Below are 72,089 nucleotides of genomic sequence, written 5' to 3'. Positions count from 1 at the left end.
ACTGAGAAAATAAGACAAAGAGACAGAGTCAGGAGGGCTCCCAAGACCGAGCAAGCAAGTTTATTTACACCTCGATTTTATACACAGTGAGTTAGGTCATTATTCTTGACCTTTATACAAAAAAACACCTGCTTCTTTCTTTACTCGTTTTTTGAAAATTCCCTGCCCTCAAGGGCTACTTTGTTTCTTGAGGTTACAGAACATTTATCTTGTTTCTAAGGCAACCTCTGAAGGTAAGCATCGGAGTTGGCAAGGACACGGTTCCCCATAACATAATCTCCTAACTATTTACAACCGAGGGTAAACTTAAAATGGAGCTTTTTTGGCTGACACCACTCCCCACACTCAACAATCATATATCACTTCATACCTGTAGGAATGGCTGTAATAAAAAGAACAAGTGTTAGTGATGATGTGGGAGAAAGGAACACTTGCATGCTGCTTGTGGGAATGTAAGTTAATACAGCCAACCTGCAAAACAGTATAGAGGTTCTTCAGAAAGGTATAAACAAAACTGCAATGTGACCCAACTCATGTAAGTGAGATCATTTGTCATGTAAGTGAAGTACTTGCCTTTCTGTGTCTGGCTGATTTTACCCAATATAATACTATCTTCCAGGACAATCCATGTTGTCACAAATGGAAGTATGTTTTTAAAGGTTGAATAGTACTCCACTGGGTACACACACTGCATTTTCTTTTTCCTTGCATCAGATGATGGACTATTCTCTTTCCATTTCTTGACTCTCATGAACACTATATATATTTATATTTTTTCATGGGTGTAGAATATGACTGATTCCTACATGTGACTGCTGAAGAAATGAAAAGAGCTGCAGCTCAGTTGAACATGAATGTCTATTAGCCCTCTCTCCTTGTATTATGGGTATGGATGATTTATTTTCTGTTTCCTAGGTTCATAGATTGAGAAGAAATTTTTATTTTGCCTTAGGATTGATCATATTCAAAATTTATCTGTTGTATTAAAATAATTTAAATGATGATATCTGGGATTTTTGATCTGATGAAGTTTAGATGAGATTTAGGACTTTGTATTGCAACAGGATAAAAATTTTGAGGATCATTCCAAAGGATGAATGTGTTTTACATTTTGGATTACAAGTAACCTTTGGGACTCAGAACATGGTCAGTGGGAAACTAAATAATGTCATCCAGAAATGTTTAGGAATCAATCTCAATGTGTGAACATGTTACAAAATAGTAAAGTGGGCTTTGGAGTGTGACTAATTTAAAATCTTGAGATAGATAAGTTTGTTATCTGGGTGGGCCTCATGTACTCACAGGAGTTCATATGAAAGGGACAAAGGATAGACAAAGTTAATGGGAGATATAAAGATGGAGGTCAGAGGATTTTCAACAGCTTTTAGAAGCTGACAAGGGGAAGGACAGGCACATTTCCATATGGGCTCCAAAGGAACAAACTCTGTCAACTTGATTTTAAGCTATTGAGGCTGCATTTGGAGTTACAAACTGCCAAAGTATATGATAATAAAAGGGAGTTGTTTTGAGCCACAACATTCACTGAAATGTTTTCACTATGCAGGATTTGAAAGTTTTAGTTTTTATTCACTTCCAATAACTGGGAGAAATATTATGATTTATTTATAAAACAGGAATGATAAAAGAGAGCACACAAGTTTTATATCAAGTATATAATAACAAATGTACCCAGTGAGAAATAATCTGACAATAACATGTAAGTTATTTGAATTTGGAAGAGACACTGCACAAATATTTAGGATATCTTTTAGAGTCACAGTTTTCACTTACAAGGGATATTTCTTACTGTTTTTCCTTCAGTTTTTTTGATGATTTCACTTTGCATAATGCCCATTAGGTTCAAATCATATAGTAACATTTTCAGTATTATTTCCTTTATATCATATTCCATAATAGGTATGTGTCTGGACAGTTAAATAAGTAGGGAGATAGCACATGATGACTGCAGTTGATACTATAGTATTCTAGACATTTGTTAACAGAGTATATTTTAAGTGAGTTCATCTGTCCTAAATAAATGATGTGACATGATTAACATGTTAATCTGCTTGATTATAATCATCTCACTGTTGGTATTTACCTCAAAACATTATGTTGTACAGCTTAACATTTCATAGCATCTCAGATGCCCAGAGGCAGACAAGAAATAAATGATGAGAAAATTTATCTTGAATGTAAAATTGAGATAAAAGATAAAATTGATATGAAAAAGCAACTGCTTAAAATTTGCACTCCAGGAAGGTCATTATATGGTCAGAAAATTTGTTTCTGATATTTCCTCAGAGTAATTATGGAATAACACAACCTCATGTCAGAGGCTTTTACCAAATGGTTGCAATTATTTATTATAATTTGAGTCTATGTAATGAAAAAGGCCCTTGTTCTGCACAGTTTGGCTTTGCTCAGAACAGATATGAAAGAATTTTGATTACTTTGATTACATGTAAAAATAAAACTGAAACTAGCATAAAAGTTATTTAGAACATAGCAACACAGTTCTATAGGGAAAAAATTGTGCTCTGAGAGTCCTAAAATCTACCCACAATTTCATGGGGTCAAAGTAACACTGTGAATAAAATTATGGCTACTTGAGCCAAAATTCCTGATTGTAAGTCTTGATCATTTATTATCTTTGAAATGTTGCACAGGTCATAAAATCTCTCTAAGTTTTGATTTTTTAAAGTGAATAATTATTGTACAATATTATACAAATTATTATATCTATGATGAACATTACATTATTTAATTCATAATAATAAATATAATCACTGCATAATGTAATAATACAAATATTCCATAAAATGATGCATTTAAAGTCATGTGCTTGTGCAGGAAACCACACTGTTGATTATGCCCAAAGCAGGCTACAGGCAGTCCAGGATGTAAAGAATTAACTCCACAATTGGCATGGTTTAAAAAGTGAGTCTGACTAAAGCCCATGTGTCTCATTAGAGCACTGCAGAAGGTGTGCATGTTTGCACAATGTCCCCGCCACAGCAGAGACCAGAGAAATGGCCCCTGGACTTGTGGGCCTCAATATGAGATAACATAGCAGCCGATGTCAAAAAGAATCTCATCCAAAATCTGTTCCCAGAAATTAAACCTTCTTAACTTTAAAGAAAGGTTAATCATTAACCACAACTTATATCTGGTCTGTTCTAGTCCTAACAGGAGAGTCCTTTGTCCCTTCTTTTACAAGCCTTATCAGCAGTTTATCTCTAGCAACTACACATAATCTCTTCACCCCAATTTACCGATGGTTGTGTCACCAATAAATATCAGTGGTGTAGGTTGCTCAGGATCTGTGCCTGCTTAGCTTTGACCATCCCAGTTCTCCATTTCACTTTGATTCTGTCTATAAGTCTTTCTTCTCACCTTGCATCATAGTGCCCAGCAGGAGATCAGGATTCTGTTCAGGGCCCCGCAGTATGCTTGATATTTCAAAACATCTCAACAATTTTTACTACATCATTAGTTTTGTTTTCTGTATTATTACTAAAAAATAAAACTTAGGTGAATTACTTAAAATCACCAGAAGCTGAGAGAGAAACATAGAAGAGATTCTTCAAAACCTTCACTGACACTTTGATTTCAGATTTCTAGCCTTGAACACTACAAATATAATAAAGTTTGGTTGTTTGAAGCCAGTCAACATGTAGAAGTTTGTTATCACAGCCCTAGGAACTGATCTCCTCTGCAAGATTTAAAAATTTTAATTTTCATCAACTCCCACCAACTGTATTAAATATCAAGATTTATCATAAAACAGGAATGGAAGGTTTGAGGGTAGAGCTGAGAGTCCTTGTCCAGCATATGTGAAATTGTAGGTTAGACCCAAAGCTTGAAAAGAAAGAGAAAGAGAGAGAGAGAGAGAGAGAGAGAGAGATAGAGAGAGAGAGAGAGAGAGAGAGAGAGAGAGAGAGAGAGAGAGAGAGAGAGAGATTTGGAATAGTTTAATTTGGCTACTAGAAGAAAGCTTGTGGTAGACATTGCCAATAGTCCTTAAAGCACCAATAAGAGAGATGATGACTTCCTTTTCTTCTAGAAATAAAAGAGAAATGTTGAGGAAAGAAGCAAATGTGTAAGTTATAAAAATTATTTAGGTTCTATTAAAAAGATTAGGTTATTTGTTTAGAAATAAAAATTACATTTAAAGTTCTTAAGGAAAACATTGCCATAAACACTATTTTGAGAGAATAATTGCAAAATATGGAACTGAATTTACATAGAAATTGCTTTATTGTATGATGTAAGGCTTTAATATTTTTATTTTAAATATGTTTTATAGATTTGGGGAGAAGAAAAAGGTAACATAGGAGAGTGGTATGGAGGTGCTACTATGGGAAACAGGAAGCCAATTTTGCCCAAATCTCCTGAGAGATGATGCATGATTCCCTAGATAACTCCCCTAAAGGACAGGAAATTGAAGAGTTCATATTGTCTTTGGTTCTGCTGACTAAGGCTAAGCACAAAGGCAGGAACTCCATGGACTGAATTGTACAAAGGCCAAGTGGGTATCTCGCATTGTAGAAAAGTTTCTTGAACAAAAGTGAAAGGCTCATGTCATAAATTTGAAGTGAAATCCAGTGTACACAGGACTAATAGTTTGACTCATAGCTTTTGAATGGAAGGTAGACTGAAAGTGCATAACAAGGGAAACCAGAAGAATCTGCTATAAAAATCAATAAATATTTGAATGTGTATCTCTTGTCTTATTGGAGTTTATAGGCAATTGAAGTAAGGGAAATGCAAAGAATAAATATTCAAGTTTCACATATTTATCATGAGCAGCCAAACGACAAAAGGAACAGTCATTTCCTCATAATTAATTTAGGTGAAGTTTCAAAGATGAGTCTACTGTGAAAGTAAGTTTGTTCCTATAGCTTTAAGGAGTGCATTTTCTAAAATTTATTTTAGCACCCTTTTCACTCATAGTCCTGGGATATACTAGTCATAGTGCAAAAACCATTGCTTTAGATAAATCATTTAATTTAGCACTGAGTGTAAGACATACACTAATAGTGGCTTGCTTCTGAGATTTATAGGCTAAGAATTTTCTATAGCAAGAAGTCATAACCTACATAGAATTAGCAACTGCCATAGGTACAAGAGCAAGAGAGCTTGAGGAATGGAGAGAGATCACAGAACAAAATGGTTGATTATATCAAATCAGCAGAAATGAATTCTAACATGCAACCTAAGTGAGCTGGTACATAAACCAGACCACACCGATATTTAGCAATCCTAACAGAAGAAGAAAGCAGGCCTGATGGAACAAGAAGACATTGTAGGGCAGAGTGATACAGCTGGCAACTGCAATATACCAGTTTTGCCTTATTTTTGGTAAGTGTGGATTTTGGCCATTTTCATGGCATTATGTGAAGTAACAATGAAAATGTGAAATCTATCCAGAAGACAGCAACACAATCATGTAGGAAACTGCAGTTGTTCAATGTATGGAAGGAAATTCTCAAGAGACCTTAGAACTGTTCTAAATTATCTGGGCCAAGAATCTCTTTGAGTTATGCCACAAATCGTGAAGACAAACTTTGTAGATTCAATCTCTTCTTATGTTCAAGACCCTGAAGATACACTCAAATAAGCTTCAATTATCTCATCTTTTAAGGAATTGTACCCCTGGGGGATAGCATAAGTATTAGAGTGGTTCACTGAAAGTTCTACGCAAAGTTTTTGATATTTCATGAAATCTCAATAACATATGATACCTCTATCATTGCCATTTATTCTTATTCTTATTTTGCCACTATTGAAAAATAAAATCAGTTCTTTAACACTCTGGAATCTTTCATTTTATTCTTCATTTTCCCCTTGATAGAATGATTGCAATACAGATTCAAAGAAAGTAAACTGAAGGGAAATTTGGTGACGTGCTAATAGGCAAGCATGGCTAATATTTTAAAAGCTTAAAAATAGACCTAATGAATTACATACCTAGAAAAACAGTGTCATGTTTCTAATATGACAGTGTAACATTAATTCTATTCATGAATATGGTATCTTGTCCAGGATTTTCACCAGGGCAGATTTGACATCCTTATTCCTTAGGCTATAGATAAGAGGGTTCAGCATAGGCACAACAGTAGTATAAAACACAGAGGACACTTTTCCTTGGTCCATAGAGCTAACAGATGAGGGTTGCAGGTACATGAATGCAGCAGAACCAAAGAACATAGCAACTGCTGAGATGTGGGAGCTGCAAGTGCTGAAGGCTTTGGACCTTCCCTCAGTGGAGCGAATGTGGAAGATGCTGACTATGATGAAAATGTAGGACACAAGGATGGTTAAGGTGGGAATCAGGATGTTAAATGCACTTAAGAACAAAATCAGTAATTCATTGATATAGACACTGGAGCAGGATAGCTCCAAGAGTGGAAAAAGATCACAGAAATAATGGTTAATTACATTGGTCTTACACAAAATGAGTTTCAAAATAAAGCCTGTGTGAATTGTAGACCCAATGATACCGAAAATATAAACCCCTGCTGTGAGGCAGATGCATAGGCGGTAAGACATGATGATGTTATAAAGCAAGGGGCTACAGATGGCAACATAGCGGTCATAAGCCATTGCAGCCAGCATGTGGCATTCTGCAATAGCAAACACAGAGAAGAAGTAGAGTTGAGTCATGCATTCAGGGTAGAAGATGATGTTCTTCTCCATCACAAAGTTCACCAGCATTTTGGGGGTAATGACAGTGGAATGGCAAAGGTCAATGAAGGACAAATTGCCAAGGAAATAATACATTGGTGTGTGCAGGTGAGAACTGAGCCCGATCAGGGTGATCATGCCCAGATTCCCCACAACTGTGAGTACATAGATTCCCAGGAAGAGGAAGAAGAGGGGCAGCTGGAGCTCTGGCTGCTCTGTGATCCCAGCCAGGATGAATTCAGTGACTGTGGAATGGTTTCCTTCCATGTCCTCTGTGCAGTTTCTGAAGGGGAGAAAGACTTTTTTGTTGAAGGTACTACATTATCCTTTTCCATTTACATAAGATTTCGCCGTATTTCCAGTTAAGTATTCCTCTGATCTCTATATGATTATTTAACATATGAAATCTAAATGAAATGACAAAAACTTCATGATCTCAATAATAACAGTGTTGTATGCATTTTAGTATGTGGAGCTTCTTTCTGAAATATCCTTCATTTGTCCATATTTTCATTTCCATAAAGGAGGAGTTTTTTTTTTCACCTTGAATAGTGCTTTTTGCCATTTTCTTATTTATGCATATTATATTGAAGAGATTCACAATTAATTTCTTAAATTTTAAATATTTTCCATGATCTTAAAAAATTCCAAAGGAATATTTATATAACACAAATAAAGAAATGAACTAAAAACAAATAGAATGGACTAATGAGATGAAATAAGAACTAATAAGAAAAAAAATAAAAATAGATTAAAAAGAAGACAAGAACAATTTTAAAATTTTAAAATTGTGCTTTTAAGAAAACTGTATCCTTTAGACACAAGCATAGCTGCCCAAGATTACAATGGTCTGTTTAGCCTTACTGGAAACTGACTCAAAAAAGAAAAGAAAGAGAGGGGAGAGAGAGAGAGAGAGAGAGAGAGAGAGAGAGAGAGAGAGAGAGAGAGAGAGAGAGAGAGAGGGAGGGAGGAAGGGAGGGAAAAGGGAGAAAGAAAAAGCTTCCTAAGAATTTTAAAGATGTAATTCAGCCCCTTTCTTTTCTCCTCTAAACTGTGCCCATGCTTTTCTTTTGTTACCATAGATTCATAAATTCCACAGGCTTCCAGGCCAGAGAAGCAGCACTATTATTTGGGCAGCATATACCTAAATTTCAAACACATGAAAAGGGTCTGCATCTAGCTTAGTCCACTAAGTGGTGACTGACAAACAGTAAGAATGCACATCTTAGGTCACTGGCTTGAGGACATGACCCAAAACACATAAATACCCTCACCCCATACCAGAATGTGCCTCTCTGTTGGGCACTTAGGCTCTATTTTCTCTGAGTGTGTACTTCTTTAACTCTACATAATAAATCTCTTTATTCCTCTTATTGACCTGTCCTGAAATTTTTTTCTGAGATGAAGTCAGAGATTCTATAACCTCCTCCATGGGGCAAGTTCAGGCCATCTGTTCTTCTGGAAGACTTCCTGGATTCCCTTCTGGTGATATGATATTACACAAAATGATGTTTTTTAGGTCCTACATTTTAACTCACATAACACCTTCAATTGTTTCTTCTTCCACCACTTTATTATAGGAAATTCCAGTTAACCCTTTTGTTAAGATCTTTCATAGTGAAATCCCTGTGAATAAGATCATTTTCAATCTGCCCATGAACATATTTCTTATGTTCACACATGGAATGAGCTTAACTCTTTATTAATTATTGAGTCATCCATTACCAGTGTTTCTTCTAGACTAAATTGCAAACTCAATATAGCTTGGCTCAGTATTTTCCATAGAAGTTTCAGTGAAAATATGAAGCTAAGAAATAAGTTAACACAGATTCAAAGTTCCTGGACAAAGACTCACACTGCCTAAGCTCTGATGAGTAAAGAAAGAAATGTTTGACATAAGGAAACCTGTGCTCATCAAGGAGCATGGTTCTTAGAATGAGGACCATTCAAGACAGGTTTATAGCCAGGTGCATCTTTCCTAGCACTGACAAGAGACTGCACAGAAAATTGTAAGGTTTTTAAGTAAAAGGTTGAGATTCAGACATACCCTTCCTTCTTCCCAGAGTTCAAGTTTGCATACTTTTCTTTTTCATTGCTGTGAAAGGAAAAGTGACTCTAAAACATGAGGAGGTGACAGTGCAACAGTATCTTTGAGTCTCTAATCCTGCTCACTGATGAAGCTGAGGCTCAAAACCATGTGACCCTTTGTAAAGGTTGGCTAATAGATGGATTTTATATGTAGGTATAGACAATAAGAATCTGAATAGGAACAACCAATGATAATGACTTCCCACTAGAATCTTGTCCCACAAGTATCAACTCTGGGGAAAAGAAACAATTAGAATTTCTCTCCCTCCCCTCTGACCCACATTTTCAAGTGTTCAATATGTCACATGGCTGTGAGTCACTGTTCTTGTTGGATTATATATTAAAACAAGGATATGAAAGATGTTGTTAGAGCTCTAGTGAGATTCATGCCCAGACATTTAAGAATTCAAAATTTCACAAACAATTTTAAACATGCATTAAGGGATTATCTAAAGTTATTTCTCATACAAAGAGAAAAATAGAAAATCAAAGAAAGAAACTCATGTCTGTAAGATTTGAAATTTTGTTTTCAATGACTGCTACAAATTATATATTTTGATATATCTATGAAACAGCAGTTCTTGGAATGTTTTAACTTAGAAACCAAATAAAAGCAGTGTCATTGGCTTCTAATTGAAGCTAATTTAGATATTCCCAAAGATCCATGATCTGTGTAACAAGACTGAAGAGGAAGATGAGGGCTTTTTTCCTTCTAAAACTAAAAATATGTTGAGGAACAATGAAAATTAATGTTATAGAAACTATTTTCATACTTAACTATCTTAGAGTGAAATTATATTTAAAGTTCTTACTCAATATTGATGAATTTTAAATAAATTTTAGCCAGGCATATTTTTGGACCCCTGTAATCCCAGCACTCAGGATGCTGAGGCAGAGGAATTGCTATGAGTTGGAGGCCAGCCTGGGGCTGCACAGTGAATTCAAGGCCAGGCTGTACTGCAAAGCAAGACCCTGTATCAAAAAATAACAACAATAACAACAACAACAAAAACCCAACAAAACAACAAAAAAAGAAGCTATAATTGTAATAAATTTTCTTCATAAAATTTACTTTGAAATGCTTTAAATTTTTATTTATGTGGACATTAATTTGTGTTTTAGAAGTTGTTTTGCATCAATGAGCATTAGTTAATAATAATCGATACTAGAGAAGGCTTCATTACAATAATATGTGTGATGAACTGTAGAGAACAGGGAAAGGTGATGTTACTAGAACCTCTGCAGTAATCCTAGTCTTCTGCAAGCCAAGGCCACACAAGGTGAATCAATTTATTATATAGGAAAGGTAGAAAAATGAGACTTTGAGAAGAAGCTGAGCTTTGGCTTTGCTCAGTGCTGCTCTGGGTTGCAAAGACGAAAGCCCCTAGTTTACTGCACCTTTCATGCAGTACATCAGGAGAAACAGATGTTAACAAATGACTTGCAGAGAGTTCAGTACATTGGGATAAACAAAGTGTAACCCAAGAACAATGAGGAACTGAGTAGATGAAGATTTTGTTCCTCCTAGGATTTCTTCAGCTGGTGTAATCTTGTCCTGGAGAATCACAGCATCACCGGATCATTGAGGTCTCAATTTTGATCAGAGGCCAAAATGGAATTATGTCTCAAAATGCCATAGCTGGCCTGTAGGCAGGAGAATTCAGCCTAATGAAATGGTTTTTCCCTAAAATTATGTAGCATTGCTCCCGACATATCTCGCTTTCTTTTTGTTTTATGTGAGGGTGTTTTTAGGAAAAGTGAGCACACTCAAGAATGGCTTGTCCCTATATATTGTGAGAATCTATAGTGTTTGAGTGGCTCAGATGTCTATAATAAACATAATTTCTCTTAATTGGGGCTGTGAAAGGATTAAAAATCTAATAATTTTTAAAGAAATGTTGGCTAAAAGACTTAAAACTTTTGTTGAATTCAAATAAATATTATCTTCTGTTATACTTTTCTACTGGGTGTTTAAGACCAAGTTACAGTGAGACCTATATTAAATAAAATTAACCTCTTGCTATCTATCAAGGTCAATTAAGTCTCCATGAGCACTGTCTTGGAACCATTCATAGAGCCTCTTAGCTTCTTTGTCAGTGTCAGCCATCAGGATATGACATGGCCTTGCTTGACCATGTTGCTTTCTGCAAAATCACGGGAGATTTTTTTCCTCCAGGTGACATTCCTTTGGCACACTTTTTGTTGGATCTTTACTGTTTTGGTTTTCAGCAGCCTCCCTGCTCAGGAGGATGGGTGACTCACCAAAGATGCAGGATCTTGGAGAAGGTTCCCTCATGACCTGGATCTTTTTGTTATTGTTATTGACCTTGGAGGGCCAGGGTCAAAATATTGGCTGCCTTCTTAGCCCAGATACCTTTTTAGTTCTGGTCTCTAAACTTTGTTTGTTGAACACCCATAAGAGAAGATTAATAACATTAACATTGTAAGAGGAAGAAAAGGGGCAAGGAGGAAGGAAGTGGGAGGGCTTGGGGAAAGGACAGAAGGGAATGGGATTAATATGAGAAAATGGAAAAATAGGAACAAAATCTTTGTAAATGGGGAGGAATGGAGGGGTTGAAGGGAGGGCTGGGCAAGGGTGAAAAATAAGAACCAAGAGAGACTATGTAAAGGTGCAAATTTCCAATGATGAATGCCATTATATTGTATACCTAAAATGTACCAATGATTAGAATGAATAATCGATAATGCAAAATAGGAAGAAAGGGTCCAAAGGGGTAGGGGTAGTGGGAGGGGCAGGGGAAAGGAAAGAAGGGAAAGGAAAAATGCTGAGAAATGGAAAAATAGAAATAAAGTCTTTGTAAATGGGGAAGGTTGGAGGGGGTGAAGGGATGGCTAGGAATGGGGAAAAAATAAGAACCAAGATGCATTATGTAAAGGTATAATTCCCAATGAGAAATGTAATTGTGTTGTATACCTACAATATACCAATAAAAGAATTTAATAAAGTGCAAAAAAAAAACCATTGTAAGAGGAGTAGTGAATGCAACAATTATAATTTTACCTGGATATTAAGCATTTTGGAATAAAAATATAGTTAAAAGACTGTTATTATTGCCAATTATGGTTGTTCTTGTGGTTGAATCCCTAAGTAGCTATCTTTTTATAGGATGTCATCTAAGGAAAATAAATCAGCCTACAAGTGTGCTTATTATCATAGGTGGCTGGAGTGTAAGAGAAAGGCAAATATCTGAATCAAAAGGTTATTACCATAAACAATATGTTGGAAGACCCATACAATTAGAGTTCATGAATACATTATGTTCACCAAAACTGGAGCAGTATTCAATATCACAATTATATATAACCTTATGTTCTTCAATGCAGTTTGAAACCAAAAGCATCTTTCTAATAGCACTCTTTTGTTCATGCCACAGAAATTAATCTTTTGAAGATGACCAATATAGACATATCACAATAACATTTTTACAATTTAAACTTCAATGATAACCAATGTAATCAATTTATAATAACATATTGAGACAATGCTTATTGCAGTGTGGCTCCCATACGATTATGAAAATTAGTAGGGTGTCCCTTTAGTGAATTAAGAACAGAATAATTATTTTCTGGGTGGCCACTTCTTTATTCACCAAAGGGAGTACCACAGTCTCTATTTACTTTGACAAATAAATCTTGATGGCACTTTGATCAGTTAGCAGCCTGAGGGAAGAAGTGCATGCCTTTAATTTAATAACATTTATCTGTAAGCCAATTTAAAAATAGGTGAATATCTTTTAAGAAAAGAAATTTTTTTTCAAAGGGTGAAAAGGAAAAGAGAAGAAAAAACATTTTGAGCTCAACTGTACAGACAGACAAACAGACAACATACAAACACATAAGACAATTTATAAAACTAGAGTGTACTCAAATATATTTGGCCAAATCAAATTATAATATCCCTTTTATGGTTTTTAGGTTTATAATTGTATATAAGACTGGTCAAAAACTTTTGTAGTCAATTAACAGAGATCTCTTGAGATTAGAAACAGAAGGACTGCAAGTGCTTTTATACCTGTAAATGTAAAAAGAACATTTTCAAATTGTGCCCCCCCTTTTTAATAAATCTATGTTTATTCTTCCTCTGGGGGCATTATCTTGGTCCTGGACCCTGCTGTGGTTTGTTGGTCATCGCTGGTGAAGTGGGTCGCTCAGGTGCAGCTGGCTTATTGCTCTCAGCTGGGGTGCTATCACCCATTCTCCGAGATGTTGGTGGTTCCACCAGCATGACCCATGTGCTCATATTCCAGGCTGGCAGCTGCAAGGTTTCATCAGTATCTGTCAGGACACAGGCAAAACCTCTTCTCCAAGTTATTAAGGCAGCGGCACCATTCCACTTACCTATTTGGACATCTTTCCAAAGGACTTGTGGTTTCTGAGTCTTAGCCATGGCATCTGTATGCCAATGGAGCAGAGCAGGCAGTAGTGTGAAGCCTACTACAGGATTCAAAAAATTAAGTACAAAAACAGCTAGATCTAAATGGGCTTGTGGAGGCAGCTGATTGTCTTGTGATTGTTTAAGCAATTGATATTTGAGGGTGGCATGGGCTCTTTCTACTATGGCTTGTCCTTGTGGATTATATGGGATACCAGTACTATGCTTAACATGCCAAATAAGAAAGAATTTTTGGATAAATTTATTAACATATGATGGACCATTGTCATTTTTAATATTTTTGAGCACTCCCATGGCAGCAAAGGTGTAGACAAGCAGTATTGTTGAACATGGTGCCCTTTCTCACCAGAGTGACACTTGGTATGTATCATGTGTGAAAATGCATCTATAGAGACATGTACAAATTGAGACTTTCCAAAAGAGAGGACATGTATCACATCTATCTCCCAAACCATATTAGTGGCTAGGCCTGGAGGGTTAGTTCCCTCATGGGAAATGGGCCATGGAATCTGCTGGGAACTAGGACAGGCCATAACTATCTGTTGTGCCTGAGCTCAAGATAACTGAAAATCATGTTGTAGTGCCTTGGGGTTCTGATGGAAAAAACAATGTGATTCCTTAGCCTGATCAAAAGAAGCAAGGTATCCTATAAGCCGATCTGCTTGTGCATTGCCATAGGAAAGCAGTCCAGGAAGATTGGTAATCTGATTGAATATGTCCAATACAAAAGGAGGCAGTTCTCTGATGTATGGCTTTTGTAATCTTAAAGAAAAACAATAATTTCGGAACTAAGGTATAGCGGGCCATAGCTCCTTCCAGTCTTTGAGTAAAACAAACTGCATAAAAGGAATCACTCAAACTATTAAGAGGTTGGTAGGGAAAGTTTTGGATCCCAAATAAAATGGCTAGCAACTCTGACCTCTGAGCAGAGAGACCAGGTGTAGGCAACACATAACTAAATGACGAGCTCCAAATTGCTGCTTGGCCCTTAGAGGAGCCATCGGTGAAATAGATTGAGGCACATTGCAATGGCTGAAACTGAGTAATCTTGGGGAGAATAAACTCATGTCACACAAAAAAATGAAACAGAGAATCACTAGTGCAGTTTGCAGTACCGTCTGCATTTGATCCTTGTCAATTGGGATAATGATGAAATGAGGGTCAGCACCAAATAATTGTTGGGTACGATTACATCCCAAGGAAACCATTTTTGCAATTTGCTCTAGATATAATTGTAGAGATTTCACTAGCTGGTTAGATTAAAAACAACTATTCCATGGGAAAGACCTGTTTCTCATATCATTACCCTATTAAATCTGTCAGTGAGTGGGGAGTGTTAAGCACAAACAAATGAACCAGATAATTAGAGTTTATACAAAAAACCTAACGGTCATGTATGCTTTATTCTATTAATTCTAACTCCTTTTGTGCCTCTGGAGTTAATTTTTGAGGGGAATTAAGATCAGAATCTCCCTGTAATATTTCATATAAATTCTGCAATTGAAAAGTTGCTCTCCCTATTTTAGGCCTAATTCAATTAATATCACCCAATAATTCTTGAAAATAATTTATCACTTTTAATTTGTCTGTCCTAAATTATATCTTTTGTGGCTTAATGGATCACTCTGCTACCAAGCTACCCAGGTAAGTATAAGGCTCAGATAGTTGAACGTTTTTGAGTGCTGTCCACAATCCAAAACCCACTAAATCCTTCTTTGTAACAGCAAAGGCCTGTAGAAGTAGCTGTTGTGTATTCGCAGAGATTAATACATCATCCATATAATGTGTTAAATATACAGAAGGAAATAATTTACAAGTAGCTTGAAGAGCCTGTGCTGCAAAAAGCTAACACAATGTGGGGCTATTAGCCATTCCTTGAGGTAACACAGTCCACTGAAAGTGCTGTATCAGTTCTTTAAAATTCATACTAGGTACTAAAAAGGCAAATCCAGGTCAGTCACTTGGCCACAAAGGAATGTTAAAAAAGCAGTCTTTTAAATCTATAATTATAAGTAGCTACTTCTGGGGGATTGCCACTGGGATTGGTAAGCTGGGTTGCAGTGCCCCCATTAGAATGAGTCTTGCATTAACTGCACATAAGTCCTAAGACAAATCCCATTTGCCTGAACTTTTAGGAAAAACAAAGATAAGTGTGTTCCAAGGGCTCACAGCTGGTTCTAATTGCCCCTTGTTAAACTGTTATATGAGTTTCTCTAGAATGGTTAGTTTCTCCTGTGCATTGATTTACCCAAATGGGATCATTTGATTTCCACTGTAAAGGCAAGGCTGCCTTGAGCAGAGAAACTTCTTCAATACCCCCAACTAAAAATTTTGATCATATCCAATTCCAAGGTGATTATTTTTTTATTTCTTTTCTATAGGCTCTGCTCTTCCCTGAAGATGCTTGCCTAATCCTTTTCCCAGTTCATATCCCATTTTAGACATCATCTGTTGGCTTGGTGAAGTTTCAGGGGGCAAAGTAGTCACTATGACTCTCCATTCTTCCAATAAATCTGTGCCCCATAAATTTACAGGTACAGGAGTTATGTAAGGAAAAATATGTCCCAACTGGCCATCAGGCTCTTCATAAGGCAGGGGAATGATGCTTTGCAAAACTTGTTGGGGGACCCAAGGCCTACTAGAGATATTTTAGTTGTTTTTTTCCCCCCAAGATGATGGCCAAAAACATGTGCCAATCATGGACACATCTGCACCTATGTCTATCAAATCCTGTGAAGAATTTGCCATGCAACTTAATTTTACAGATGAGGTGGTTTTTGGAAATCTCTTGGGTGAAATAAATCTCTTCTTGAGGAATTTCTGGCTGAGGATCCTCTCATGAATTTTTAAAGCTAACATTATTTAATTTTGGTTTAAGCAAAAGCAAAAATTGTGCAATATAATCTCCTTGCTCTATTACCCAAAGTTCTGTGAAGCTAACAACACACAGTTCAGAGGTACAATCAGAATCAACAATAGCTGAAATAACAGTAATTCCTTTCAAAGTTAAAGAGAATTTTCCAAGTAACAAACCAATTGTTTCGGGGGCCCATGAATTCCTGTGGGGACAGATACTGGAGTCTCACATCCCAACAAGTGAACTCTCTGAGCAGTAGGAAGATCTGTTCCTGAGCTCCCCAGGGTTCCCCTGATCAGGGAAGAAATGACCCTCCAGAAACCCATGCCATCTCATTTTGTACTTGTGCATGGGTCTGAACCAGTTACCACTGACTCAGGGGGACTGGAGCCCCTTGGCCCTGATCCCCTATTGTTTCCCAAGCCCAGGGAAGGGCTCTATTTCTGTTTCTCAGCAGCAGTGCACCATTCCTACCATATTTGGAGCAGCAATCTTTAGCCCAGTGAATGCCTTTCCGGCATCAAGGACAAAGGTCAGGTGGTAACTTATTTTCACTGGATGCCTGCTGGACTCAGTGGCTCTGGATCAGCTTGTAAAGCCACTTTCATTTTGTAGTTTTTGCTGAGATGCCTCATTTTTCCACAATTAAAACATTTTCAATTACTGTGTGTACCGTGTAAATGTTGGGAGATGGCTTGAGCCATTAAAGCTGAATTGCATAAAGGAGACCCAATATTTTGGCATGACAATATATGCTCCAAGATCTTTTGAGGAGCAAACAGGATTTATTGCCTGTTTGCAATCCATATTAGCATTTTCATAGGCTAGCTGTAAAATCAGGATGTCTGCTGCCTGGGAATTAGAAATCTGTCTCCTAATAGTTTGTTGTAATCTTGTTACAAATTCTGTGTAAGTTTCCAATGAAACTTGCATAATTTGAATGGAAGATTTTGTCAATGCACCATCAACTAGCACAGAAGCCCAAGCCCTCTGCAGGAGGTCCTCTAGCTGGTGAAAGAGTAGTGCTGGGCAACAGGCCTGCCTGCTTAAATCTGAAAAGTCACCCATGCCGGATAACATATCAATAGTCATTTCTCTCAACTGAGCACCTGCCTGAGTATTTTTATGAGCCTGCTCCCTGATTAATGAATGCAGTTCCACCTCAAAATGGAGATACTGAGCAGGGGACAGGTATGTTTTTGCAAGGTGAAAAACATCATGGGGAATCAGAGAATAAGTCTGAAGTACATTGTCCAACAAACCCACTGTATAGGGGCTTTGGACACCATTAGTTAGCACACTCTGCCTAAGGTCCTTTAGGATACTAAATTCAAATGAGGCATGAACATACATGTCCACCTCTGAGTTGTAAGGATCAGGCAAAATTGAGGTAGGAAAGCACAAAGGGTCTCCAACCGCCTTGTTCGATATCACAGCCTTTTGCAGGGTACCGTGATAAGGAGTGGCCCCAGAAGTGGGCTTCACAAGGGCGGCAGCTAGACTTTTGTGAGATACCTGAGGAGGCTGAGGGGCTAGAGAATTAGGGTCCTCTTCAGCATGTTTCCACAGTGGAGTAGAAGCCACAGTGAGATGAAAGCTAAGTGGAGAAGAAGCAAAACAAGGGGAAGCCTGGACAGAAGGGTGGGTGGGGGGAGAGGTAGCCAAGGTCTCCCAAATTGACTGAGAGAATTTGAGAGCAGAGTGGACTTAGGCCCAAGTAGGCACCATTCTGGGTGGGGAGCAGGCAATCACCCCTTCACTGGGCCTCACAGAGAATGGTACCTATATGTTCCCATTGTAAGAATGAACAATAGTTACTCCATCTTTGTAATAGGGTCCCAACTTGTCTGCTTCTGTTACGGATCACCAAGTAGACATCGAGTTCCAGGGATGTGCTTGTTGTTGTACCAGGAAGGTCTGTTATGTGTGTAGTGTTCTGTCATGCTTGCCCAACTCCATATCTGAATATGTTATCTTAAGGACAATCTGTAAAAGGTCTGTTTTATCTTTCTCCTCTGCTTTTGTATTTCTTCTTGCCAACTTCCCCTGTGACCCCCTATAAAAACAGCCTCAGACTCTGAGCCAGTTGCCTCTCTAAGCTACTTTGCTTTGGGAGTGCCATCTAGCCAGACTAATAAAGGTCTGGTTTACTTTCCAACTTGTCCAGTGTGTTCCTTCCTGGGTGTTCTTCACTGCAGTCAGCTCCTTGGAGCGTTTGGTAAGGCCCTCGGTCTTACACCATGCTATTATGTTAGTTATCCCTTCCTGGGGAAAAGATGGGACATACATTTGTATATTTTTTAACAAATATATCACAGCATCCTTTGGTACTGGATACACAGCTTGCTTTAACAGTGACTTAAGTAATTTGGCAAAATTATGCTGCTCTGATGACAGAGACTGACCCATAGTTGTAACTCAGCAAAGATAGAAAATTACCCCCAGCTGGACACACTTACCACCAGTGTCCCTCATCCAAGTCCAGAAATCGTCCTGGGAGATCTGTGTACTGTCTCTTTTACTCCAAGTTTGTCCCACAGGTCAATTCACCCCTGGATCCAATTCACATCCACGTTGGGCTCCAAATGTAGGAAACAGGGAAAGGGGACATTACTAGAACCTCTACAGTAAGTCCCAGTCTCCTGAGAGCCATGGCAGTGCAAGGCAAAATAACTTATTACACAGGAAAGGTAGAAAAATGAGATTTTGAGAAGAAGCTGAGCTTTGGGTCTGATCAGTGCTGCTCTGGGCTGCAAAGACGATAGCCCCCAGCTTACTGTACCTTTTATTCAGCGCACTGGGAGAAACAAATGTAACAAATAACTTGCAGAGAGTTCAGTACATCAGGATAAACAAAGTGTAATAATCCAAGAACAATGAGGAACTGAGTAGATGAAGATTTTGTTCCTCCCAGGATGTCTTCAGCTGGTGTAATCTTGTCCTGGAGCATCACAGCATCACCAGATCATTGGGGTCTTTGTTGTGACCAGAGACCAAAATGTAATTATGGCTCAAAATGCCATAGCTTACCTGTAGGCAGGAGGCCTAATCAAGTGGTTTTGCCCTAAAATTATGTAACATTGCTCCCGACAATGAACCATATGTGTGCCTGGTTATAACCTGGAGTGGTAAGAAATGAGTGAGGATTGAACACTTGTGTTTGTCATTGACAGGTGAATAAAATGTGGAAAGGCAGGATGGTATGAAGAAGGGATTTTAAGTTGGAGAAGAACTGAGAATGAAGGCAAGGGCATTGGAATGAGCCCAGAATTGATATATAGAGAGACTGACCCATCTGCCATGCATGCTCTGGTAGCTCTTGCTAGTTATTAAAATATTATATATTTTCTTTATTTCATATTTTTTGTCATCATGTCCCAAATTTTTATTCTTTTTAGATGCAATACTAAATCCAAATACTAAATCCAAATCCAAGAGAACAAAATACAATTATTGATCACAACACAAATATTGGGAAGTACATGAAAATTTGTTATTAATTCCTGATACTTAGTCTGCCTTCACTGTCAAGAGAAAACATCTTAAGTATTCATTGGACACATTTTCTTCTAATTCATTTCCCAAGCCTTCTTGCTTCTGGATTTGCCTATGTGACCAGACCCTATTTCAAGTTAATACAGGTGGAATTGAAGTTTATCACCACCAGGCAGTGTTTTTCAAGTTGCAGGACACTCCCTTCTTCAAAATATTTCAGATTGATGGTCAGATGGTCAGTATAAAAGATAGATCTGAAGTTATTCTTTGAGAGTTTCCAGAGATGGAAACCACATGTATCTTAGTAGAGCAATGATTTAAGAAAACTTATGTCTGTCATGGGCATTACAAAGGGTGATAAAAATATATAATGATTTTTAAATTTTAAAAAATCTACTATGGTAAAAGACACCTTGCCACTAATACTCCTCAAACTACTCCTCCTCACTTCAAATATACTCATTCCATCCATCATTCTTGCTAGTTTCTAAAGCACTTCTGGAAATCCTCTTCTGTGAGTGTCTATGAGATGTGATGACAAATATGGTAAATGTCACTGCCATCCAACAGAAAGGCTGGCTCATTAAAAATATTGCACTGTTTTCATCAAACTTTTTCATCAGATTTGGCACCACGTGATTTCTGGTTCTTCCCACTGTCAAAGTAACCATTAAAGGTAAACATTTTGCATGGATGCAGGACCCTGAGGAAGCCAGGATAGTGTAACTAAAGACACAAAAGAGGATTTCCAGAACTGCTTCAGAAAGTGGCAAGAGAAGTGGGATAAATATGTATGAAGTGGGGGATATCTTGAGGATAATTAATGGTAATGCATTTTAATGTAATAATTTATTTTAATATAAACACTCATCTTATTTTTCTATCACTCCTTATACCTCATACACCACCTCGGAATCATCTTCTGCTTTAAAGCAACATAAGAAATACAGAAGGTAAAACATGATTCTGCCTACAGTCTGTTCCTTTAATATCCCAATAACCCCTGAAAATGCTAACTGGAAGTGAAAAAATTTTCTTTTTGAAATTCATATATGCTTGGGTTAGAGAAAGGCAAACTTTGTATGAGAGCATTATTTCAGTGACTAGGGAAGTGATGTTTTCATGCTTTTTTCAATTATGAAAACTTTTGATTACATGTATTCCTCTATAATGGTATTTGATAAGCCATATATAGTCATAGTATTTCTCTTTTCTGATTGCGCTCCTTTTTCAAGGTGCTTTTATCAATGTTTTGGTAAAGCTTCCTCTCCATTTTGGAATGTAGCTCCTGTCTCTACTCATATTTTAATAGTGTACTTTCTAAAAGTTTTCAGAAATATCAGACAGTTCAGACATTTTTACAAATGCCTGGAAAGATAAAAATTTTGTAAATAATCATTTCTATGTATCACCCACTGATATAAACAAAATTTCCTAGATTATGTTTGTGCAGTGACTATAATAATAAAGTAAAATTTACATGCATGTAAACCTTGTAAAATCTATGCAAGCGACACAAGTGTAATACCCACATACACATGTGTTAACATATTAGCATCTTCACATATATGCATGGATCACATATTTTATACACATATATGGGTAGAAACATACATATAGGTATTTTGTTGGATACTCAGATACAGCATGAAGATATGAATGGTCAGTATATAGAAAATCAACAAGTTTCTTCTGGTTTTCAAAAGGAGACACCCTCTCTTCTCAGTATAACTGTTGGTTTTATAGGGTGAAATAAAGGCAATGTTGCATCAAGTTGTTCATGTCACATATTTGAAGGGAAGCTGAGGGCAAAACAAACGCATTGCCCTGCCTGTTGGAAGAGACATATGTTTTTAAAATGCAACTTAACCTGATTTAAATGCTCAGGCTCAGTTAAAGAAGAACAGCCCATCTGGTGTAGTGGCACATGCTTACACTACACATGTGGCTGAGGCCACAAGAAGATAAATTGGAGGCCAGCCTGGGAAATATAGTAAGGCTCTGTTTCAATATAAAATAAATAAGAGACTGAGGATGTAGTTCAGTGGCGCAGCAATCGCCTAGCCTGCATGAGGCCCTGGATTTCATTCCCGGAACCACCTCCCACCCTCCAGTAGCCTAGCGCTGTGCCCTGTGACACAGCATGAGAATAGAGAAGTGAAGAACATGACGCTACTTTGATGATGTCCATGTTTGTCTCCTTAATGAAGTTCTGTTGAGGCCTTTGAAGCTTAGAGGCATCAGAAGGAACACACTAATGTTCTACAATCTAAAAGTGGCTGTTATGGTTTAAATATGAAGCATCTCTCAACTCAGGTGTTGAGGGCCACCAAGAGGTACTGAGACTGACTGATGAAGGCTAGGACCTCCCAGAAAAATACCTCAAGTGTTTGAGTTACTGAGTTCAAAAGCACCAGTAGGAGCTTAATTGGGCTGAGGGAGAAGAGGACATTTATTGCATAAAGTCTTCCTCCCTGCCCCATCAAATGAAAAAGGTGTATGTGCCTTTTTTCACACAATCCACTTTTACAGAATTGATAGTGAGTTGATGAAAAAGAGTTATTTGTAATTAGTTAGAAAAAAATTTTCCAATTTAATTTTTGCCATATGAATAAATAGCAGCTAGGCATACATTAAGAAAAGAATACCAAATCTCACATCGTATAACATAGATGGAAAAATTACAACATGATCTTTTGGATAAGAGAAAATGGGGATGGAATTGTCAGGAAAAAGTAGCAGTAGCATAGTCCAAAAGCTGTGGAGCAAGAGATGTTGCACAGATATATATCAAAATATGTTCAATGTATTAAATTCTATTTATTACTGCTAATATCTTCCATTCCATTTTTATGTATTCATTTTCTGGAACTATCTTATTCATTATGTGCCTTCATATTTTCAAATATAGTCCTACACACTTAGTAAGAAATCCAGGTTATATATTATACATTCAAAGTGGTTAAATGATCTCTTATAGAGACCACCTTTTCAGGAATTTTACCATTATGATTAGTTTAAAAAGCATACTTCCAAAAAATCTTGGGAATATTAAGGCATACTGAAAAAATATATTTATTACATTAATAAAGGTAAATGAGCTTGGTCTAAAAAATGTGGTGTTTCATTCATATAAAGCATAATCAATCATATGGAGTTGGAGGAAGTTTTTAAAATCACTAGAGGTGATCTGGGTCCCTCTGGTAGGATGGAACTTGGAACATCCCAGTGAGGTGATATCTTCTGTGTGTCTAATCTGGAAATCGATTCTTAAACTTCTTATCTTTCTTCTAAATAGGTACTACTAGTGATCTCATGATTTGTGGACCTATATTTCTCTCTGGACTATTTGCTTAACAAATATCCATATTAGAAAGTTTTGGTATATAGACTTTTTCACAAGAAAATTCTTTTTCAAAGAATTTTTCTTTTTTTTGTACTGGGGATTGAACTTGGGAACTTGTGCTTGCAAAGCAGGTGGCAGAACAATTGAGCTAAATCCCTAGCCCTTCAAAGAACTTTTTAAAGGCAACTTTTACATCCTTATTCCTCAGGCTGTAGATCAGGGGGTTCACCATGGGAACAAGAATGGTGTAGAACACAGAAGACACTTTCCCTTGGTCCATGGAGCTAACTGATGAAGGCTGCAGGTACATGAATGCTAGAGAACCAAAGAATATAGCAACAGCTGAGATGTGGGAGCTGCAAGTACTGAAGGCTTTGGACCTGCCCTCAGTGGAGGGAATGTGGAGGATGCTGGCTATGATGAAGATGTAGGAGGTGAGTACAGTCAGAGTTGGGAGAAAAATATTAAAAATACTAAAGCCCATACCCACTACCTCATTAATAAAAGTACTGGAGCAGGAGAGTTCCAGTAGTGGGAAAAGGTCACAGAAGTAATGATTTATTACATCACCCTTGCAAAAATCCACTCTTAGCAGGCAGACTGTGTGAACTGTGGCACCAACCAAGCCCATGCTGTACACCCCAGCGACCATCCAGCAACACACTTGAGAAGACATGGTAACATGGTAAAGCAAAGGGCTACAGATGGCAACGTAGCGGTCATAAGCCATCGCAGCCAACATGTGACACTCTGCAATAGCAAATGCACTGAAGAAGTAGAACTGAGCCATACATTCAGGGTAGGAGATGATGTTCTTCTCTGTCACAAAGTTCTCCAACATTTTGGGGGTAATGACAGTGGAATAGGACAGGTCAATGAAGGATAGACTGCTGAGGAGATAGTACATGGGGGTGTGCAGGTGAGAACTGAGCCCAATTAGGGTGATCATGCCCAAGTTCCCCACCACTGTGAACATATAGATTCCCAGGAAGAGGAGGAAGAGGGGCAGCTGGAGCTCTGGTTTCTCTGTTAACCCAGCGAGGATGAAGTAAGTCACTGTGGAGTAATTTCCTTCTGCCATATTCTTCTGTTAATTCTATGTAAGAAGAGAAGGAAAGAATTGAAAAAGATGTTTATTGTCTCATGAAACAGTGAAGTGTGATATTCTGCTCCCTGTAACCTAGAATCTCCAGTTTTCAGCCAGCTTCTCATCTCATTAGAAGTCAAAGGCCTTGAGACTGAAGATTTGTATGACATAAAAACAAATATCTTATAAAACTATATTATTTCTGTTCTAATTTCTAAGAATGAGTATCGTAGTACCCAATCCTTCAAGATCCAATTATTTGCTATGCAAACTTCTCATTACTCATTTGTAATCATGTCAACATCACTGAAGGGAAAGTACTTTTTATGCCAAAGTGACCACACACACACACGTAAAACACAGCCAATACCACACTTAATGGTGAAATAACTGAAAGATTTCCCTTAAGATAATGAACAAGGCAAGATGTCCACTTCCTTCACTTACATTCAACATCATACTACTGGTTCTAAGTGGTACAATCAGCCAAAAATGAAATTAAAACACACTCATATTGGAAAAAAAGAATTAACCCTTTCTCTATTTCATAATCACATATCCTTGTACATAAAATATCTAAAGAATTTATTTTAAAAAACCATTAGAGCTAATTTTAAAAAGTAAGCAAGATGGTGGAACATAATACGAACAGAAAAACTCAATTGAATTTTTGCACACTGAAATAGCCAGATAAAGAATAAAATGCTTAATATTTAAATAAATAAGATTTGACATTGCAATGGAAATTGCAAAACATTTGTTGAATGAAATTAAAGTCCTTAATAATAAGAAAGATATCACGTGAACATAAAAGAAAAGTCCAAAGAATTTAAAAACAGCAATGTTTCACAAATTGGTCTACAAATTTAGTGCAATAATATAAAAATTCTGGCTCTATTACATGGAGACATTAACAAGCTGATGACAAATCTCTACAAAAATGTAAGGAACTCAGAGTAATCAAAATAAACCTCAAAAAGAAGAAGAAAGCTAGATGTCTCACATATTGTCATTTGAAAACTTACTATAAATTTACAATGATTAAGACATGTAGTCTTGCCGTAAGTATTGTAGACATGTATATCAATCAATGAAATAGAATTGACAAAGAATAAAATCACATCTATAATGCCTGTAATCATTTTAAGTTTGTTATTACAATTGAATAGGGAAAGAATAACTTTTTCAACAAAAGAGGCTGAAACAATTTGAGAAGTGTGAGTAAACAGATTAATGTCAACTTCTTTCTTACATCATTCATAAAAATTTATTCAAAATGTGTTATAGGACTAAATGTGATATCTTAACACTCTAACAATATCAGAAAGATATTTTTAAAAAAACACAAGAAATTACTTCTGACCCTTGATTTGGGGATTTTTTTAGATAATACCACGAAAACAGAGGTATCATAAAAACATGGGAAGTTGCATATAAAACTTGAAAATTTTGTGCTTTAAAGAATACCATCTAGAAAGTAAAGAAAACATTGAAAGTGAGAAAATATTCTCTCCAATATATCTGAGGAAGAACTTTTAGTCTCTACTCATAAAAACTCTTACATTTAATAGTTAAATGAACACAGAGTCCGATTTTTAAAAATTCATACAATCTAAATATATTTTCCTATTTGAGATATGTAAATGATCATTAAGCACCTGACAAGATTTATATCACTGATTATTAAGGAAATTCAAATTAAAATCACAATGAGACAACATTTCACATCTGTCAGGATGATTATAATATGAAAATTGTTAAAAAGAAGTCTTGGCAAGAATGTGAAGAAAATGTAAAATCTATACATTGCTGAAAGGATTGTAAAATGGTAGACACTGTTAGGAAACAGTTTGGCAGATATTCAAAATGTAAAAGTTAAAGTTAGAATATGGCCCAGCAGTTTCACTGCTGGGTACACACACAAAAGAATGGATGGCACACATCCTCATAAAAAAATTGTACATGAGTGTTCCGAGAAGCCTAACTCATAATATCCAAAAGGAGGAAGCCATCACAATGCCAATACAATGACAAATAGACAAGCAAATGTAGAATATTGATATAAAGGAGCAATGATCAGCAAAAAAATTAAACTTGTAAGATCCCCCACAGCCTGAATGAACTTGAAAAGATAAAGTGAAAGAAATTAGACATAAAAGGTCATAGCTCATGTCACTGAACTTGTGTGAAGTGTCCAGAATGGACAAATTTTTAGAGTAAGAAAGTAGTTTGCTGTCTGCCTATAGCTATGGGGTGTGACTGCTAATGTTTATAGGGCTTTATTTGAAGTGGCAATAAAAAATATTCTACAATTAGAACACAGTTATGACTGCACAACTTTATGAATATACTAAAAAAGCTGAATTATAAACTTGTAGAGGCAGATTTTATGTGTTATAATTTAGTAGATGTGTTATAAAAATTCAAACCATAAGAGAATAACAATGGTATCACACTTTTATTTCATCAAAACCTGCCAATTCAACCCCATCCCGAAATTCTGCTCCATCTAGGTTTATCTGGGGTATGGCTCTGTCTTTGTGACAAGCATGTTCTTTCCGTTTTTCTCCAAACTTTGTGAAGTTTCTCTCCCAGACAAAGGAACAATAAGTATGGTACACTGACTCAAATGTTGTAACTGCCTGTTACTAACAGACTTTTTCTCTCAAATATATAAACAACAAAAAAAATACAGGCCTCTCTAACTCTGAAATTTTAAGACAGACACAAGGGAGCCACATGCTCAGTTTAAAATATATCTACTATGTCTTTTCTTAGAGAAAAAAAGTCAACAAGTAAAAAATTTAAATTAGCATAATTAATGATGACATAAATCACAGTTTACTTGAAGAGACTGTCAAAAACAATGTCCAGAAGACTTAAATGAGAACCCAGGAATGTGATGTGTGACACTGGATTTCTTTTTCTCTCTAGTCTGCCATCTGCTGGGGAGGACCGCCATTCCAAATCTGGGCAGATATTTATTTCACTGGAAAAGCTGAAGAATGTCTCTACAATATGAAATATTGTATTAAAGAAACTGAGCTTCCATACTGCTATGATTTGAATGTGTACTATACGTATTTCTGACTTTTTACATTGGTCAGTTGACTGCTTTTTTTGTGTTCCTAACCCCTCCCAAGACTGTCCCCCTTGGAGTCTCCCATCCCAGAAACTCCATTCTCTCCTGCCCCAACATGTGTGAGGCTCTGACTACCTCATGTTGTCAGCTCCCTAGGAAGTCTGATGCTGACACGTGCTTTTTGCTCCTTTTGCTCCTGTTCCCCTCTGCTAAGCTGCCTGTATATTTGAATGCCTTTGACCTTCATAGAGGTTTCCCAAATAAAATGCTCTGGGTCAGTTGTCTGAGCTTTCATTTGTCATATCCATCTTTGAGAGGAGTGAATCGTAAGCAAAATGACAAAATATTTTAAGTGAGAAAAGGCTTTCTTTGCTTGTTCGCTTCTTACTAGTTTTATTGAGGTGGAATTAAGTTTTTCATCAAAGAAATGTACATATTTTTTATGTGCACAATGAGGATGGGTAGAAATAGTTTAATAGCCTTGTGCCTGTCTTCTTATATTTGAAGAGAGACTGCAGCAAGAGTCAAAAATGTTAAAAGTCATGGTCTGGGATTCGGTCATACCTTTCCTTCTTCCCAAGGAGTTCAGTGTTCACATAGCCCCACAATATCCTTTGACTCAATAGTCCCATTCTCTGATGAAACTGACATCCAAAACCATCTATGTCACCGCAAAGGTGACTGACAATGTGGATTTTATGTGCTGTGCACAGAGAATAAGAGTCTGATTAGGAACAAAATGATAATGACCTCCCACTAGACTCTCATCTCACAAGAATCTACTCTGGGGAGGCGAATCCATTAGAATTTACCCTTTTCCCCACTGCTTCTGAAGTGTTTATTTCTTTCTCATAGAGTGATTCATTCCTCTTGTTAGATTATGGATTAAAAGGAAGAATGTGAGAGATATTCTTTCATCTGTAGTAAGTACCATGCTGAGAGATTTGAAAATTCAAACTTTGAGGCCATTTCTAAGATAGGCACTAAAGGAATTCTACAAAGTGCCTCCTCACAAGAGGAAAAATAGAAATCAGAAAAGAATCAGTAGCTGTGTGATTTGAACATTTTTATTTTCATTTTCCCACACAATCACATTCACATAATATGTTATGTTCATAAACTAGTACATTTGGGAATATTTTAGCTTGGCTCTTGATCAAAGCAGCTTTTCTTCACTTCCCAAGCTTAAATATTATAGATACTGTCAAAGATCTATAACAAGAACAAGGAGGAAGTATGAGGAGTGTTTTCCTTCTAACAATAAAAGACAAATTGAAGAACAATGAAAACATGTATTTTGGGAATTATTTTTATATTAAACTATTTGAGAGTAAAGTTATATTTAATAATTTCATTCTTGGGCCGGGGATTTAGCTCAGTGGTTTCATCACCTGCTGCCCAAGCACAAGGACATGAGTTCAATCCCCGATATGCCCCCCCCCCAAAAAATAATAATTTCATTCAGTACTCAAATAGTGTATAAATTTGAAGCAATAATTACAATAAATCCTTTCCATTAGGTTTATTTTGAAATACTTTAAGGGTGTTTTTTTAATGTGGAATTTTAATGTTTGTCTTAAAGGTGTTTTTTGTAAATTGCTGAAGACTGTCCTTCAAGTTTTAAGGGATAAAACCTTAGAATAATTCACAAGCCCCATGAAAAATGTTGCTTATTAATAATGATCAAACTTTAGGCACAATTTTTGTTTTTAATAATTTGACAATTTTTGAAAGTGTACTACCCACAAGTATTCATTAATAGTAAATAATATCAGAGGAGACATCAATATTACAGTATTTCAGTCTGTTTTCAATCTCTTTTAATGTTGTTTACTTCCTTTTATTTTAGCTTTATATTAGTCTGTTTTTAATCTATGAGACACAATATCTGACACTTGCCTTTAAAAGAGAGGATTTGTTTTGTTTCACAGGTTTAGAACTCAACTCAATCTGTGATTGGCTAACCCCAAAGAAGAAATAGCCTGGCAGAAGGGATTGATAGATGGAAGCTGGTAAACCCATTCCAGCAAGGAAAGAGAGAGAGGGGGGGAACCAGAAAGCCAGAGAAAGAGAAGCGAAGTGGCCCAGGATGTGGATACCTCCTTACATATATCACCCCCACTGACATATCTCCTTCAAGCAGGCCATGCCTCCTTCCCAGCAGCACATTCAGCAAGCATGGTTTATCCATTGGTGATGACTCATTCACCATTCAAAAGTCCCACCTCTGACCATATAAGCCTTTGGAGAGCATGTTAAATCAACAACAAATTGTATGAGTGAGGCACAAGAGGTTGTGCCTGGTTATAACCTGGAGTGGTGCGAAATACATGAGAATGAACATTTGTATTGTCAGTGAAAGGTGTGTAAAATCTGGAAAGACAGCAAAGGTCAAGAAAAAATTTCAGGATGGGGAACACTAAGAATGAAGGGAAAGCCATAAGAATGAGCCAAAAGTTGTTGAGATATAGGGACTTCTTCCCCCAGCACAATTTGCAGCCTTCTGGTGCATCTCACCAGCTGAATAAAACATTATGCATTTATTTTATGCATCACATATTTTATTTTAAATCACACTGAACAGTATTATTCTTCTTAGATGCAGTGCTAAATTCAAATGCTAAGCTCCAGAAACAACAGCCCAGAGTCATCTTTCTAAATATCACAAAATATTTACATTAGAAATTTAAATGGGAAAATTTTTAATCTCTAAAAATTGGAAAATGTAAATGAAATGGTCATCGCCAATATTTATTCTCTCTTTCTTCCTAAATAAAAAATATCCTGCGTCTTTATCTGACATATCGTTCTCTGTCACTACAGTATTACTCAACCCCACTTCATGTGGGTTATCTATGTGACCAGGTCCTTACTAAAGGGATAAAGGTGGAAGTACCACCTATTACCACCAAGTAGTGATCTTTGAGTTAAGAATAATTTCTTCCTCTTCCGTATATTTCTGGCTGATGGCAAAATAGAGATGAGGGATGCCTAATTCCGCTTATATGACATACTTTGGTCCATGGAAATTCTGATTATAATTTAGAAACAATTTTCCTTGGGAAATAAATGTATCTTTTATCAGAGAAATGAAATAAAAACTCTGAGAACATTACACTAATCATACTACTTAGTGTTATAATAAGTTTACTTACTCTATTGTGCTCAATTATTAAAACTTTGATTACATGTGTTCTTCTGTAAGGTTATGTTTTATATTCTTTATATTTTTCCTGTTTTTCTCCTTTGCAATAACTTTTGTTCTTCAGTGTTCTCTACTTCTATTTTTTTGTGACAGAGCACCATTTACCCTTTGGAGTGTATATAATATCTGTGCTGATATTTTAACAACATGTCTTCCCAGAATTCTAAAAACGACTTAAAAATGGTACAGAAATTTCTATTCTTCCAAAAATATATTAATAGTTTTATACAAACAGAAATGTTTGAAAAAATATCAAAAATGTCATAGTTGTTTATATCTATTGTCCATTATATGAAAAAATCTAAATGTTGTTCGTTTAATGGCCAGGAAATAAACATAAAATCATACATGTAAACCTTGTAAAGCAGATGAAAACAATACAAATTTAATACCTACATATGCACTATGTTGCACATTAGTGTGTATATATATATATATAAATATATATATAAATAAATATATATATATCTTTAAAAATTTATTGCTCACATACATGTATGCCCATAAAGTGCCACTGATACTTACTCAGGGGAATGACAACCTTTCAGGAGATGACCTCAAATCTTTGAGTTGCAGTTCTCTAGAGCCCCACCATAATTGGGCTAATTACAGAAGGAAATTTATTGGTTGGAAATCTTATCTCTTCCCCCAAAAGTATTTTTTTCCAGAGTAGATAGTTAAGTTTTGGGTGAAGGATTACTTGTCATTACTCAAAAAACAATTGGTCAACTTTGTCATCTCCATGAGAGTAATGTACTTGTATTAATTGCAATAGTGAAAGAAAGCCAACATAAAATCTGAGTTTCTATAACATGGCTTGGGAAAAAAATAAAATATGATCTTTTCGGAAAAAGAGAAAATGAACACAGAATTGACAGGAAAATGAGGAAGTAGAATCTTTCCCAAAATTTGGAGCAAGGATAATTGCACAGATATTTGTCAAAACATGTCTAGTATATTCAGTCCTCATTATTATTGTAAATATTGTTATCTCCTCATGGGTAAGTACTGTCTTACCACCTATCACATGCTTCCATATTTCTTAATATAATTCTACATATGTAGTAAAAATTAGGAGTTATATTTTGTATATTCCATGTGACTGACATTATTTTTAGAGAACAAATTTCAACAATGTTTGCCAATAACTTACTTAAGAAAACCACATGAAGAAAATATTGAAATTATCATAGGATACTCACCAAATGTATTTACCATCTCAAGTAAGATAAATAAGTCTCACATAAATTGTGCAATATTATATGCATGCACAACAAAATAACACACATAGTGTCCTTCAAATAATTTTTAAAGTATTTAGGTTATCCTGTGTGAATAGATTTTGGGACATCTCAGAGAAGTCCTATCCTCTGTGCCTGATCCTGTGAATCAAGTCTTACCTTCGACATCTGTTCTCCAAATAAACTAGTACTAGGAGTAATCTGATAATTTGTCAATATACATGTTTGCCTGAATGTTTCCTCACCAAACCCATAGAAATTATAAATTTTTACATAAGGCAAATATTCTTTTTCTCAGATGTGATGGCTATACTTGTTTGTCACTCTTAATTGACTAATAGATACCTCCTGAGGTTATCAGATTATAGGTGGTTAACCTCATCAATGGATGAGAAACTACATCACTAAATGGTCTTTCAGAAGGTTGGTCTGGAATTAGAAGTAGGACAGCGGAGGTGTGCCTTTGAAAGTATGCCTTTGCTCCTGTTTTCTCTTACCTTTGGTTAATGAGTGCCATGAGATGAGCAGCATATGCAACTACTCCCTCTGCCATCATGACCTTCTGCAATGGAACCTGTGAACTATGGATTGAAATCTCTGCATTCACAAAGTACAATAAATGTTCCTTCCTATGAGCTGACTTTCTAATTATCATGATCACAACAACAAGAGCTGACTAATAAAATGGGACTCTTCTTTTGTCAAAGAACTTTTTTAAAGCAATGTTCACATCCTTATTCCTCAGGCTGTATATTACAGGATTCAGCATAGGGACAATAGCAGTGTAAAACACAGATGATACTTTCCCTTGGTCCACAGAGTTGACTGAAGAGGGCTGCAGGTACATAAATGTGAGAGAACCAAAGAACACAGCAACAGCTGAGATGTGGGAGCTGCAAGTGCTGAAGGCTTTGGACCTGCCTGTAGCTGAGCTAATGCGAAGGATGCTGGCTATAATGAAGATATAGGAGGAAAGTATAGTCAGGGTTGGGAGAAAAATATTAAATGCACTTAAGCCCAGAACTACCACCTCATTGATAAAAGTACTAGAGCAGGAGAGCTCCAGTAGTGGGAAAAGGTCACAGAAGTAATGGTTTATTACATCAGCCTTGCAAAAATCCACTCTTAGCATGCAGACTGTGTGAGCTGTGGCACCAACCAAGCCCATGCTGTACACCCCAGTGACCATCCAGCAACACACTTGAGAAGACATGGCAACATGGTAAAACAAAGGGTTACAGATGGCAACATAGCGGTCATAAGCCATTGCAGCCAGCATGTGACACTCTGATATAACAAAAACCAAAAAGAAGTAGAGTTGAATGATGCATTCAGGGTAGGAGATGATGTTCTTTTCTATCACAAAGTTCACCAGCATTTTGGGGGTAATGACAGTGGAATAGGACAGGTCAATGAAGGACAGACTGCTGAGGAGATGGTACATGGGGGTGTGCAGGTGAGAACTGAGCCTGATAAGGGTGATCATGCCCAGGTTCCCCACCACTGTGAACATGTAGATTCCCAGGAAGAGAAGAAAGAGGGGCAGCTGGAGCTCTGGTTTTTCTGTTAACCCAGCAAGGATGAAGTAACTCACTGTGGAATGATTTCCTTCTGCCATTTCCTTCCAGGAATTTCATGAAAGAAGAGAAGAAAATTGAGATAGTCATTTTTGTACCATCACACAATGAAATATGAAACATAATTATTTTTCATCCTTGTATCTGAATTTCTCAGCCAACTTCTCCTCTAGATCAACTGTAAAAGACCTTGAGATCTCAGAAATATGAGACATGTAAATAAATATCAGATAGAACTATTCATATTTTCTATGCTATAAGATTGGCTATTAATAGTACCTTATCCCTGAATGTAAAAGGCAAGAGCTAGCACTTTGCCTTTTTTAAAATCACATAATTTTGTATATAGAAAATATAAGGAATCTATAAAAAAGAACTATGAGAACTAATTAAGAAGTTAATTAAAAATCTATTGTGTTTCTGCACACTTAAAATGAGCAGTAAAGCTACAATTGTAATAGTATCCAAAAAATAATAAAATGCTTTGGAGTTAAATAAGGAAAAGGAATGTATATCATTGGACATATAATTATAAAACATTGTTGAACGGAAGTAAATAAATGGACAACCATCCATGCCCATGGATGAAAAAATACAATATTGTGAAAATCTTAATACTTCTGAAATTGGCCTACAAATTCAGTGGAATCTAACAAAATCTCAGCTGTGTTATATGGAGATATTGACAGCCTAATCACAAAATTGTATGAAAATATAAGTAACTCAGAGTAATCCTACCAATCTGAAAGAGAAGGATTGAATTTGAAGTTACATATTTCCCCTTTCGAAAACGCACTACAAAGTTACAGTGACCACAACAAGGTAGTAATGGAAGGTAATGACAAAGTATAAACTCACATGTAACATGACATAAAATGCTATAAATCAATTGGTAATGAACATTCTTTTTTTTTTTATCAAATCCTGCTGGAAAAATTAGAAGAGTAGAGGTAAAAGATTAATTTGGTCTTCTTTCTCAGATCATCTACTATAATTTACTCAAAATAGATTGTAGGACTAAATGTAAGAGCTATTTTCTAATGATAAGTAAAATATGTGCAACCTTTTATTTGGGAAAGGTTTCTTAGAAAATATGCCAAAGCAGAAACTGTGTGAGGAAAATGAACACGAAAATTGAAAAATTTTGTCCTGTAAGGAACACTGTATAGAACTTGAAAAGAAAACACACAGAAAAGGTAAAAATGACTTCAAATACTGTATTTGAGTAGTAACATGTAGTCAGTATTAAAAATAAACTCATAATTTAGAAGTTAAAAGGACAAATAGCCAAATTTCAAAATGGTCAAAGGATCTGAATAAACATTTCTTTATTTAAGATATGTGAGTGACTAGTAAGTACATGAAATTCATAACAGCACTGATTATTAAGGAAATTCAAATCAAAACCACAGTAAGACAACATGTTATAACCTTTAGGAAGATTGTAATCAAAAGATAAATGAAAATAACTGTTGGTAAGAATGGGAAGAAATTTCACCCGTGATATATAGCTGATAGTATTGAAAATGATACAGATTGTTAGGAAACAGATTGGCAGTTATTCAAACTATAACATGTAGCATTAAAATGTGGTTGAGCAATTTCACCGCTGGGTACTTATATTAAAGAAAGAAAACACACATCCTCACAAAAATTGGTACATGAGTTTTCAGAGCAACATTACTTATGATAGTCAGAGAGGAATCCAAATAATGCCCATCCAATGAAGAATGGACAATTAAAGTGTAGGATATCAAAATAAAATAGCAGAATTCAGCAATTAAAAGGAATAAAGTGATGAGATCTGCCATACCCTGAATGAACCTAAAACATATGAGATGAGGAAAACCACACACAAAAGCCATCCATTCTCAGAATCCACTTGTTTGATTCAAAATTGGCAAATTCCTAGAGGCAGAAAGCAGATTTCTGTCTGCCAGTTGCTGTGGACAGGAGATATTGGATAGGACTGCTAATGGTTTCAGAGCTTTACTTGAGTTGGTATTGAAAAGTCCCCAATTTGTACACAGTTATAGTTGTACAACTCCATAAATATACCAAAAAAACACTGATTTGTAAACTTGAAAATGGTGAATTGTATGTGAGTTACAATTAAGTAAAAAGGTGCTATAAAAATTAAAACCACAAGAAAATAATAATGATAACCATACTGACCACATAAAACATTCCATGAGAACATATTAATTCACCTCCATTTTGGCAGCCTTGCTCATCTAGGTTTTTCCTAGTATGTTCATGAAAAATATGCTCATTAAGTTTTTCTCCAAGAAATATGCCATCCCTGCGTGTGCGGCACACACACAACCATCCCCATCTTTGTTTTTTTTTCCATTAATTTTATTGGTACATTTTAGGTATACAGTACAGTTACATTCATCATTGGGATCTTGTACCTTTATATGATGTATCTTGGTTCTTATTTTTTCCCCATTCCCCTGCCCTCCCTTCACCCCCTCTACCCTTCCCTATTTACAAAGACTTTGTCTACATTTTTTTCTTTTCCCTTCTTTTTTTCCTTTACCCCTCCCACTTCCCATACTCTTTTAGACCTTTTCTTCCTATTTAACAATTATATGTTTTGATCCTTATTTACACTTTTACTTTTTCACACCAGAGAAGCTATTCGGTATTTACACATGTGTGTCCTATTTATTTCACTTAAGCGCATCCCCATCTTTGGAGCTTTGACAGCATGTGTGGGGCTCTGACCCATCTCCTCTGACCACTTCCCTATGAAGTCTGAATTTGGCATATGTTCTTCCTGCCAATTGCTTCCTGTTCTACTCTGGTAATTCCACCTGGTTGTTTGAATGTCCATGGCTTTTCTCAAATCACTTGCTCTGAGTCCGTTGTCTGAGCTTCTTTCATTCAGATCCATTTTAGAGATGAGTGAATCATAAGCAGAATGCCAAAACTTTTAAGGGAACTAAAGGTATTGTTTATTCCTTTGCTCATTTCTTACTAGGTTCATTGTGGTCGAATATAGTGTTTGAGTCAAAGAAATGCACATATTTAATGTGCATTATTTGATAAGTTTGGATATATGCAAACACTAGTGATACCACCACCACAATCAAGGCAAGCAATATATGTATCACATCCCATAGTGTCCTTAGGTAGGTTAATGCTTAACATGCTACCTACCATTTTAAATTTTTGAAGTACACAATACCACGTTGCTAACTACAGGCAGGCCTTACACTGTCATGTACAGAATATCTTTAAAACTTGCTCATCTAATAGAAATGAAAATTTGAACCCATGATGAAACCCCTCCCTGTTTATCCTCACCTTCCAGCCCCTGGTAACTAGTATTCTGTTCTCTGCTTCCATGAGATTGCCTGTTACAGATGCCTCATATAAGTAGAATAATGTAGCATTATCCTTTTGTGACTGGCTCATTTCACTTAGAGTATTATCCACTGGGTTCTCCCTATTGTTTCAAATAAAAGATTTCCCTTGAGGAACAAAAATATCTTTGAATTTTTATGTAAAAAATGATGACTCAAAACCATCCTAAGATTGCTAGAGTAGACATGGAATTTTTGTTTCAGTAAATTTTTACTAGATTGATAGAGTAAAAGAGTGGAATAATCATAGTTTTCCCAGTTCAGTAAAGTATTTGTTAAATCTTTTGTAGTCTTGCAGACATGACGGAGTTATGTGTTTTAAGTAAAGAGTAGAGAAGAACATTTCATAGTCAGATGAACTTGGGTAACATCTAAAAACTAATGAGAAAGTCAAAACTTCATTCTTTTCTTTTGAACTCAAGACCTTGTGCTTACCAGGTACGCACTGTGCCGCTGAGCTACATCCCTGGCCCTCTTTATTCTTTATTCCACAAGATATACACTTAGTCTTGTCTTGAAAATAGCATTCTGTCAGTAACTTAGATAATTCCATACAAGTAAATATATTTATAGAAAATAATAATGAATATTTATATGAAGAAAACCATCCAAGAAAATATTTTAGGCCGTGAAAGGGAAATGCATTAAAATTTTAAAAATTATTATTGAAAGGTTCCTGAGAGCATTCAGGATAGAGATAAATTAAGCAGAATCCTTGCCCTCTAAAATATTTCAATCCAGAAGGGCCAAGGAGGCAGGCTTGACAGTGGGATAAATGTCTTAGCAAGGCAGGTCCTGCAGAAACATAGTTATTATGGTGTGGGTGCAGAGTAGGGCTCAGTGAAAGGTTTTGAAGAGAAACGAAGTTTTTCCTCTTTTTTCTCCTAACAATTATCACAGGATATAACTATTGCCCCAAAGGACCTTTGGTCCACCCTCAGTTTTAATTCATAATGTTTCTTCAGTTTCTCTTTCCATTCTTCTTTATCCCATGAAAGCTTAATTAAAAGTTAAGGTCCTTCAGTTAAGATATTTCAGAGTGACATCCCACTTAAAAATACCATTTTCTATCTGCCGATGAACACGTTCATTATGTTCATATGTGACACATACTTAATTCTGTATGATTTTGAGTAATTTACTACCTTTTCTTCTGCACTAATTGTAAATTCAATATAGTTCAGGATATAGTGCCTGCCATAGTAAGTCTCAATACAAATATGGTTGGTAAAATTGTTTGGAGAATAGACACAAGCACACAGTGATAAACGTAAACATATTATATACTTAAAATGTACCAACACAAGAATTTAAGGAAAAAAAATTGTTTGGAGAAATTTAGGGATAAGTTAACATAGATTCAAACCAACTAAACAAGGCCTTCACACTTTCTGAGTTGAAATGAGTAAACAAAGAATTATTTGCTATAATTTTATATTTCAGGGGAAAAGAGATAATAAGGGATCCTGTGCTCATCAGAGAGTGTGGCTCTTAGATTGAGGATAGGTAGAGACAGAAAAGTATTCCTGTGTATCTTTATTAGCACTGGAGGGAAAATCCAGCTAAAGATTATAAGGTTTTAAAAGTTATGGTTGGGACTCAGACATACCCTCCTTCTTCCCAGAGAGTTCAGTTTGGGATATTTTTCTTCTCCACTGCTTTACCCAGAAAAACAGAGATGTTAGGAAGTGACAGATCAAAGGTACCCTTTGAGTCACTAATCCAGTTTCCTGATGAAGCTGATGCCCAAACCAGTGAGGCTTTCTGTAAAGATTGGTTAATGTGTGGATTTTATATGTTGGATATAGACAATAAGAGTCTGATTAGGAATAAACAACTTAATGATCTCCCACTAGAATCTTACCCCACAAGCATCAACTCTGGGGAAAATCAACAATTAGATTTTCCCTTTCACACCATTGGTTCTCAAGTGTTTAGTATCATGACACATATGTAAAGCCACGTTCTTGTTTGATCATGGATGAAATAAACAATGTGAGAGATATTGTTAGAAATCTAGTGAGTTTCATGTCAAGACATTAAAATATTCAAAATTTCAGGAAGTTTCTAGGGCATACATTAAGTGAATTGTCTAAAGTGATTTATCACAAGAGGAGATAGAAATGGAAAGATAGCCACCAATGCCTGTAATATTTGAAAGTTTTTATTTTCATTGATCTGTACTATTCATTTTAACATAATATGATATATTCACAAAACAATCATTAAGGAATATCTTACCTTAGAGACTGAACGAAAGAAGTTTTAATTCCGTTCCCAAAGTAAAATATTTTAGATACTACCAAAAACCCCCAAGGAGTGCTTAGCAAGATTAAGAAAGAGAAATAAGGGCTATTTTTCCTTCTTAAAATAAGAGAAAGGTTGAAGAACAGTGAATAAAAATATGTTTGCTGAAATTGTTTGAAGAAGTTTAGTGATAAGTTAATAGAGTGAAACCATATATTAAACAAAATAATTTCATACTAGAGTATTTGTGAATAGTATTATGTTGAATATTTTTACTGAACATTAATCAAATGTATAAATTTAACAATAATTGATATACATTTTCTTAAGTAAACTTGCTTTGGAATATTTTTTAATTTTGTTAGGTGTGCAGTTTAATGTGTGTTTTAAAAGTGTATTTTAAAAAATACTTTGGTTATACCTTGTAAATTTTGAGGAGTAAAAACATACTAGCAGAATAATCCATAAACCTCATGAAAAACTTTGCTCATCGATCATGAATAAACCTGAGACCTAGAAATATTATGCAGTCATGGTACAATTATTATTCTCAAGAATTTGATGATTTTTAGAAGTATAGCATGCCTGAATATTCACTAATAGTAAGGAATAGCAAAAAAGAAAGGAGGCATCCTCATTACTAGATTTTGATGAATCATAAGTATTCCTTATTAGAACTTGGAATAGTGAAAAATGCATTAGAATGAAACATTTCTGTTTGTTATTGAAAGCAGTGTGAAATTTAGAAAGATGAAACTGAGTGGAGTCCAAAGCTATTTCAGAATGAGGAAGCCTCAAGCATGATGGCAAAGCTATAGGAAGGAGCAGAGAATTATTAGGATACTACAAGGACTACTCCATCCAGCCTGATAGTCACCTTTCTGGTGGATCTGTACATTTAGTAATATATTGCATATTTCCTCATACATTACACATTTTATTTTAATCACAATGAGCAGTATTAAAGTTCTTGGATGCAGTGCTAAATCAAATGCTAAACTCTAGAGAGGAACATAAGTATCATCTATTAAATATTGGAAAATACTTCAATTGGTAATTTAAATTTAAATTTAAAAATATTTGTCTATAAATTTTAGAGAATGCTTAATAAATTCTTATTATTCTTGTTATTCTCTCTTCCTCAACAACAAAAAAGGTCCTGTATCTTAGTCTGGCCCAATGCCATCTAAATCATCCAGCATTTCTCAATCCCTCTTGCATCTGGGTTTGTCTGTGTAACTAGGCTCTAACCAAAGAGATAGAGGTGGAAGTGAGGTCTGTCACCACCAGGAACTGTTCTTCAGGTTTGAGGACATTTCCTTCTCCTTCCATATATTCCAGGCTAATAGTGAAATGAAGGAAATCTGCAGTGATTCTTTGATAGCAAACATGAAACCCTGTAAAACAGAAATATAAAAGAAATATATTTCTCTGATGAATCACAGAACCACCCCAAAATAATAAACTTTTGGCTGAAGTCAACATGGTATGTGTACACATATGTGTAAGTGTGTGCATACCTACACCCATGTGTGGGTGTGAAGCACAAAGAAACCTAACCATAAATACTACAGAAGGCAAAAACTATTTCTGAGTATAATTATCTCTAGGGACATTTTGATGTTCCCCAAAATGGTAATTATAAGGGAATAACTATTTTCATTTGGAAATTAATACATGCTTTTATCAGTGAAATACAAATCAATGAAAGACTATGAAAGAAAAAACTGTTTGAGAAAATTATTCAAGTTAAAAACACTGCTTAGTGTTATAATGTAGGCATTCTATCATGTCCTTCCTTTTCACTTATTAAAACTTTGATTAAATGTATTCTTCTATAAACTTAGGTTATATATCATATATATTCATAATATTATTTTTATTGTAGCAGCTTTTCTTCTTATGTTAGATCTCAGGATCTGTTTTGGAATCTAGTGTCTAGGTTAATATACCAACAGTTTATTTTCTCACAATTCTCAGAATAATTAGCAACAGTTCAGATATTTCTATTATAATTTTTAATTGTTTTGTGTATACTTATTTTTGAAATATAACAAAATTGCATAAATAAAAATGTATATGTATTGTCATTAACATGAAAAAATTTTGTGGCTGTTGTTTAATACCCAGAGTAATAAACATAAGAACATATACACACAAACTTTTTACAACCGATTAATACAGTACAATTTCAATATTCACTTATTTCATATAGTTGCATGTACTCATATATGTATCACATAAATATATACCAATAAACAGATAGATACAGGCATATAGAATGTTTGTAGGATAAAATAATGAGATGTGAAGATAAGGGATTAGAACATAGAAAATTAAGAATTCTGCTTGTTTTCAAAGAAGGAAAGAGTCTCGCTTCTCACTAATAGTTTTATTTTACAGAGTGCGATAGAGGCAACCTTGCTTTAATGTGTTCATGTGACATATTTGAGGGCAAGCTGAGGACAAACCAAGCATTGTTTTATACCTTTTAGATGAGACAAGTGATTTTACAAATGCATCTGATCCAGGTGAAATGTTCATACTGTGTTAAAGATGAATAAATAGCTCTGTGTTGTGCTTCCGGGCACACTGTAGCAGAGGGTGACAAGAAATAATATGATGCTATTTGCAGGTGTTCATGCTGTCTCAATGCAGCTCTTTGTGAAGGCTTACAAGCTTAGAGGCTTCAGGAAGAGTACAGCCAAGACTTGCTATTTACAAGTGGCCCTAAAATCAAATGGATGCATGTGATGGCCAAGAGGCTACTGTTAGGCAGACATAAGAAAATTCATTACAAATCTAAGGCATGAGAGCTACGGAGTTTTGATCTTGAGAACAATTGTCTCCCAGGAGCACCACCTCAAGGTTTCTAGTTGGAGTCTCTGTCTGCAAGGTGACATATAGAGTCTCAATTTGAAAAAACGGAAATGTATTTGTCAAAATACATGTTTCTCAGTCCATAGAAAATAAGGCATTCATTTTTAGATGTTTGTAAGTTCTTTATATATTCTAGATAGTAGATCTTTGTCTGCAGAACATCTGATAAAATTTTTTTCCTACATTGTGGGTTGTCTCTTCACTCTGTTGGTGGTTTCTTTTGCTGTGCTGAAGCTTTTCAATAAGATGAGATCCCAGTTGTTGATTCTTTGTGCTAGTTCACATGCAACTGATGTTTTGTTCATGAAGTCTTTTCCTACACCAATGTTTTCAAGAGTTCTACCTAAACTATTTTTTAGATGGTTTAGTGTTTCTCCTTTAATATTTACATCTTTGATCCATTTTGATATTAGTTTAGTGTACTGTGCGAGATATATGTCTACTTTTAATCTTTGCCAAGTTGAAACTCAGTTTTTCAAGCACCACTTATTAAATAGTCTATCCTTACTCCAGTGAGGGTGTTTGGTACCTTTGTCAAAAATGAGGTAGCTGAGTTTGTCTGTTGTTTCTGCATCTTTGAATCTATTCCACTGATCCTTGGGTCTGTTTCTTTGTCTGTAGCACACTATTTTTATCACACTAGCTTTGTAGCATAGTTTCAAGTTGGGGGTTGAGATACCCCCTGCCTGATCTTTGTTGTCTAGAATTGCTTTTGCTATTCTAGGTCTCTTCTTGTTCCAAATGAATTTTTGGATTATTTCCTCAAGTTCTGTGAAATACACTATTGGAATTTCAACTGGGATGGCACTGAATCTATATAGAAGTTTAGCAAGTATGGCCATTTTCACTAGATGAGTTCTTCTTACTCATGAGCAAAGGACATCTTTCCATTGTCTGATATTCTCTTCAATCTCTTTTTAAGAATAGAAAGTGAGTTTTGTGTAGCAGAGGTATTTGTCATTAGAGAGGAAAAAACTGTGTCAACTTTAAGTTTTCCATGTGAATGAGGAACCCATATGAATGGAATAGTAAATGAATATCAGTTCTAAATCAGAGATACTATACATGTGGGTGGAAATATTTTTAAAAGCAATGTCTCCTTGGAATATGGAAAAAGGAATATATAATTGTCAGGATATTAGAGGTTGTAGCATCATCCTGAGAATGTTACATAGATACACATAAAAGAATGTTTCTAACATAGCTGTCACTGTTTATTATTGCCTATGTCTTTCAATATGCTGCTATCTCCTTCATGGTAGGAAAAGTTTTATCTCCCATATTGTACCCGCATATTACCTAACACAGTCCTACACACTTTGTAAATATTAGGGGTAATATTGTGTATATTCCAAATGGTAAAAATTATTTATTTTAGAGATCACATTTTCAAAAATGCTTGCAAAAAATTTAATATAGAAGGCTGGGTACATAAACTATTGAAACAAGAGAATTTGAAGCATATATATTTCTTTACTGAATTTATATAAATATTATTTAAAAAGAGCCATATTTCATACACATAAAGCATAATGAAAACATGGAGGCATTTGAAATTTATAAAGTTGAGATATAAATTGTTCTGGGTAGGTGGATGCTAGGCCATCCTAAAGAACTGCTATCCTATGTGGGTTTTAGTCCATCAATCTACCTGTACCCTTGGTACTTTGCATCCAAATAATTAAGTAGTAGCAGAAATTACAAGATCTGTGGACACGTATTGTTGTCTCTGGATTATTTCTTTACCATTGATGCAGAAATATATTTTTATAAAAGCAAAATACTCTATTTCATAGGAAACTTCTTTTGTCAAGGATGTTTTTAGGGCAAATCTAACATCCTTATTCCTCAGGCTACAGATCAGGGGGTTGACCATGGGAACAAGAATGGTATAGAACACAGAGGACACTTTCCCTTGGTCTATGGAGCTGACTGAGGTGGGCTGCAGGTACATGAATGCTAGAGAACCAAAGAACATAGCAACTGCTGAGATGTGGGAGCTGGAAGTCCTGAAGGCTTTGTACCTGCCCTCAGTGCAGCAAATGCAGAGGATGTGGCTATGATAAAGACCTAGGAGGTAAGTATGGTCAGACTTGGAAGAAGAATATTAAAAACACTGAAGCACAGAACCACTAGCTCATTAATAAAAGCACTGGAGCAGGAGAGTTCCAGTAGTGGGAAAAGGTCACAGAAGTAGCAGTTTATTACATCAGCCTTGTAAAAATCCACTCTCAGCATGCAAACCGTGTGGCACCAACCAAGCCCACGCTAAACACCCTAGCAGCCATCCAGCAACACACTTGAGAAGACATGGTAACATGGTAGAGCAAGGGGCTACATGTGGCAATATAGCGGTCATAAGCCACTGGAGAAAGCATGTGACACTCTGATATAACAAAAACCCAAAAAGAAGTAGAGTTGAATGATGCATTCAGGGTAGCAGATGACATTCTTCTCCACCACAAAGTTCACCAGCATTTTGGGGGTAAGGAGAGTGGAATGGCAGAGGTCATTGAAGGACAGACTGCTGAGGAGATTGTACATGGAGGTGTGCAGGTGAGAACTGAGCCCAATCAGGATGATCATGTCCAGGTTTCCCACCACTGTGAACACATAGATTCCCAGGAAGAGGAGGAAGAGGGGCAGCTGGAGCTCTGGTTTCTCTGTTAACCCAGTGAGGATGAAGTCAGTCACTGAAGAATGAGTTTCTTGTGTCATTTCTTTCTGCTTATCTATGTAGGAAGGGAAGAAAATTTTTGAAATTAGTATTTATGTCTGAACAATGAAGTGTGAAACATAATTTTATTCTTTTCATCCAGGTATCTCCAATTTTCTCCCAACTTCTCACCTAAATATATCAACAACCTTGAGATTCCCATGGGACTTGTAAATATATAGCACATAGAACTATCTTTTTTTTGTTTCATTCTGTAAGAGTGATTATTGATAGCAAGTTATTGAACACTCAAAATGTAATTTCTACTAACTTATTTGATGTGCTCCCCCGACTATCTTTGATTAATTATTTTCTCACCTCCTGTGGGACAAAAATATTCTTTATCATTAAAATAGCAGCATCCACAAAAAACCTCACTCAATGTCACACATAATGGTGAAAGACTAAGATTTTCCCCTACATTACTGAACCATAAAAGTTGTTCACTCCCGGATTGTCACTCCACAGTATACCAGAGAACCCAGTTAGAAAAATCAGGCTACAAAATTAAATAAAAGTCATCCATATTAGAAAGTAAGAATTCATTATTCTTTCATTCTATTTGTAAATGTCATAATCTTACATAGAAAAAATGTGAGACAATCTATGAAAAAAAAGACTAATAGAACTAAAATTAAGCACCATCATAGAATGTAAGGTCTAAATATAAACTCAATTGTACTTTTATATCTTTGCAATGAATAATAAAATGTCCACTAGAGGTAGCATGAATGGATGAAATCCTTAGAATAAATTTAAAATGGAAGTGGAGGCTGTCACACATAAAATTACAAAACATTTTTGAACAGTACTAATGTCTTTCCTATAGAGAAAGACATCGCTGTTGATGAACAAAAAGAATCAATATTGTGAAACCTGAAATATTTTCTAAATTAATCAACAAATTCAGTGTAATTCCTATCAAAATGTACACTGTGATATTTACACATATTAACAGAAGGATCATAAAACCTCTGTAAAAAGACAAGGACCCTAGACTAATCAAATCAAACTTGAAAGATAAATGTCAGATTTGAGGTGCACATTCCCTTATCTATAAATTTACTTCAAATTTCCAGTGACCATGACACTTTGGAGTCATTATCATTGTGCACATACAGATCAATGGAATAGAGGTGACAGTCCAGAAATAAACTCACGTCCATGATAAACTCAGTTGTTATAAGTGTTTTATGATAATGCAATGGGAAAATGATAATTGTTTCAACAATGATGCTGAAATGGACAACTCAATAAGTACACATATAAGAATTAGTTTGGATGGGCCGGGGATTTAGCTCAGTGGTTCTCCCTCCTGCCTCGCAAGCGCAAGGATCTGAGTTCAATCCCCGGTACCAAAATTAAAAAAAAGAATTAGTTTGGAACTCTGCCACACCATTCTCAGAAATTTACTCTAAATGGGTCATATGAATAAATAAAAGATCTAACACTCTAAAAACATCGGGGAAAGAAAACTACAAGACTAAATATTTGCAACCTTGGCTTTGATGATACTTTCATAGATGAGATACCAAAACAAGAGGCTAAAATTAGAAAAAATAGTAAAGTGTGCAACATGAAAAATTTAAATATTGTGCTTTAAAGAACCCCATCCAGAAATTTAAAAGCAACATATAAAACAAAATAATTTTTTTCAAATAATTGAACTGAAGAAATGAACTGAGAATGTATTTTAAAATTTCTTATAATTTAACAATTTAATGGAAAAATAGTCCAGTTTTAAAATGGCCCAGTATCTGAATAAACATTCTCATATTTGAGATACATAAATTATCAAAAAGAAATGAAAACATTTTCATCAAGGACATACCCTCAGCTGTGCAAGTGCCCTAGATAAGAAAACAATATTTAAATGTTTAAGATATGTTAAATTGTATATGAGCACACAATTACAACAATTTAACAGTGACAACATAAGCAAAATATTTACTATGAGTGTTCAAAATAAAGAAATAAATGATGTAGAATCTCCACTCCTTAGATTTTACAATCTGGAAGGGGTTAGGGAGACAGAATAGACAATGAAACAAATACCATGGTGAGATAGGTCCACAGGAACAAAGCTATCATGGTGCTGGTGAAGAGTGGGGGTCAAGGAAGACTGCTGAAGAGAAACACAATGAAGCTTTCTTCATGATGTTGCAACAAGTATCATGTGACATAGCTAATCTACAAAGGCATGTTTGTTAGGCACTGAATTTTAACTCATGATTTCCCTGTAGTTTTTCTCTTCTCATATTAGCTTACCCCATAAAATCCTATGTACTAAAGTCCTTTTAATTAAATTAATATTCTCTGATAGAGAAATAGGACCATTTTCTATCTGGAAATAAACATGTTCCTTATGTTCACAAATGGCACATAGTTAATTTGATATTTTGTGAGTCACTTACCAGCTTTTCTTCCTCACTAGTTTGTAAACTGAATGTAGTGCTAGCACAGTGCCTTGCATAGCGTATGTCTCAAATATGAATTTGACAAACTTGTTGGAAGAAACTTAGAGATAAGTTAATACAAACTTGAAATAACTGAATAAAGCTTTTACCTCCTTGAGAAAAGTATAAAAAAGAAGTGTTGGCTATAAATTCAAGCTGCAGAAGACAGAGAGATGATAAGGAATCTATTTTCACCAGAAAGTGTGGCTCTTGCAATGAAGACTAGGAGAGACAGAAATGTTGTCAGCTGCATTTCTATATAGAATCCAGGAAAAGAGGTTAGAATTTTAAAATTCAAGCACAGGAATTCAGACATACCCCTTCTGCTTCCTAGAGAGTTCAGCATTTTATACTTTTCTTCATTGCTCTGAAAGGAAAAAAAAATTGATAATGCGAGGTAGTGATAGACCAAAAATGTCTTTGGAGTCCCTAATCTTGCTAACTGACGAGTTTGATGCCCAGTGCCATTTGGCCTTCTGCAAAGGTAAGGTGAGGTGACAATTTCATATACTGGGTATAAAAGTCTGATTAGGAGCAAACAACGATAATGACCTCCCACTAGAATCTTATCCCACAAGTATCGACTCTGGGGAAAAACACAAGTTTCCTTTAATTCCCATTCATTCTCAAATATGTAATATTGTCACATATGTGTAATTCAGTTCTTGTTAGAATATAGATTAATAAAAGGATGTAATTAATATCAGAACTATGGTGAGTTTCATGCCTAGACTAAAAATTCAAAATTTCAGAAAATTTTATGAATTTAAAGGAAGTCTCGATAGTAGTATCTCAAAGGGGAAAACACTAAGTCAGAGGAATGAATTGAGGTCATTAAAGTTTACATTTTTATTCATTCTACTAATTTTTCTTAGATTAATATGATATATACTTAAAGTAGTACTTCTTGGAACGTTTTAATCTGTGCACTGAATAAAAGCAGCTTTCACTAAGCTGCAAAGTGAATCTCTTTTTGTTATTACTGGAGACCTGTGAGGATGGCCAGAGAAGACTAAGGAGGAGAGATAAAGACTGTGCTTCTTCTAAAAATAAAGGAGAAATTTTGAGGAATACTGAAAACATACGTGTCAGTGAAATAAATTTCATACTAAACTGGTTGTGAGTAAAGCTTTTAATTGTTTTTATTCAATGGTAATTAAATATTATATAATTTGAGACAATGTTACAATAAATTTTCTTAATTAAGTTTGCTCTGGAATAGTTGAAATTTTTGTTAAATGTGGAGTTTTAATCTGTTTTATAAAGGTATTTTTGCAATTAGCTAAAGACATTCCTTTAAGTTTTTCTATGATCATACATGTAACACATATTAATTATATTCTTTAATGAGTTTCACTGTGGTATTTCATACTAGCACTTACCCAGCTTTGATCACCTTCCTCAACGCTTTTCTTATATTTTGTAGGGTCCCCTTCCCAAGCATCCCCCTTACTCCCTTTTTCAGACAATAATAGTCTGTCTTCTACTTTCACATCATCTTTTTTTCCATATGATGGAAAACATGTAACGTTTGTCTTCCTTATATCAGGAGAGAGATGGTGACCTAGTTTGAAACTTCTGCATGTGGATGTCCAGTTTCCCCAGCACTATTTCATCAAGAGGCTGACCATTCTTCAGTTAACAGCTTTGTTGAGATTCAATGTAGGCAACAGGGAAAGAGGACATTACTGGAACCTCTGCAGTAAGTCCTAGTCTCCTGCGAGCCACCGCAGCACAAGGCGAATTAACTTATTATATAGGAAAGGTAGAAAAATGAGACTTTGAGAAGAAGCTGAGCTTTGGGCCTGATCAGTGCTGCTCAGGGCAGCAAAGACAAGAGCCCTGGAGGATGCAGCACCTTTTATTCAGTACATGGGGAGAAACAAATGTAACTAATGAAATTCAGAGAGTTCAGCACCTCACATAGGGATAAACAGAGTGTAACAAAAGACTTGGGGGCAGTGGAAATGCAAGAACAATGAGGAGCTATGCAGATGAAGATTTGGTTCCTCCCAGGATGTCTCCAGCTGGTGTAATCTTGTCCTGGAGCATCACAGCATCACCGGATCATTGAGGTCTCAGTTGTGACCAGAGGCCAAAATGGAATTATGTCTCAAAATCCCATAGCTGCCCTGTAGGAAAGAGAATTAGACCTAATCAAATGGTTTTTCCCTAAAATTATGTAGCATTGCTCCCGACAATTCAGGTGGATGAAGATGTGAGGATTTAGTTGTAGATCTTGTGTTCTGCTCCTTTTTATAGGCCTAATTTCATGTTAATTAGTGAGGTATTAGTTACTATGGGTTTGTAGTATGTGTTGGTATCACACATTATGATGCTTCTAACATTGTTCTTTCTGGAATATAGAGGTGATAGCATCATACCAAAGCTGCAGAGCAAAGAACTTTGCCTAGGTGTAATTAAAAATACATCTAACAGGGCCTGGGATTTAGCTCAGTGGTTCCACCACTTGCCTCCCAAGCACAAGGTCCTGAGTTTGTTCCCTTGGACCAAAAAAAAAAAAAAAAAAAAAAAAAAAAAAAATCTAACATATCCATATGTGTTGATTATAGTCAGTGTCTTCTAATACACTGCTATTGCCTCGTGGGTGGGAACTGTTTTATCATGCATCATAGGACTTTATACTATCTAATACAGTTTCACACACAGTAACTTCAGGGGTTGTATTTTATGTATACAAAAGGTAAAAATTACTTGTTTTACAAATCATAATTTCAGATATGTTTGTAAATATACTTAGTGTGAGACCAAAAGTGAACATAACCAAAGCCATCTTAGCCTGTGAGTAAACTCCCCTCATACCCCTCCCCTTACAGAGTGCTGGAATTCTCCTAAAGTTGCATTTTTGTAATTGCCCTTCTAACCACTCACTCTGCTTCTGTAGATATGCTTTATCACTCCCTGGGAACAGATGGTGCCTGGTGCCTCGCTGTAACCATGGAACCCTGTAGCCATAGAATGCCCTATCTTGACAAGATAGCTGGGTTGTGAAAGATAATTTGTAGCTGGTTAAAGGACATGTTGAACTCTCCCTGAGCTTCTTTGTTTGAGTTATCTATAAAAGCTGTGTTGTCCCCTGCTTCTGGGCTTCACTTCTCCTAGAGGGTGGAGTCCACGTGTGTGAATAAACTCCCTTCAATTTTTAACTCTTTGTCTCTTGGTGATTTCCTGACTTGCTTGGCATAGCACTTAGTATAAAAAGCTAGGTACATAAAATATTGAGAAGATAAGATGCTAAGCAAATATATTTTTTTAATGGATAAAGATAAAAAGTATTGCATTAAAGGAGCCATGTTCAATCAATATAATGCATAATCATACGGAGGCATTTACAAGGCATAAGATTGTGTATTATTAAATAAAAAATTAAATGAAGATATATATATAATTTAAAAAACAATTCTAACCTGCTTTTAAATATATGTACAAAGTTGTGGACAATTATATGATAATAATGCACTATGATTATTTTTAAAACACAGAAGAAATTTTTAAAAAATTTTATATTGAAAAAACTGCGTAAAGGTGATAGAGACAACTTTGGTTCGAAAGATTGTCTCACAACTGTCTTTTGTATATGTGGCTGGTCCTCTCAACTCAGTCCTACATTTGTACCTTCACATCTTTTGTCCAAATGAGCACCAGCAGTAAACTCATGACTTGTTGACATACAGTGATTTCTCTCATTGTTTTCATATCAAAACAACAGAAATTATAGATTGTCACTAAAGCAAAAATTGTTTTTCACAAGAACTTTCTTTTTGCAAAGAACTTCTTTAAGGCAACTTTTACATCCCTGTTCTTCAGGCTGTAGATCAGGGGCTTCACCATTTAACAACAGTTGTATACAACACAGCAGGAAGTTTCCCTTGGTTCATGGAGCTGACTGATGAGGGCTGCAGGTACATGAATGATACAGAACCAAAGAACACAGCAACAGCTAAGATGTGGGAGACAAAAGTACTGAAGGCTTTAGACCTGCCCTCAGTGAAGCAAATGTGGAGAATGCTGGCTATGATGAAGATGTAGGAGCTAAGTATAGCTAGAGTTGGGAGAAAAATATTAAATGCACTTAAACACAGAACTACTACCTCATTGATAAAAGTGCTATAGCAGGAGAGTTCCAGTAGTGGGATAAGGTCACAGAAGTAATGGTTTATTATATCAGCCTTGCAGAAAAGCACTCTTAGCATGCAGACTGTGTGAGATGTGGCACCAACCAAGCCCATGCTGTACACCCCAGCAACCAGCCAGCAACACACTTGAGAAGACATGGTAACATTGTAAAGCAAGGGGCTACAGATGGCAATGTAGCAGTCATAAGCCATTGCAGCCAACATGTGACACTCTGAGATACCAAAAACTAAGAGGAAGTAGAGTTGAGTCATCCATTCAGGGTAAGAGATGATGTTCTTCTCCACCACAAAGTTCACCAGCATTTTGGGGGTAATGACAGTGGAATGGCATAGGTCAGTGAAGGACAGACTGCTGAAAGTATAGTACATGGGGGCATGCAATTGAGAACTGAACCCGATCAGGGTGATCATGCTCAAGTTCCCCATCACTGTGAACATGTAGATTCCCAGGAAGAGGAAGAAGAGGGGCAGCTGGAGCTCTTGTTTCTCTGTTAACACAGCAAGGACAAACTCAGTCACTATGGAATAATTTCCTTCTGTCATTTCCTTCTGGGATTTCTACATAGAAAAATAAGAAAAATTTTGTTATAAGTACTTTTTGTTCCAACAACGAAGTATAAAACAGAATTTTAGCTTTTTCTTCCTTGTATCTCCAGTTTTCTTCCAGCTCTTCATTTACGTTATGTCAATGAACTTGAAATCCCAGATATATGGGAAATGCAAATAAATATCATGGAGAAAATGCCTCTATTGTTTGTGGCATGCTATAAATGTGGTAATTAGTAGTATTCAGTCCATGAGCATCCAAAGAAGAATTCTGATAATTTATTTTAGGTTTTAATTTGCCATATCCCATTAATTATAATCCTTTTGTATTAAAGTTGTCTAAAATAAGAGAAATGATGTAAAATTACATATCATTATGCAAAGAGATTCATGATTCATTAGGCTTACAGTGTCAACCAAAGAAGGGCACAAATGACGATCTGCCTGAGGATCTGGTAGGATTCGAAGGTTGAAATCCAGAAAGCTCACTGGAATCATCTGTGACAGCCCATGTTAGAAGGCTGAAGAGTCTGTGCTGTAAGGCTGAAGAAACCAGAGGCAAATGTGCAGAGGCAGTACCAAAGATTGGAGGTCTTCCAAAAGGGAACAAGCAGTTCTTTCCATTTTCATTCTGTCCAGGCTACAAAACTAATTATTGGTGCCACCTATATCCTGGTGGGTCTTCTCCCCTTGGTTTTCTGGCCTACCTGTCAATGGTCCTCAGATACACCCAGCACTTTATTTATCTTCTAGGTGGTTCTTACTCACTCACATCAAGTTGACATACTACAATTACAATTACCTCTGTCAACTTCTCTGCAAAGAAAATACTTTTTCATATTAAAATAACAAGAGAATCCAAAAAATCCCCATAGTTGATACCACACTTAGTGATGGACTAAGCTTCTTCCCCTTTGATACTGAGCAACACAAGTTGTCCACTTCCAGACTTTCATTCAGCAATAACGAGAGGGTCTTACTAGGGCAATCAGACATCAAAATGAAATTGAGGGCATCCATGTTGGAAAGCAAGAGTTAATTATTCTTTCATCTATTTGGAAATAGCATATTCTTTTATAGACAAATTCTGAAAGAATCTGTGAAAATACTAGTAGAACTAAAGTTAACCAAGGTGATAGAATTGAAGATCAACATATGTACTCAATTTTATTTCTAAAGCTTGTAATTAAAAATAAAAATAATTTAGTTCATGAAAGAATGAAATGCTTAATAATATATAAAACACCCAAGCAAAAGATGGGCATATGAAATGAATAGATTCTTCACAGAAAAAGTACAAATGGCCCATAAATACAGAAACATATATTCTAGATCACTGTCCATCAGAGAAATGGAAATTAAAGCAGCAAGGAGATTACATCTTAGTCCAGAGAGAATGTCTATCATGCAGAAATCAAATAATGACAAGTGCTGGTGATACTGGGGGGGGGGAGGAAAGCTTCTACACTATAGAAATCAGTATGGAGATTGCTCAAAAAACTAAATTAGAAATTCCATTTGATTCAGATAGTCCTCTTCTAAGTATCTTCCTCAAAGAGTCAAAGACAACTTATTACAATGGTACATATATAGACATGTTTACAGAAGTATAATTTATAATACCTTAATCTTGGATCCAGCTTACATGCCCATCAACAGATGAACAAAGAAAATGTGGTATTTACATTCAATGGTATACTACTGTGCAATAAAGAAAGATTACTATTCTGCCAAGCTTGAGTCATTTGTAGGAAAATGAATACACATTGAAATTGTAATGTTAAGTGAAGTAAATCATACATAGAAGAATAAGTGTAGCATGATGTCTCATATTAGAAATGCAAAGTATAAATAAAGAGCAAAATTAAACTTTGGTAACAAAAAGTAGGGAGATATGAATTTCTCAAATGACAAGTTGGATCAAGAGATGGAAGGAAGGAGAGAGAGGAGAAAAGGACATGAAAAAAGAAATTAAGATGTTTTATGTATATATATCAACTCCACTCTAGAAATATAAACATCATGTGCTGAAAATATGTGTTAACTAAAAAGAAAGCATGACATCATACTTAAAATGAGAAACATTGTTGAATGGTACTATTGTTGAATGGATCTTCATAGGAAAGGCATCTCTTGTTGATAAATCACAAGACTCAGCATTGTAAAAATGGCAATACTTTCCAGATTGACTAACAAATTCAACAATCTCCCTATCAAAATCTCTGCTCTATTTTTTAGAGATATAGTCACATCACTCCTTAAATCCCTATAAAAAGACAGAAAGCTAAAATACTTAAAGCAAATTTGAAAGATAAATATCAAGTTTGAGATGTCATATTTCATCATTTGAAAACTTATTACAAGAGTGATCAAGACAGTGTGGCAGTTTTAAATATAGACATGCAGATCAATGTAATAGAGTGGACAGATGAGAAGTAAACACACTTATAATTGAATTGTTATAAGAGTTTTATGACAATTCAAAGAGGAAATAATAAATTTTTCAAACAAATGGCTCTGGGACCATTAGATTGGTACATATAAAAGAGTTAATTTGTAACTCTTTCTCATACCATCCACAATAATATTCTCAAAATGTGCCATAGGACTAAAGGAAAGAACTAGTGCTATAAAAAATACCACAGACCAAAATGTTGGTGACTATGGACTTGATGATAAGTTCTTAGATAAGATACCAAAACAAATTGTGATTCATAATTTCTAAAAATTAAACTTTAAAGAACACAATTCAAAAAGTTAAAAGACAACATATGCAATGCAAAAAATATTTTCAAGTGATATAGCTGAAGAAAAACATATTTACTATCATAAAAGTTTAAAGAATAAATATCCTTATTTCAATATGATCAGAGGATCTGAACAAATATTCTCATGTTTGTGATACATAAATTAACAATAACACCTGAAAATATATTCATCAATATATGCTTGTTCACTGGTTAATAATACAATATTTACATATATGAAATATAGCAAAATTTATGTATATACATAAACAATATAATAAAATAAATTTAACAGTGAAAACATTAGCAAACATGTTTGCTGTGAACATTCAGAATAGAGAAGTAGTAATACAGAATCCCTACTCTTTAAACTATTACATTCTAGAGAGGACAAGGAGGCAGACTAAAAGATAATGAGATAAACACCATGGTGACACAGGTCCTACAAAAGCAAAGCTATTGTGGTGAGAGTGCAGAATGAGTCAATGAAGTCTGCTGAAGAATAACAATATTTAATGTTTATTTTTTCTTTATTTCACAACAAGTATTATATGACATAGTTGTTCCACAAAAGCACATTTGTTAGACAGTGACTTTTTACCTTGTACTATTCCTTCAATTTCTCTTTCCTATTAACTTATCATATAGAATCCTATGTAATAAAGTCCCTTTAGTTAAGATCATTAACAGTGAAATTCTGTTAAGTGGACCATTTTCTATCTGCATATAACAGGTTCCTTAAGTTCACATGTGGCACATACTTAATCTTCTACCTTACAAGTCATCAGCTTTTCTCCTACACCAATTTGTAAACTCAATGTAGTGCTGGGCACACTACACTGCATATAGCAAGTCTCCACAGTACATTTAATTAAAATTTTGCAAGAAGTTTACAGGTTCAAAGTAGTTGAATAAAGACTTTTCACTTTCTGAGATGAAACAGGTAAACAAAGAAGTGTTTGCTAAAATTTTGTACCATAGGAGACAAAGAGATGAACCTGTACTCATCAGGGAGTGTGGCTCTTAGAAGGAGAAGCAGTAGAGGAAGATCAATTGTCATCTGTATCTCTAATAAAACTGGGGAAGACACTGCAGGTAAAGAACCTAAAAATTAAAAAAGCAAGGATAGGGATGCAGACATACCCCTTCTGCTTCCCAGAGAGTTCAGTGCTCTATATTTTTCTTCTTTACTTCTCTGAAAGGAAAAAAAAAAACAAAATAAGAGATATGGATAATGTAAAGCTGTGGTAGTCCCTAAGTATGTTTTGAGTCACTAACCCTAACATCTGATGAAGCTGATGCCCAAAGCCACTTGGCCTTCTGCAAAGGTTGGTTGAAATGACAATTTTATATACTGGGTACAAGAGTCTGATTAGGAACAAACAATGATAATTACCTCTCACTAGGATCTTATCCCATGAGTATCAAATCCGGGAAAAAGAAACAATTCAAATTTTCCTTTATTCCCATTGATTCTCAAGTGTTTAATATTATCACATATGTGTAATTCAATGTTCTTGTGAGATTTGGGGTTAGGGCAAAGTTGTGAGAAATATTGTTAGAGCCCTGATGAGTTTCATACCCAGAAATTGAAATTTTCAAAATTTCAGAAACCTTTTAAGACATGCACTAAAGGAATTACTTAAAGTGATTTCTCAAAAGGGAAAAATACCAAAACAGGGGAAATAACAAAAATCGTTAAATTTTTAAAGGCTTGTATTTTCATTGATTGTGCTTATTATATTTAGATTAGTGTAATATATTCATAAAGCAGAATTGCTTGGAGCATTTCAATTTGAGCCCTGAATAAATGGGACATTCATGTCCTCTTAAATGAATCTCTTTTAGATATTACCAAAGGCCTGTGAACAGTGCCTAAGAAGACTAAGGAGGAAAGAAGAGATAGATTTATTACTAGAAATAAAAGAGAAATGTTGAAGAATGAAAACACATGTCATAAAAATTATTTTCATGCCAAACTACTCATGGGTAAAAATTTTTATTCAATGTACATAAAGTGTTGTATTATTTTTAAGGGAATAGTTGCAATAAATGTCATTGGTATTTTCAAAGTGACTGCATTGAATCTACATATTACTTTGTGTAGTGTGGCCATTTTAACAATCTTAATTTTTCCAGTCCATGAAAATGGGAGGTCTTTCCAATTTCTAGTGTCTTCAATTTGTTTTTGTAATTTTCATTGTGTAGTTTTTTATATGTATATTTAAAATTATTCCTTGGTATTTTATGATTATAATCTGGGGTTGCTTTCTTGATATCTTTCTCACTGAGCTCATTATTGCTGTATAAAAATTATTCTTTTTATGTTTATCTCTTATTCTGCTACTTTACTGAAGTTGTTTGTCAGTTTTAAATGTGTCTTGGTGGACTAAATATCTCTTGGTAGATTTGCTAGGTCTAGAATCATATCTTCTCCATTGCTATTTTTATGCATTTTATTACTTTTTATTCCCTGATCACCTTGGCTAGAATTTCTAATGTCATATTAAACGTGCTTGATAAGAGGAGACACATTTGTCTTGTTCCTAAACTTAGAGGAAATGCTTTTAATTTTTCTCCAGGCAGTATATTGGCTATAAGTTTGTCATATACAGTCTTTATTGTGGTGCAGGGTGATCTTTTTATATCTAATTTACACAGGAATTTTCCAAAAGGAATGTTAAATTTTGTCAAAGCCTTTTTTTTCCTGTATCAATTGAGATGATCATTGATTTTTATGCTGATTCTATTTATGTGCTATATTACATTTATTGACTTATGTACACTGAGCCATTCTTGCAACACTGGAATGAAATCAATTTGATTATAGTACATGATCTTTGCATTGTGTTGCTGAATTTGATCTGGGAGACTTTGGTGATGGTATTTGCCTGATATTTGCATCTGTGCTCAGCAGCTGTAATGGTCTGTGGTGTGTGTGTGTGTGTGTGCACGTGTGTGTGTGTATGTACATTCCTTTATCAGGTTTCTGTATAGTACTTATCCTGGCTTTATAGAATGAATTTGGCAGGGTTCTTTCCACTTCTATTTTATGCAATAATTTGAGGAATATTGGTACTAACTCGTCTTTAAAATCTGGTAACTCTCAGTTATGAATCCACTCAGTTGTATGCTGAGCTTTGTTGAGAATTTTTTATTACTGGATTAAACTCTATGTATTATTGATCTAGTTCATTTCTTATATATTCCCAGTTTAATTTCAGTATTTTGCATGTGTCTATTTTTTCTAGATTTTCCATTTTATTGGCATATGGCTTTTCAAAACATTCCCTAAGGAGTGTTTGGATTTAAATTGTATTTTAATGTCTTCACCTTTAATTTTATTTGAGTATTGTCTATTTTTCTCTTGATTAGTTTACTACAGAATTGTCAATTTTGTTTTTTCAAAGATAAAACTCAATTTCACTTTCTATTTCCCCCTGAACATGTTCATTATGTTCATATCTGACACATACGTATTCTGTATTTGTTATTAAGAGTAAATTTGCTGCTTTTCTTTCAAACAAAATTGTAAACTCAGTAAAGTGTGGGATATAGTGTCTGGCATATACTAAATCTTGACAAAAATATGTCTGAAGAAGCTTAGACATAAGTTAACACATTCAAACTAACGGAATAAAGCTTTCACACTGCCTAAGTCAAAATAAGTAAGAAAAGATATATTTGTCATAATTTTAGACTGGAGTGTCAGAGTGATAATAAGAGAACCTGTGCTGATAAGGGAGTGTGGTCATTAGAAAGAAGATGAGAGAGACAGAAAAACAACTGTGTACATTTCTACCATCTCTGTAAAGAGAGTACAGCTAATGATTTTAAGATTTTAACATTCAAAATCCATGACATGATCTGCCTTCTTCCAAGAGTTCAGTGTTACATATTTTTCTTCTCTACTCTTCTGGAATGAAAAATGAAGATGTGAGTAGGTTTCAGACCATAGATCTTCTTTGAATAATTAATCCTGATTTCCAATGAAACTAACGTTCCCTGAAAAAGTTGGTTGAAAGGTGGAGTTTATGTGTTGGATGACAACAACAAGAGAATGAGTACGAGCAAACAGTTATAATGACTGTCAAGGAGTCTTATTCCACCAGTATCATTGCTTCTTGGCCTTTTTGCTAAGATAAAGTATTATTCCAACATTATCAACTCTAGAGAAAAAAAAAATTAGATTTTTCACCTTTTCCCCATTGGTTGTCCAGTGTTTGGTGTTGTGATTCAGTATTCTTGTTTGATTATAGATTATAAGAAGAATGTGAGAAATGATATTAGACCTCTAGTGAGTTTCATGCAAATGCATGAAGATAATCAAGAATTGGGTAAACTTTCAAGACATACATTAAAGGAATTGTTTAAAGTGATTCATTGCAAGAGGAAAAATAGAAAAGAAGCAAAAAAGCAATCAATGTCTATCATTATAGCAATATGTGTAATGAAGCAGAAACGAACCTTACAAGAACCCAGAATGGGGATAAATGGGGAAGAATGAACATTTGTGTTTATCATTGAAATTCATTTAAAATTAGAAAGATGGAATGTAGGATATGGAGACAAAAGTTATTTAAGAATAAGGAAGCATCAAGAATGATTGCAAGACCACAGGAATGAGCTGAGAAAAATTAAGATATTATAAGACTGCTTCATCCAGAATGACATTTACCTGCCTGGTACATCTTACTGGTTAATAATACACACTTTCCTTGTGTATTACGGACTTTATTTTAAACACATTGAACACAATCAGACTTCCTAGGTGCAATGCTAAATTCAAGTGTTAAACTCTAGAAATATAGTGATACATTTAATATTGGAAAATATTTAAATTAGTTATTTAAATTTAAATAACTAATAAATAAATGGAAAGTATTTAAACATATTCACATGGTAAAAGCACATAAGAGAGGAGACTGTGAAGACACTCTGGGCATTCCTACTGGCTGCCAGATTGGCCTTGTGGTCAGACACAGTTGGCTGTGCCCTGCTCCCTCTGGCTTGCCCCACCCACTTCCATCCAGGAGAATGTGAGGACACCCCCACACACACACCCTGGCAGGCCCACCACCCACCAGCTTGGCTGTGTGGGCATCTGTAACAACAGCCACCCCCTCACCCCCTGCCTCTGGCCTCTTGGTTGTGCAGCTACCTGGTTCCACACTACAGAGGCACAGGGGGACATAAAGGCCATTGGCCTGAGCTGCAGAAGTGAACAACAGAGAGAGGGCCTCTCTCAGGATTCCTGATGAAAACTGAAGAGCACTGGGAAAGTGAAGAGAATCTCTGCAGTAAAGGCACACCAGACCACCATATTTGGTAAGTTAGAGGGATCATCACCTCCCATCAGAACCTGGACTATCTCCAGGGGAAAGGCAGCTGGAACCTGCAATAGAACCTTGCACAGTTCAACCCTGCAGGAGGACAGGGAGCTCAACTTGGGACTTGCAGCCAGAAATCTGCCTGAATCTCATGGGTCTGTGACTGGCTTACTGAGACTCATTGACTTATAACTGGACACTGCTGCCCATGTTGTCTATTGTGACAGCAGAGACATACTCTGAAGGAGGCCCTTCATTTTTATCTTTTATTTGGTATATTCAAAATTACCACTATTTTTTGCTCTTATTTTTAATTTTTTTCCTTCTTTTTCTACCTTTGTAAAATTTTTATTTTTCTCTTTTTTCTTTCTTTTTTCTTTCCTCTCCTCCCCCACTCCCTTGCCATCCCACAAAGACAGATGTTCTTCATCTCTCTTTGTGTTACTATTCTGGCCCTAATTCATTTTTCTACTTTATTTTTCTTTTCTTCTCTTTCCTTCTCTCACCTGCATCCTCTGTCCTCACTGCTAACCTTCCTCTATCCTTCTACTTACCAATTCCTCCCTCTCCAACTGCTTCTAACTCTCCATTCCAAAGGGTAAAGTTGCTATATTGAAGTGTTTATTCACTATAAACTTATGTTGGGTTGGTCTTTGATTTTGATTTAATTCACCCAGTTAGAGGTGATAGATTAATAACTACCACAAATTGTCATTCTCTAAGATGTATTTGATGCTATTGTGTTGCTAATTGTATCACTTGGGCTAAGGTATTGTGATTGATCTAATCAGTTGTCCTTCCTGGTACAATAAAAATGAGACAGCCTCAGAGCATTAGAGACTCAAAACCTAAAGACTAACTATATCTGGAAGACACCTCTGAGAAGCAATCATTCCATAAGGGTTCTAAATATATAAAAAAAAAACCTTACAATAAGCAACTTCAAAATATCAACCCAGGAACTAAACCAAGGACAGTACCAAAACAAAAATGAGAAGACATTTAAGTAAGGTGACTTCCACCCCACAAAAGGCAAATTCAGGGGGAAACAAGGTGGAAAAGTCCAATTATCAACCACTTGCACACCCTGAGCTGACAGCTCAGGAAGTAACAAAACAGATGAATGAGGATCTAGAAAAATTCAAAACAGAAAAATATCTCCCAGATAACTACAGAGATGGTGAGCAGAGTGAAAGGCATGATTAGAGGCTCTAGAACAAAAACAGATAAAAAAAAATAGATGAGCTCAGAAATATGCTGGAAGCCATGAATGGCCAGCATAAGAAAGAAATAGAAACCATGATCACCCAATATAAAAAAAATGGAATCCATGGAATAGATTCAAAGAGATACCAGAAGATTAAAAACTCCAATGAAAGCATACAGAACAGACTAAGGGAATCTGAAGATAGAATATCAGATATAGAAGACAAGATTGTGGTGAAGGACCATGAAAACAGAGATCTCTTAAAAATAGTAAGGGACCACAAGGAAGCAATCCAGCAGCTTCTAGATGATGCAAAGAACAACATAAGACTGACAGGAGTCCACAAAAAAACCGGAGAAAGTAAAATTGACATAAAAAATACCTGTTCACAGAAGTAATAGAAAACTTCCCAGACAGAGGTGGAGAATTGGAGATACAGATGAGTGAGGCATATAGAACTCCAACTAGTCATGATCAAGAAAAATCTACACCTAGACATAAAATGGTCAACATCCCAGAAACCCAAGGGAAGAACAAAATCATACAGGTAGTTAGAGAAAAGAAATAAATCACCTACAAAGGAAAGCCCATCAGAATCATGGCAGACTTCTCAACACAAACCCTCAAATCAAGGAGAGCCAGGAGTGAAGTATTTCAAGCCTGAAAAGAAAATAACTTCCAACATAGACTGTTGTATCCTGAAAAATTTTCTTTCAAAATCAATGGAGAAGTTAGATGCTTCTACAACAAAAAACACCTGAGAAATTTCATGAATTCCAAACTAGCACCCCAAACGATACTAAGCAATATCCTAGAAAAAGACAATGAAAATCACAACTCCAGGAGAACCAACAGAGGGAAGCCACCAGGCAAGGTAAGACACTAAAGGGAAAAGGGGGGGGGCAAAATAAAAGAGTGAGCAACAGTAAAATTTCATGACAAGGATGAGTCAATATCTATCAATTGTAACTATCAGTGATAATGGTCTCAATTCACTAGTCAAAAGAAATAGACTGACAGAATGAATTAAGAAGCAAAATGCACCAATGTGCTGTATACAAGAAACACACCTAACTCAAAAAGAAATTCATAGACTGAAAGTAAAAGGATGGAAAACAGTTCTCCACACAATAGGAACCCAGAAAAAAGCAGGAGTAGCAATCTTATTTGCAGACAAAGTAGATTTCAAACCAAAACTAATTAAGAGAGGCAAAGATGGTCACTACATCCTTATGAAGGGAACAATCCAAGAGGAAGAGATGACAGTCCTAAATATACATGAAACAAATACAAATGCCTCCAACTATACAAAAAAATATTAATGGACATGAAAAACCAAATAAGCACTAACACAGTTGTAGAGGGGGAAACTCAGTGCCCTACTATCACAAATAGACAGATCATCTAGACAAAAAATTAAAAACAAAATTCTAGAACTGAACCAAGCTATTGAACAAATGGACTTAATATATGTTTACAGAATGTTTCACCCTGCAAAATCAGAATACACATTCTTTTCAGCTGCACATGGGTCATTCTCCTAAATAGACCACATGCTAGCTCATAGGACATGTCTAAGTAAATGTAAAAGAATTGAAGTTATGGCCTGTATATTATCAGACCATAGTGCAATAAAATTGGAGGTCAATAACATAAGAAACTGCAAAACTCCCACAAACACATGGAAATTGAGTAACAACCTCCTGAACAACCAATGGGACACAGAGGAAATTAAAGAAATTCGACAGTTTCTACAAGTAAATGATAATGCCAATACAACATACCAGAATCTTTGGGACACAATGAAAGCAGTTCTATGCGGGAAATTCATAGCAGTGAATGCCCATGTTAGGAAAACAGAGAGAACTCAGTTAAATAACCTAATGTAGAACCTCAAGCTCCTAGAGAAAGATCATAACAAACCCACAGCTCATACAAGAAAGGAAATTATAAAGATCTGAGCAGAAATCAATGCAATGGGGGCTAAGAGAATGATACAAAAAACTAATGAATTAAAGAGTTGGTTTTTGAAAAATGAATAAAATTGATAAACCTTTAGCCAACCTTATGAAAAAAGGAAAGAAAAGGCATAAATCCATGCAATTAAGAATGAAAAAGGTAAAGTCAAGACAGACCCTGCAGAAATCCAGGTGATCATCAATACCTACTTTGAGAACCTGTACTCTAATAAAATGGAAAATACAGAAGAAGTGGACAGATTCTTAGATACATATGAATTACCAAAGTTAAATGAAGAAGATATACAAATTCTAAACACCCAAATTACAATGACTGAAATTGAAAATGTAATAAAAATTTACTGACAGAGAAAAGTCCAGGTCCTGATGGCTTCATAGCTCAATTCTATAAGACATTTAAAGAAGAACTATTGCCATTACTCTTTAAACTCATCAAGGAAATTGAAAGGGAAGAAAATCTTCCATATTCATTCCTGGAAGCAAGTATTACTTTGATTCCAAAACCAGGGAAAGATCCATCGCAGAAAGAGAACAACAGACCAATCTCCCTAATGAACATAGATCCAGAAATCATCAACAAGATACTTGCAAACAGAATACAGAGAGTCATCAAGAAGATCTTACAGCCTGATCAAGTAGGATTTATCCCAGCTATGCAAGGATGGTTCAACATTCATAAATCAATAAATGTAATACACTATATTAACAGAGTCAAGGAAAAAAACCATAGGATCACCTCAATAGATACAGAAAAGACATTTGACAAGTTCCAATACCCATTCATGATAAAAACGCTACCAGAAAATTGGAATAGAAGGTCTTTTTCTCAACCTGATTAAGACTATTTATGAAAAACCAACTGCCAACATCATACTAAATGGTCAAAACCTGAAAATTTCACGCTAAAATCAGGAAAAAGGCAAGAATGCCTACTACCACCACTCCTGTTCAATACAGTTCTAGAAACATTAGCCACAGCAATTAGAAAAGAGAAAGAAATAAAAGGAATAAAGATAGAAAAGGAAGAAGTTAAATTGTCATTATTTGCCAGTGGTATGATACTTTACATAGAAGACCCAAAAAACTCAGTCAAAAGTCTTCTAGACCTAATTCACAGTTTCAATAGAGTAGCTGGATATAAGGTCAAAACTCAAAAAACAATGGCCTTCTTATACACAAATAAAAGACTCATTGAGAGAGAAATTCGGGAAACAATTCCTTTTACAGTAGCATCCAAAAAAATGAAATATCTAGGAATCAACCCAACAAAGGAAGCAAAAGACCTCTACACTGAAAACTACAGTACTTGAAAAAAGAGATCAAGGAGCATATAATAAAATGGAAAGACATCCCTTGTTCCTGAGTTGGAAGAACCAATATAGTGAAAATGGGTATACTTCCAAAACTACTATATAGTTTTAATGCAATGCTGATTGAAATTCCAACAATACACTTTGCAGAACTAGAGTAAACCATACAAAAATTCATTTGGAACCAGAAGAGACCTAGAATAGCAAAAGCGATTCTAGGCAACAGAGACATGGCTGGCGGTATCACAATCTCCAACTTCAAACTATACTACAAAGCTTCTGTGTTCAAAACAGCATGGTACTGGCAAAGAAACAGACCCAAGGATCAGTGGAATAGATTAGAAGATGCAGAAACAACTCCGGACATACTAAGCCATCTCATTCTTGACAAAGGAGCCAACCACTTTCACTGGAGGAAAGATAGCCTCTTTAATAAATGGTGTTGAAAAAACTGGATTTCAACCTGCCAAAGATTAAACCTAGATCAATACCTATCACCATGCACTAAACTAAGATCAAAGTGGATTAAAGATCTAAATATAAAGATAGAAACACTAAACTTGCTGGAAGATAAGTTAAGTAGAACTCTTGAAGATATTGGCATAGGAAAATACTTTTTGAACAAAACCTCAGTAGCATGGGAACTAGCACAAACAATCAACAACTGGCATCTCATCTTATTAAAAAGCTTCTGCACTGCAAGAGAAACCACCAACAGAGCTAAGAGACAACCTACAATGTGGGAAAAAAATTTTAGCAGCTGTACCTCAGGCAAGGTCTACTATCTAGAATATATAAAGAATTGAAAAAAAATCAGACTCCCCAAATTCAAAGACCGTATTCAAAAATGGGCATCTGAAATGAACAGACATTTCTCAGACAAGAAGTAAAAGCAGCAAATAAATATATGAAAAATTGTTCAGCATCACTGGTCATTCAAGAGATGGAAATGAAAACAACAGTGAGATTCCACCTCACCCCATAAAGAATGGCTGCTATGAAGAAATTAACCAATAACAAAGGCTGGTGGGAGTGTGGGGAGAAAGGAACCCTTCTCCATTTTTGGTGGGTGTGCAGACTGGTGCAATCACTGTAGAACTCAGTATGGCAAAACCTCAAAGAACTAGGGCTAGAGGTCCCATTTGACCCAGCTATTCCCTTGCTGGGTATCTTCCCCAAAGAAGTAAAGGAATCATACCACAATGATATATGTGCATCCATGTTTATAGTGGCACAGTTTGTAATAGCTAAAGTTTGGAAACACCCCAAGTGCACCTCAAATGGAAACTGGATAAAGAAGATGTGGGTTTTTTAAAAAATAAAATGGAGTACTACTCAGCCATTAAGAATGAGAAACTAGAGACATAGCTTAATGGATGCATATTGAGGCCATACTCTTAAGTGAAATAAATAGGACAAATGTGTAAATACCAAATAGTTTCTCTAGTGTGAGAAACAAAGTATAAATAAGGATTAAAATGAATAATTGATAATTTGAAAGAGGAAAAGGTCCAAAGGTATAGGGGTGGTGGGAGGGAAAGGCAAAAGGGAAGAAGGGAGAGGAAAAATTATGAGAAGAGAAAAATAATGGAAATGTTATCTATGTAAATAGGGAAGCATGGAGAGGGTGAAGGGTGCACAGGCAATGGGGAAAAATTAAGAACTAAGATACGTCATGTACAAGTACAAGCACATAATGATAAATGTAAACGTATTGTATACCTAAAATGTACCAATAAAAGAATTTTTAAAATGTCCTACAAAGGAATTTTGACTGCAGCTGTACTAATTAAAAGTGAGATGCAGCCCAGTGATCATACACACAGGAATGGGCAAATAATCCTTGTATATTCATATCATGAAACACTACTCGGTAAGACATAGGGCAGAACTGCCAATGCATGCACAACACAGGAGTGTACTTAGAGAAAAGAGTGTCCAAAAGCAATCCAAGTACATGAAAAACCAATATAAAAGGATAGAAAGCAAAGCAACAGCCAACCTTGGAAGGGGGAGGATCTGGAAGTGGGTATGAGAGATCTTTCTGGATGATGAAAATGCTTTATAATACATCTTAAAAGGGATTGGGGTAATATGACCATAATAAACATTTATTAAAAGTATTAAATTGTACTTTAAAACTTGTGCATTACAAACCAATAAAATTTTTTAAATGAAAGCCTCACATTTTTAAAAAAAATCTAAAAGACATAGAAATGAGCAAAAAGAAAATACAAAAACTTTCCAGGGCAAATATAGTAGACATTTTTTGATGTGAATTTGAGAGAAGCTACATCCTTGGGAATACAGCTGATAAAGTCCTCCTTATTCAAAATCTGAACTTTGACAAACTGTCAAAGCAGAGACTTGAGAAGAAAGGTCGAGAAAAAACCAAGCCCAGAGCACTATCCCAGGACAGACCAGGAAGTACAAGAACAGTGGAAGAAAGCAAATAAAATCAGTAGAAACTGTTGAATACAGGGAAGGCAAGCATCAACCCAACAAGAGTAAACTCTACTCTTTCGGCTTTGTCAGACTTACTATCTTGGTAATCCCTCTGTACTTACAAGATTATTGTAAATATTTGATTTGAACTAATTCTATAGCAAACTCTATTGAGTTCTCACTCCATTGGTTGGATTCAGCCATTCTTGGCTGATCTTGATGTTGTCTTCATTAAGTTCTGAGTTAAACAGAACTAAAAGCTAATAATCATTGAAGACTTATTAAAAGTCACACATGATGGTAGATACTCAACATTTATTAATTCATTTAATCTTGCTCTGCCCATGAAGTGAGTATTGACAACAGAATCCTTATTTTATTTTACGGAAGACAAATCTTAGGCTCAAAAGGGAAAAAAACAAACAAACAAACAAAAAAACAAAACAAAACAAAAAAAACTGGTCTAAAAGTACTGGGCTGAAAGTGAGAAGCAATCTTCAAATCCATACCCTAGTGTTCTATTGCCTCACCCAAGGTACTTTACAAAGAAAATGAATGTTACCAAACCAATGGGAAATCAAGAAGATTCTAGACTCTTATACTACATGAGAATGTCCAGGAAATTTAGAAAAAGAAATCACAACGAACCAGGCCAAAAATGCTGTGCATGCATTTATTCAAGAAACATTTAAGAACTTACCATGTGTTTCCATGATCAATATGACAGATGTGGATAGTCTTTGTCCTAGTATATTGTTGACATCATTTTCTATTGGTATATATTTTTAAGAAGTAATGCACTCTTGTATCTGTTTTCTTTTGTTTTGGCATACAATTCTTGTTATCTTTATAATTATAATGTTCTTTCTTTCTTTGGAAAAAGAAGCCTACCCTGTGTTAGGGGTTGTATACCGCTGGCAAAAATAGAACTGAGAGACAAATGCTATTCTGCCACATTTTGCAGCACTCTTCTCTGAAATACAATCATAAACAACAAAGTAGAAAATTGTAGCCTGAAAGCCAATGTCCTTTTTAAAAGACTCGAAACACAAATGTAGTGTCATTATAGAATAAACTAAAAATGGTGCAGCCCCAGATGATCTGGTATAGGGTTGAATTCTCATATGTCCCCAAAGGGACACCTCTGCTCCCTAAACAGTTTCATCAGCCTCTATGATTATTTTGTAATGTTGAAACTGATCATTAATCAATGCTTCCTAAGCAACATGCTTAGAATAGTACATCAGGACAGACTCCTCAACAACAAAGCTGTGGGAAATTGCTGGCATATTAACATTGATCAATTGCTGAGATGCTGCTCTCCTAGGCTGAAGGAGGATCCAGGATGGATGACAACAGAGAACTGATGAAGTTGCACAAAGGAAATACAGGATAAATGATATGGAATTGCACAGTCACATGCTAAAGCAGAAAGCAGGATTAAGTCTTGGCTATGCCACCACCAACTATGTAAGTCTTACTTCAGCATCTCACTTATCTTCAGGCTATCTGATTCTGTAAAATGGGGTTACAATAATGGCTTCTACATTCACAAACTCAGTGAAACAAATATCTAAAATGTTTGAGAAAAATTGCATATGTGCTAAACACATACAGACTTTCTATTGTCATTAATTCCCAAAAGATACAGTATAGCAACTATTTATATAGCATTATCATTGTATATGGAATTACAAGTAATTTAGAAATTATTTAAAATATATGGGAGAATTGCACAGGTTATATACAAATACTATGTCATTTTAAGAAAGAGACTAGAGCATTTGTGGATTTTGTTATATGTGGAGTTCCTGGAACCAAATCTACTGGGAAGATCAAGGGATGACTTTAATTCCTACAATGTCAAACTTGTAAAGTTATTGATAAACATATGTAAACTGAAAAAGTATAAAATTGAGTCATTGAGTATGGGATGCTCTTCTGTACCAAAAATTCTGACCCAGTTACAAACTATGAGATAGAATCAGAACCCCAGCTTCATGGGAGCTGGACATTGCCCCTTTTCTACATCCAATGTTTCTGCCCCTTCTTAATTTCCTAGATTTTAACTAGAGCAGTTGGAAAATAGCAAGAGGACAAAAGGGAGAAAAGAGAAAGGAAAATATGCTTCACCTGCAAGCAGAGAGGAAAACTAAGCCAACCTCTTGTTTTATTTGCCCTCAGCAACCAGTTAAGCTATTCCTCCACACACAGGGAGGAATAACAGAGCAATGGCCAAAAGGGCAATTTTCCTCCCCAGAATGTTCTCAAGGGGCCTCAAGTACTTGATAAAAATTCATATTTTTACATCAAAAGCCAGCTAATTGATCAACCTAATAAATTTTCCCAATTTCTCACTCTTGCCATCTCCCACTCTAAAGCCTAGAGAAGGCAACTATTTGATTTCCCAGACTCCCTTGCAGCTAAGAGTGGTCATGGTCATGTGCAGATCTGGTAAGTAGATCTTCTGGGAAATATTTAGTTTTTATGATTAAAAAGTATACAGAAGGCTGGATTTGAAACAGATAAGATAGCTAGTCTAGAATCACCCTTTGATCACAGAAAAAGGTCAATAGAATTACAGAGATATCAGTTCTTACATTATTGAGTCCCTGAACCCACGCCAGTAATTGCTTCCCAGAGGATGTATAATCTAATTGTCAAACAGAAGACACATGACTGATTCTTATCTTTTCTTTCACCTTCTTCTTTTTTTTTTTTTCATACCAGGGCCTTTCACCTTCTATGTTCAACATATAGTGATTCTAAAAAGAAATATAAATTCTAAGAGATAGATTTTCCTACAGTTTTAAAAAATGATTTGTCATAATTTAAACCCTAAGTTGGGTATTTTTGTAGCCAACTCACATGAAAACCCTTGTAGAATGATGTAATGTTTACATAGAAAAAAATCAGAGAAAAAAACCAAATCACTTATAAAGGAAAGCACATCAGAATCACAACAGACTTCTCAAGACAAACCCTCAAGTAAAGGACAGCCTGCAGTGAAATATTTCAAGTATATAGGAAAACAAACACCAGAGGTGTGCAGGCTTCAGCTGGGAGCCCACTGTACCATTGGTGAGTGTGCACTGATCCTGGGGAACAACTGTGTGGACCAGAGCACCATGGCTGCAAGCAGATCCTAGCCCAGGCTCTGCCCTGACCCCAGAGGCTCCAACACACCTGCCAAAGACAAAGCCTACTCATGAAAGAGCTGCACAGGTGCACAAACTTCAGCCAGAGACCTGCCATACCTTTGGTAAGTGTGTACAGATCCCAGGGAGCAGCTGTGTGGACCAGAGTGGCACAGACATGGGTGGATTCCACCCAGGGCTCTGCCCTGACCCAAGAAGTCCAGACACACCTTCCCAAGCCAAAGCTCTGCCCAGAAAAGAGCTAGACAGGTGCACAAGCAACTAACAAAGGCTTTAACAGATACCATTGATAAGTGCTTGGGGAACCTAGCCAGAACCTGCACAGACAATAGGAACTGGGGTCCAGAGCTCCCAGCCAAAGACCCTCCCAGACAACAGCTAAATAGGGGTCCCAGTGAGAGGCACACCTATATACCATCCCAAGTGTGCACAGGCATCAGCCAGAAGCCCACCCAGACAACAGCTCAGCTCAGGCATCCAGAAGGCCACCACTCTGAACCCAGGAATTGGTGTAGTGGTGAGCAGAAGAATAAAGACTGCTAGATGGCTTGCTGAGAACTGAAGACCACTGGGTGAACAAAAAGTTGCCTCAACAAAGGCACAGCAGGCTGCATCTGGTGAAATGAAAAGACACTTAAACAAGTCAAAAAAACAGACTTCCAGATCATCTAAGGCAGCCCCAAAGGGCAATAAAATGGAACAATCTGATATTCAACCACTGGAACTCCCTGAAATGGCAACAAAAAAGGACCTGGAAAAAATGAAATCAGAAATAATTTCTCAGATAACAGCACAGATTGGACCCATAGTACAAGACATGATTATTAAAACTAGAGTGGACATAGATTAAAAAAAAAAAAAAAGAGGAGTTGAGGAACATGATGGAATCCCAACATAGGAAAGAAATGGAATCCATAAAAGAGATGCAAAGAGATTTCCAGGACAAGAAAATCTCCATTGAAAGTTTATGCAGCTGAATGAGCCAATGCAAGGACAGAATTCTAGATATAGAAGATAGGATTGCAATTGGTGACCAGGAAAAGAAAAATTTCTTTAAAATAGTAAGGGACCATGAATAATAGATTCAGCCATGGCTAGATGATCTAAAGAAGAATAACATAAGACTGATTGAAGTCAATTAAGAAACAGGAGTGCAGAAAACATAAAAATACTGTTCACAGAAGTGATTTGCAGAAAACTTCCCAACCAGGGTAAAAGAACTTGACATACAGATAAGTGAGGTGTATAGGATTCCAATTAGTCATGATCAAAAAAAAAAAGTACATATAGGCATATAATAGTTAAGATTCCAGAAACCTAATATAAGAAAAAAAATTCTACAAGCAGTTAGAGAAAAGAAACAAATCACATACAAAGGAAAGCCCATCAGAATCACAGCAGACTTCTCAACACAGACCCTCAAGGCAAGAAGAGCATGGAGTGACCTATTTCAAGTGCTAAAGGAAAACAATCTCCTAAACTGATTGATGTGCCCTGAAAACTGTCTTTCAACCTTGATGGAGAAATAAGAAACTTTCATGACAAAGAGGACCTGAGAAACTTTGTGACTGCCAAACCAGCACTCCAAAACTTTAAAAGAAATCCTATGAAAAGACAATGAGTATCAGAAACCCAGGAAGCCCAGCAGAATGAAACCATTCAGCACAACAAAAAATTAAATGTAAAGTGGGAGAATCCAACAAAAAGAAAGAGTCATGAAAATGATAAGTCAATACATATCCATTATAACCATCAATGTTAATGGTCTCAACTCACCAATCAAAAGAAATAGATTGGCAGAATCCAGTCCAAGAGGCAAGATCCAACAATATTCTGCATATAAGAAACACACTTAATTCAAAATGAAACTCATAGACTGAAAGTTAAAGGGTGGAAAACAATACTCCATGTGACAGGAACCTGAAAAAAAGCAGGAGTAGCTATCCTCTTTGCAAATCAAGTGGATTTCAAAAGATCACTGAGTAAGAGAGACAAAGAAGGACACTACAACTTTGTAAAGGGAACAATCAAATAGGAAGACATGACAATCATAAATATCTATGCACCAAACACTAGTGTGCCCAACTATATAAAACAAATACAAACGGACATGAAAAATCATATAAGCACTCAAACAATAGTAGTGGGGACCTCAAGATCCCACTATCACAAATAGATAGATCAACTAGACAAAAAAAATGAAATACTAGAACTCAATCAAAATCTTGAACAAATGAACTTAACAGATGTTTACAGAGTGTTCTAACCCACAAAATCAGAATATGCATTCTTTTCAGCTACACATGTGTTGTTCTACAAATTAGACCACATACTCTTAGAACATGTTTCAGTAAGTGCAAAGGAATTGAAGTTATCACCTGTATATTATCAGACCATAGTGCAAAGAAATTGGAGACCAATAGCAAAAGAAACCACAAGAATTTCATAAACACTTGGA

At 35.7% G+C, this 72,089-nt stretch overlaps 3 protein-coding genes and 2 pseudogenes across 4 annotated transcripts; all 5 read right to left on the bottom strand.

Annotated features, from left to right (window-relative positions):
* Positions 1–5,910: 5,910 nt before the first annotated feature.
* Positions 5,911–7,110, bottom strand: LOC101724201 (olfactory receptor 8G3-like). Its single transcript, XM_004870861.2, has one exon. It carries the CDS (start codon positions 6,955–6,957, stop codon positions 6,025–6,027), a length of 933 nt encoding a protein of 310 aa, XP_004870918.1. The 5' UTR covers positions 6,958–7,110; the 3' UTR covers positions 5,911–6,024.
* Positions 7,111–23,038: 15,928 nt separating this feature from the next.
* LOC147827816 (olfactory receptor 8G50-like) lies at positions 23,039–23,971 on the bottom strand. Its single transcript, XM_087212553.1, has one exon. It carries the CDS (start codon positions 23,969–23,971, stop codon positions 23,039–23,041), a length of 933 nt encoding a protein of 310 aa, XP_087068679.1.
* An 8,210-nt stretch (positions 23,972–32,181) lies between these two features.
* On the bottom strand, positions 32,182–33,129 carry LOC101721255 (olfactory receptor 8G50). The gene has a single exon (XM_004870927.2). The coding sequence runs from the start codon at positions 33,121–33,123 to the stop codon at positions 32,182–32,184; it is 942 nt and encodes a 313-aa protein (XP_004870984.2). The 5' UTR covers positions 33,124–33,129.
* Positions 33,130–43,007: 9,878 nt separating this feature from the next.
* On the bottom strand, positions 43,008–46,473 carry LOC147827815 (olfactory receptor 8G50-like; annotated as a pseudogene). Its single transcript, XR_015451796.1, has 2 exons — positions 46,352–46,473; positions 43,008–44,312 (listed from the first exon to the last, which is right to left on the bottom strand). The product of XR_015451796.1 is annotated as an olfactory receptor 8G50-like (transcript).
* A 4,044-nt stretch (positions 46,474–50,517) lies between these two features.
* LOC101722441 (olfactory receptor 8G50-like) lies at positions 50,518–51,452 on the bottom strand (annotated as a pseudogene).
* Positions 51,453–72,089: the final 20,637 nt, after the last annotated feature.

Source organism: Heterocephalus glaber, unplaced genomic scaffold (genome assembly GCF_053883595.1).
Source record: "Heterocephalus glaber isolate CG9 unplaced genomic scaffold, H.glaber_assembly_v1.0 deba00001431, whole genome shotgun sequence".
NCBI classification, from domain to species: Eukaryota; Metazoa; Chordata; class Mammalia; order Rodentia; family Bathyergidae; genus Heterocephalus; species Heterocephalus glaber.
This window is presented reverse-complemented; position numbering and strand designations above follow the sequence as displayed.

Coding starts and splice junctions, on each gene's coding strand:
- LOC101724201 (XM_004870861.2), bottom strand. CDS start 6,957: ATGGAAGGAAACCATTCCACAGTCACTGAATTCATCCTGGCTGGGATC.
- LOC147827816 (XM_087212553.1), bottom strand. CDS start 23,971: ATGGCAGAAGGAAATTACTCCACAGTGACTTACTTCATCCTCGCTGGG.
- LOC101721255 (XM_004870927.2), bottom strand. CDS start 33,123: ATGGCAGAAGGAAATCATTCCACAGTGAGTTACTTCATCCTTGCTGGG.